This window comes from Cricetulus griseus, chromosome 4 (assembly GCF_003668045.3).
Source record: "Cricetulus griseus strain 17A/GY chromosome 4, alternate assembly CriGri-PICRH-1.0, whole genome shotgun sequence".
Lineage (NCBI taxonomy): Eukaryota > Metazoa > Chordata > Mammalia > Rodentia > Cricetidae > Cricetulus > Cricetulus griseus.
Window position 1 is genome coordinate 139,297,429 of NC_048597.1, and position 59,968 is coordinate 139,357,396.

The window sequence follows — 59,968 nt, forward strand, 5'->3', positions numbered from 1 at the left end:
CAGGGGAGGTGTGGTTTGTAGTGGTTTGTAGATCCAGAAGAAAGGCTAGAATCAGCTGACCTTTGAAACCAGGTATGGTTTTTGGTTTCTACTCTAAGTGAAATTAGGAGCCACTGGTGGAACTGACTTTCAAGACCACTTTGCTTCCTGTGCTGAGGACAAATGAGCCAAGGTAAGGAGGCAGCCCCTGGGATAAACCAGGTACAAGATGACCGTGGACAGGATGAGGGCACAAGCTCCAGAGCAGAGAGAAGTGGCTGCAGTCCAAGAATGCTTAAGAAGGGGTTAGTTGTAGAATGAAGAGAGAGAAGCCAAAATAATCTGGGACACAGAATACAGGATTCCCATGTGTTGATACAGGATAGAGTACAGGAGAGGGCACATGAGGAAAAGTGGAGTTCTGCTTCTGACCTTGTCATACACATGCAACAGATGGTGAGCGTCTGAGGTCCATGTACCTGCTGTGAGGATGGGAACAGTCACTGGAGCATGTTGGTGTCAAGATTCCATATGTGTGAGCCCACACAGCGAGTAGACAAAATAAAGAATGGGTGGGCAGAGTCTCAGGGCATTTGGATGTTGGAGGGACTAAGATGGAGTCACATGGTACACAGCATCTGGATAAACTGGTCAACTCTGGGGAGCTAAGGTCAGCAAACACATGCTGGGGAAGCAGAGAAAAACGTTGCTGCAGAAGGACCTTATCGTGACAAGCCCAATACATACCTAATCATGTATGCACAAAGCTGTAACTCAGAAGGATGCTATGTAAGATTCCTTTAGATTCCAATTGCCTGTCACACTTCCCAGAACAGCCCTGCTTAATACAGCTTTGTAGAAATCCACTCTTATGTAATACAAGACAAAGTGACAATATGACACTGCTCTCTGGCTCTGGCTCTCCTCAAGTAGCCCTGGACTCATTTGCATCTTAGTTCAATGCTTGATATTCCAAAGCATCTCAGAAAGGACTGGCAAGAGTAGGTAAAATTGGGGGCTCTGTCTGCTCTTCAGGCATCCCTGCAACCTGCACTTTACAAAGCTTCCTTTGAGGGCCATCAAGTTGGCTCAGGGGATAAAGACACCCAACCCTGACAATCTGAGTTTGTTCCCCAGGACCCACAAGGAGGTTGCCCTCTAACCATTCATACCTCATGGCACACATACACCTAATACACACATACACACACACACACACACACAAACTAAACAAATCATTATTGTGTACTTTTATTTTAAAACTTTAAAGCAAGGGCTTTTTAAAAAATCTTCCTTTGAGTGGAGCATGCAGGAACAGCCCTATAACCTCAGTAATGGAAAAGCTAAGGAAGGAGAACTGAAAATCCAAGGCTAGTCTGGGCTACATAATATGACCCCATCTAAAAAAGAGAGAGTGGGAAAGAAAAAAAACCAAACTCAATTTCTCAGACCCAGAAGGACATGGGCTATGACCCCCCACAAGGAAGTTAGCTGGGCTCTCCCGTTAGTGGCTGTACACCAGGCTGCATTCCCTGACTCCAGTACAAACCCTATTGTCAGTCACACTCAAGGAGCTTCTCGTTTGCCCTATGCTTGCCCAACCCATCTTCACTGGACACTGTGCTCACATATGTGTGTTATTTGATTTTTCACTACTATTGAAGATAACCAATTTGGAGTAGTACATATCAGATATAATTTATGAAGAAAGGTTTGGGCTTTCTAGAATGTTCTTATCCTTATCCACCAGCATGATATTGGACTTCTGTGAATGCAATGACATTTCAAGGAAAATTGAAATCAGGAAAGGTGGTAAGAAGCCAGGGGCATGTACCATCTTCCAGCTGGGTACCATCAATCTCTGGATCCCTAAGGGCCACCCTCTCCCATGGTTTAGAGCTGGAGACATCCACAAAGAAGATTTGCTTCAAATATATTGCTTTATTACAGTTTAGGATGGCAAACCCTAACCAAGCCATTGCACTTGATCCCTTCAATGTGGACTGGAACAACATGCAGACAGCTGGCTGCCCTCCCTCCTCCCTGATGCTATGTCAGGAAGGGGAATGAGTGTTCTCAAAGAATCAGTTGAGCTGGATACAAGGCCTGTGCTAAACCTGTGGGCTTGTAGTTAACCCCAAATTCTTTTGTGTGTGTTGGGGGCAACTGCCTGGTGCCACTTAGCCAAGCCTTCTGCCATTCCATTCTCAAGAACACGGATATGAGGTGGTTTCTGCTGAAATCCCCAGCTCCTCCCCTAGTGAGGCTGTTCCTCTTTGGTGACACTCCTCCTTGCTCAGGACAACAGCAAATGTTCTCTTAACTTAGGAAGATGAGCACTGAACATATCTATTTCTCTTAAGCTCAGCTTATCAACTGATTCAATGGAGTAAGAGACAGAACGAAAAGGAAAAGATGTATGTTTCTTCTAGATCCTCCAAACTAGCTGGAGGAAAGTTGAAAAATAAAATCACGTTGTCTCAAGTAAAGCACACTTTCTCTTTGCTCTACAAACAATGACAAACCCACAAATTCAGGAGCACAAAGAGCCTCTATAGGAGAGGCCACATCCTACTTGGAATGTTCAAAAAGCCTACCTGTATCCAGAAGGTTAGACTGGTGAGGCTTTCACTTCCAGTACCCACCCAGCTTTATCACCTTCCTTGAAGGTGATACAACTGCATATTCTACCCTCAGAGACAGCTCCATGGCCTCCCCAGAAAGAGCAAGGGAGCAGAAAGGAATCCAACCACAAAACCAAGAGAGAAGCCATCTCATTGTGAGGGTATCCCAGGCAATGCTACCCCATCTTCTCTTTGGTCCCCTTGGGTTTAGGATTTTGGACTGAGTTGACTATAGCCCTTCAATCCCAGAGGTTGCTAGTTATGAAGACCCTTCTGTAAGATAGGAAGGAAGGAAGCTGCCAACCACAGAAGAAAGGCTAGGACTGCTGTTCAGTTAACATACTGGTTCCTGCCCAAGTAGGGGGTTTCAGTAGACTGGACCATGGAGCCTGCCATTGTCTCCTCAAAAATGATGACCTGTGGGAAACAAGGGCTGGGCTGAGAGGTCTTATCCTGTAGACAGGTGAGAGCTGGATTCGACAACAGGATAGAAGGAAGGGTGTGGGAATGAGGATGGAAGGGAGCAGTGAGGGTGAGTGCAGAGTCACCACCAAGGAAAGGGGAAGAACAGGCTGGCTTGAATACCCACCCTCTCCTATTCCCTGGCTAAGCATTTTGGGGGTAGAGAAGTAACTTTCTAGCAGGGAGAACAGGGATGGGAAGAGAGTTGCAAGAAAAAGGGATGGAGCCTAGAAATATCCCCACCTTGTTGAGTCCCTTGTCCAGCCAGACACCTGGGAGGTAGAGAGTTTCCTGAGGTCCTATGTTCCAGTAGCGTCCAAGGTTGTGATCATTGACGAATACAACCCCCTTCGTCCAGCCCTTGAAATAAAATAGGGAAGGTCTTGATTTACTACAAAAGCCTCAAAAGTAAAGTCATACCAGAAACAGACACAGTGAGATATAGACCATGTTCCTGAGAGACCAAAGTGAACCAACATTTGATATCCAAGTAGGTCAACCCACCCCACTGCTGTGAGCCTCCCAGGCAGAGTAGTAATCTCAGACTGTCCATGAGAACCCATGTACTGAGAAGAACCCCAGATGGTTCTACTCTGAGCCCACTCCTCTGCCACAGAGAAGTCGCAGGGTTCCTATCATATGAGGCAACATAGAAAGACAAGGCCTCTGGGTCCAGGTGTTACAGAGAACTCCATTCAAGCCACCTGGGCTCAGAGCCCCAAGAAAATGGAAGAACATAAAAGGAAAGTGGTCCTACAAACCTCTAGCTTCAGAAATGTATCAGAAGGGTAAATGCCAACTGACAAGGCACCCAGGAAGAAAGCAGGGAAGGTGGGCTCTTTGGGAATGAAATTCCACTTGTCCGTGTCGAGCCTAAGGACAGGATATAAGCAGGAAAAAGAGGGAAGGGCCATCTCACATCTGTTTTCAGACCTGCATCTAATTCCTAAGGAACATCTGTTCCCCCAACAAGGCTAGGAGCCACACACCCCCAACCAGGTCATATGTCAACAAGATAACAGGATGGGCATTTCCCAGTCTGGAAACATGGGTTCCAGTGCCGGTCCTACCCCTCACCTTAGGTAGGTTGCTTTGGCCTCTGGGTCTCCTTATAACTTTGCAGGACCCTGGCAGGGAGGCCAGGTTACTCCTGGCTCTTGGTACATGTTAGTTATGACCTCTTTACCAGACTCGCAGGGACCCACCTCTCAAAGAACCGCTTTGTCATATCCAGGCTGTAGATTCTGAACTTTTTCAGAGGATTATTGTCCAGATAGAGATTTCCAATTAAACCTGGAGAAAGTGGGCAAAGAAAGATAAGCAAGCCCCAAATCAGGAGACAGGTGGCACAACAGCAGCCAAGGCACCTGTAGATGCTCCAGAAAAAAATAAAGCAAGGATTCTCCTAAAGCATACACTGCCTAAGGTTCTTTGCACTTGGACTAAAGCCTCCCTTAGGATGTTAAAAAAAGTGGCAATAAACAAGACCACCGTTTGTCAAGGCCTAGAAATTTGTTATAAAGAGCAGTGCATCCAAGGAGTGACAAAACTGAGAAATCAATGTGTAACATCTAGCTTCTGGCCTTTCTGTGGGGCAGTGTGGCTAAGTGGTGACAGAGAGTCTAACTTTGTAGTATCATGAGGGTCTCAGACTAAGAGACCTGGTCACTCAGCAAGAAACTCTATACAACCTAAGATTAAAATTAACTTAAAGACATCTAAATCATGAACATATGGTAATATCTTGAAGGTGTCCATCAGTAAGCAACTGCATACCTGAAGGACAGCTTCTCAGCACCTTAAGGGTGGGGACAACTGGTCTTGAACAACCTAACCTCCATGGCAGGGACAAGCATGTGAGCATGTGTATTTCTGATGGGAGGTCTGTGAACCACAAATACTGAACTGGCCAAGAGGGCAGGATTCTACAGAGAGTCGGGGCACACTCAATTTAGATCCTAGGGAAATAAAGACTGGACAGTCTGATGGGTCTTTCTAACTCCAGAACAACCGAAGAGGAAAGATGGGTCCAGAAAAGGAAGACTAAGAAAGGCGATGAGGCCTGTGGAGAAATATCGGAGAACTGCTGATGGTCCTGGATGGTGGCCTAGATGCTGCTATGTTGTTATGTGGCACTCCAGGGATGGCGCTAGATGGTGCCATAGTAACTGATTTGAGGCTCTGGGCATGTGCCAGAGGCTTTTAGCTGACATCCTGACCAGGAAAGAGAGGTGAAGGTTTCTTCCACCACAAATGCAGATGGAAGAACGCGAAATGGAATATCATCAACCTCCTCACCATAGGACGATCTTATTTTAATTTAGTTCCCTTCTTATACTGCTAGGGAAACTACCCACATACAAACAGGCAGGGAAAGGAAAGGGACTAAGAGTCTATTCAGTAATAGACTCTTGGTCTATTTCAGAAATCCAGAGACATGGGCAAGTGTACTGGAGAGATACTCCTGGAGGGGCATGACAGCAAACTGTGGTGTGCTCACGTAATGTCTGCCTTCCTCCTGAGCACAGAGCATTGCCTGTGAGTTTTGCTGAGAATGATGAAGAACAGAAATTCAGAAGGCAGCTGTTTTAAATTCTTCCATGGACTCCAGGGTACTCCCATTCCTTGCTCCTTACTCACAACCCTGCAAGCAGAGAGGCCCACTCCCACCAAAATAAATTTTAGAATAAAGATTGAGAGGCCAGCTCAGGGCTTATGGAGGCTCTTCCATGGGCACATGAATTATACAGTTATGAAGCACTAAGGGAAAGTGGTCAAACCCTCCTGAGCTATTAACCAGGACTTATATGTAAGTAAGCCAAGCACTTTCTCTCTTCAATAAACCTCCATGAACCACCTCTCTTGCAATGGGTCCACGGTCCACCTCCCTGCAATAGGCTTCCCAAAACCACCTGCCTGAAAGGGGCCCCAGTGGCCTGTTGATATACTCGATGGCAAACAGATAAACAAGCCTGTTAAGTGATGATAGCTTTTCTCCTGGTCTATACCAGGACCCACCTTTGCGCTGAGTGTCAATATTATTCCCATAGTTGACTCGCCCACGATTTTCCACCAAGATCCTCAGCGTGGTGTAGCCCTGTCAAGAACACAGCGGCCAGTTATCACTGCCCGATACACCTGAGGATCTCTGTGTTCCCCAGCCATTCTCTATGCTCTGAGAATGGGAGTGAGAACCCCACTTGATCAGAAAGCTAGGCATGCCCTTCTCTTTCCAGTTCTTAATTAAGGCTTCCTGATTTTCTTAGCCATAACCCAGCTGCCTAGGATAACAAACCTGGGTCAAGGGGATAGTAATCTTCGTTGTTTTATAGTCCAAGATTCCTATGAATATTCTGTTCAAAAAGACCTGCCAAATTGAGCGATGAAAATCATGGTCAATAGGAGGAAGATAGGAGGAGTCACTGCTAAACAACAAAACAAGTACCATTGTGGGGACTTATTAAGTTTCTTGGCAGTAAGGAGGAAAAGTGAACACAACAGTTACGAGGGAAAGACCATGCAATCTCCAACTAGCTGAGATAGTCAGTTTTACACACTGGCAACAGCTGGTTGTGAAGGCAGAGAATAAGGTCTGTACTATCATGCCTTGTCACTACCAAGTCCTGGGAGTTCAGAGAATATGCTCCTACCTGTCCCCTGTCGTGCACATGGCCTCTGAGGATGCCAGATGAAAAGATGGTGGTCTCGTACAGAACGTACCCAAAGGCCTGTCCATTACCATTGTTTACTGGCAGGTTCTCCATGTTGATGGGATCCTCAGACTGGATTGGCTACATAAGAAGACACAAGAAGGCATAGGAGCCTAGCTGATGATAATTCTAAGTCTTCACCTGAGCAGCAAGGACGTCAGAGACAAGATGCAAGGTTTCTCTAGGCTCTTTTTTTTCTATTCCACCTTCTTACCAGCTTAAACTGGTGGCTCAGTAGAGTCACAGAAATAAGGTGGACAGGAAAAGGGAGATTTTACTAGGGTCCTACAATCTACTAGAATCCTTAACCCACTATCATGTCTGCATCACAAAAGAATGAACTATAGGTGCCCTCTTTCCTCTCCACAGGAGAAGGATCATCCCTTCCTCCTCTCCTCACTCTATTCATGACCCAGGCCTACCCCTGAGGCTAAAGGAAGGGGTAGGGACCAAGTTCAAGCTCTTCTATGCTTTCCCAATTCCCATTCCAGCACCACTGTATTCTCTTCACTCAGTTCTCTGGTTAGGAAGAGACCTCAATGCCACTGAGTGGCTTTGCTCATCCCAGAACCCCATTTGGCAAGTTCCTGGATCCTATCTGCTTGGTAACTATCCCTGATGCCCAGTCTGCAGCACTTACGTCTTCCAAGTGCAGGAGAGCATCCCACAGTGATACGTAGAAAGATGGCCTCATTGGCTCATAGGTCATCTTAAGAGTAAGTTCAGGTGGAGGAGGTGGAGGGATACCTGCAACAGGAACCATGGCCCTCCCTTAAAGACCCAATCATCACTTCTCCTCCAGCCTCATACCCACAGTTGAATGCACTCCTTTCATCTTGATACCAATATAAACCACAGGCCCTATTCAGTGCTGGAACTACTCTAGAACATGAGGTGTGGGCAAGGGCAGGGTTTCCTCATGTCTTCTATATGTCATAAATAGGCTTAGTATGAGCTAAATATAAGAGGCACAGCATGATGAAAATAGTCTCTCATACTTTCTTTGTCTAGAATGTTTGTTTGTTTGTTTGGTTGGTTGGTTGGTTAGTTCATTGGTTGGTTGGTTGGTTGGTTGGTTGGTTGGTTGGTTGGTTTAGGCAGTGTTCATGGTAGAGCAAAGGGCCTTATGCATGCTGGACAAGAGTTTTTCCATGGAGGTACATTCCTAGTAGTCTAGAATATTCTTGAATATGGATCAGCTGGAGTTGAGTTAGGATAGCAAGACAGCAGAAACTCCGAGGACTCATGGCAAAAGCATGGACACAGTGGATGTTTGAATCTGCTGCCTGTTTGTACCTGAGAAGGTTCCAAAGAGGTCTCGAAGCTTGGTATATTTGGCAGTATAATCTCCAGCCTCTGTCAATACAGCATCATAGTCTGCAAGACATCCATTGACCTTTCACAATCTCTCCTGTGCCCAGAACAGTGCAAAGGGATGAAGAAAAAAGAAGAAGAAAGGAAGAGGAGGAACTGGGTTGGGGGAACAGAGTCCCCAAACCAGCAATCTTGGAGAAAAACACCTTTATTGTGAACCATTCAGTCAAAATGGGAGGTACTACATGCTACAAAAGTACCCATGAGACAGCATGATCCTAGATTTTTTACTGCATGCGGATACAACAGAGCATCTGTTCTGCTCCTTATAAACTCAGTCAGAAGGAGGGCAGGCTAAGACCTTCTCAGAGGTCTAAGAAAAGGGAAGGCTAACCCCATCCTTATCGCTCTAGATTTGCCTCCCATCCCTTGGTCCTCCAAAGAGCTCTCTGACCACAGCAAGATGTTCATAGGCACCTAGTGCTCTAGAACTTTCAAGGTGACAAACGAGGCCTATACCTTCCCTGGACATTATATAGCCAAAGACATGAAAGGAGCCAGAAGCTGTCTCTAAAGGACTCCCCATCAAAAGCACTAACCATACAAACACTGGGAAGGAACAGGGAGAACCATTGCAGATACTTGCCATAGCTGGTGACATCAGCCTTGTAGTCATTAAAATGCATGGCTCCATTTATGAAGCCAAAATTTGTGCCTCCGTGGAACATGTATAAGTTGATGGAGGAGCCAGATTTGATGATAGCAGACACTGTTTGCAAAACCTCTTCAAGGAGAACAAGGAGGAGGGGTGTTTAGAATTTCAGAGTATAAGGGAAGCCCTAACTAGGCCTCTTGGTTCCCTCACCTCCCAATCCCCACCAGGTCCATTTCATCACTGGGTCATGCATCTTTCCCTGGACAATCTGTAGCCAGTAGGCTGTTTCTACACTACCAGCTGGCATGTTACCCAGCTTCTCTGTTCCAAGGAAATGCTAAAAAGATGGGATCCATTACACAATACTCCTGCCTATGTCCCTAGGTCCTCCCTTAACTAGTAAATGAGGCAATGATATGCAAAGAGAGTAACAGACAACAAAATAAAAGGTTGGTTAATATATATTTGCATGATATAAATGCAAACTCAATACTGACTTAGTAAACTGGCAAATTTTTAAAAATCATTATACTGCTTTGTTCTCATGAATCTGCAGGAAATGAGTATTTTCATTTAATAATGACCAGTAGGCTGCTTTATGAAGGACTGTGGTGAATGCATATATTAAAACTGCATTGATGTAGCAATTTGTTCTTTTTCATATGGAAATATTTGCCAAGTATACAAAACTAGATGATGAAGGATGCTCATTTAAGCAGTGTTCAGTTAGCCAAACCCAAAACTAAGCAACCACCAGTAAGGAACTGGGTCACTAAATGGTTGTTTAGTCATCAATACAGTGGGGCTCTTCAAAGTCTTTAAGACAGTGATGTCCAATTACTCCAGCAATATAATATAGGATGGTGTGTGTGTGTGTGTGTGTGTGTGTGTGTGTGTGTGTGTGTGTAGATCTGATTAATCTGTCTCTAGTTTTATCTGTCTGTACATAGATTGAGATATACCAAGGGATGCCTATACTGTAAGTACATCAAAATGCTTGATCTGGACTTTTATTCTTCTTTAAACTTATCTATATTTCTTAGGTATTTGAAATAAACATGTGTTACACAAAAAAAATCAATGATGAAAGCCCTACTGTTATTTCAAGTCAAGACTGAAATAAGGAGAGTTGAGTATGAACACAAACATCCCAGGAACCTAGGATCCTACAACCCCATACACAATGCCAGGGAATATAAAACACATTCTTACTCAGTTTCAACATACATATTAGATGTAGGCAAAATAAAGCACTCACCAGATGAATCCAAGATATTGTGGGGGCCACCCCATGAGTCAAACCACCCAGTCCAGTACTCCATCACCATCTTTGGTTGAATCCCCTGGGTACCACAAAATAAGAATTAGGCAGATTGGCTGATCAAAAGGGAATGAGGTTCCTTCTTAAAAGGAACCCCAGAACCTTTGTCCTCCCTGAACATCTACCCCTTGCCTGAGAGACTTGTAGGTACATAGCATAGATGATCAATCACCCACCACAAGTGGTCTCACCACCTGCTGGTTTAATGTGGAAAAGGCTATCAGAGTTGATGTTTAATGTGCTTTTGAGGGTGCATATGACGGGTGCTCACAAGAAGACACAAGTATATGTTCAAACTAAGACTTCATCAGAATTTTCCAACTGCCTTGGATGCCCTTTCTAATGCTGGCTGGATTGCATTCTAGCTCAAGACATTTGCCCATCTTCCACAGGGAAGAAGAATGTTCTATTCTGGATGAGTACATCAGAGAGCCACACCAAATGCAGACAGGCCAAAGTACTGCTTCCCGATATGTGGAAGTCAGCAGGCTTCAGAATAGGTCTTCTTTAAGTTCTGACTTAAACAACAGTTTATAGAACTTAACCAGAGAATCAGATCCTAACAGAGCAGCAAATCACAGTGCAAGCTCGACAGCTGCACTCTGGGTTCATTCATACCTTCCCTGGGATACTGACTGATTATTACTTCAGAATATTGAAGTGGCATTTGCTTTCTCCAAGCATACAGAGACCATTTGGGGACTATGCTCGGCTCCACCATGTTTGCAAAAGCTGACAACACCTGGGCAGGTATACTCATTTGCTAAGATTTTAGGCTCTGGGTCAGGAAGCATTCCTCATTTATTCAGTGACAGCTGATTAAGTATCCTCTCTCAAGGCTGGCTGACATTTGAAACTGCATAAAAAGCAACAGAACATGTTCTAGAGAGATGGGACGTATTTAATGGTTCATGGCATAGAAGGTACTAATTGTCCCTGGGTAGAAGCCAACATAGCTACAAGATTTTTTTAGCAAGGTGGTAGCTTTGTTTCTCTCTACAAACTATCTACATCCAAAGATATGCAATACTATGTACATATTTAAGTCACCCAAAAGGAAGAAGCAGAGTTGAAGGCCTAAATCCCAACAACCTCCAGTGACAACAGTGTATTTATTTGCTTAAGGCCTTCTGTGATGTAGGATGAAGTGAATGTCCAGCATGGACCGAGCTGTCTCACTGCAGAATATGGTGCAATCAACACCAACTGACCATCTTCTGGGTGCTTTCTCCATTTTATGTCCATTTACTTGACCACAGATAGCAGTAACAGTGACAGTAGGAGAATTAGATGAAATGATGCATATAAATCTCTGGTACCCAGGAAGTACTCACTGGGCACATGCATGAGGACTAATGAATACACCAAAGTTAGTGCTGAGGTCTATAGTGTCCATTCAATGAAGCCCTTTATATAAAACCACTTATTTAAGTAAGGTCACATGTAATGGACTATACAAGAAAGTACTTCAGCAGTGTCATTCTGCTGATAGCACAGCCAGCCCAATAGCACTGACATGCAAGTTTTAAAGGGACCAGCACAGACACACCTTCTATCACCAGTACTGTGAGGTACTTTTCAAATATTACCTTACTCAAGTCAAGGTTCACATTATACCTACTCAACTGAAAGAAAAAGAAATACAGAGGAGCCAAACAATGTGTCCAAAGTCCCACAGCAGAGTGACCAAGTGGATCCTAAGCAGCTCCCGGCATCTGCACTTCCCTTGACAGCATTCAACTGCAACGATGCTGCTTAGACACTTTGAGACAATATCCTGTGAGTCTCTTTTCCCATGTAGATTACAGACTCCACAAGGAAAGAGGCCCTACAATCAGTTTTGAAATAATACAGGCACTTCTACAGATAGAGAAAAGACCTAGGATATACTGGGAGAAGGAAGATGAGAAGAATGAGTTCCACTTGAAGCCAAACATGTACATGCATTATCCCTCCCCTCTGGGAAGTCTACCAGTGATCAGGCCTGCCCTTCTCTTAAGAGCCTTCCTGCCCTTTCTGGGCCACTATCTATCTACACTGCAGGAATAGTCACACCATACATATATACTCACCTTACAAGGTACTACCTGTCATTATGACTTCATCTGAGTGTACTGAGGATATCATCCCTACTCTGAAAGACCAATGGCTAGAACAAACAATCTACTCAATAGACCACAAGTATGCCCACACCATTGGCCCAGTATCCCCATAGACATCTATCCATTATCAATACACTTGTAGCAATTTCACTCTAGGACCAAGGTGGATATGCAATTGGTGGGGGCAAGCTAGAGGCATTCACCCCCTTCTATAAGCCAGGTTAAGATGGGCTCTCTGTTTTACACATGGGATATAGCTTGGCCCCAATCACATCTGTCTGTTTTGGAGAAACACACAAACTAGAGACACCAACTGGAATGGGACTATGTATGACCATCAACCTGAAGAAGCTGAAATACACCCAGAAACCTCTCTCTTTTCCCAACTTGGAAACAGCCAGGCATCCTGTTCTATGGATCACAGAAATGTTCACAGTGCCAAAGAGGTTAAGGTAGGGTACTTTCAATGGAATGGGACAGAGAGGTTTCTTTTCCCTCTCAATCTCTCAAAGCAAGGCTGGGGCTTGCAGAGTCCATAAAAGCCAAAAGCTTCAAAAGGTGTCCTTCTCAACAGAGCACAGCACACTTGGATATTGTCAGTCTACACAGCAAAACTTTAGAGCAGGAACTCTGGGCTGCTTCCCTCTCAGTCATGAGGCAATGTGGCATGAGCCAAGAGGATGGGAAAGCCCCCACCACAGAACTCTGGGCATGGTGCAGGCATGTGGGACCCCTGCACTCAAGCTAGAAGAGCCACAGCATCCCTTAGGCAGACCTACCTGTATAGATAAGAGAACACTGCTGAGTGCCTTCAGCTCCTGTTGGGACTGTAAGTTGATGGTGGCCAGCACTGGGAAGAAAGAAAATGAAAGCATAGTCTTAAAGTCACAAAGATTTTCTGAATTACCCAAATTTTCAACCCACCAGCATATATGTATATATAGATATGTATAGATATATACATATACATATGTGTGTGTGCATATATGCTGGTGGATTTCATATATATAATATGTATAGTGTATGTATATATTATATGTCTATATTATATATTATATATGAAAGTTAGTATAGACATTGTTTCCCACCTCCCATTAGAAGTTAGCTCCTGTGATGCTATTATTCTTGGAAACTCCACCGTTCAATACAGAGTAGAATCACAACACACAGCATCTGATTTTTACTGACTGTAATATTAGCAGGCAGAGTGAAGGCGTCTCTGAACTACTGTCATAGGAACCAGAGCCTAAGCTCTACACTGTATTCCAAGTGCAATGGTAATGCCTTTGTACACCAAGGGCAATGATCTCAATGAAGACTCATGTGTCATTTCTTGATAAGAATTCAGTCTATTCTATTCCATAATGTGTTTATTTTAACCAGTATTTTATACAGCTTTTCCATAAGTGAAATGCATGCTCAAGAAAAATGCTACTGCTGGCTGGTGGCCATGGCTGTGCCATAGTCACAGCCAGCTGTAGAACTTGACTCCAAGGACCTTTACCTGCTTACTGTCCACTTGAATGGTCAGTTGCAGATGAATGGGCTTAGGAATGACTAAGACAGGCTGCTCAACCCCAGCTACCATCCAGGATATCAGGCCATGGTAACCGGTGAAGCAAACAAAGCTAAGGCTCCAAAGGTACAGAAATATCCCTCATGGTCCACAATTTGTGAGCAGCAGAGTAGAGCTGCAAACTCAGAACCCTTCACAGCAGGACATTATCCTGTGATGTCACTGTCTTCTAGTATCCCACAGGGGAAAATCCTCCAACTAGAGCCCTCCCTGTCTAAAGTTAACCACCCCTTTCAGGAAGCCTGTTTAAAACTGTTAAATCTCCAAATCAAGCCAATGTGCAGAGCTAGCTGAACACACACAGCTAGGTCATGGCATCCTGACACTCATCAAATCCGAGAAAGGAGACACAAAGTGGCTGTAAGAAATAAGACTGCAGAAGGGATGTGAGCCCAGGCAAAGTGCTAAGGAAATCCTGGGAAAGTGAAAACCATGGAGGGCCAGCAGGGAGCCTACAAGAGTGTTTCTTTCCACCAGATCCATAAGCCCTTGCTCTACTTTGAGCCCCATGAAGGGGACCCTCTCACCCCTGTTGTCAAGCTTCCTCTACACCAGTGTCCACCCCTTCAGTGGGGCTCACATACTCTTAGAAAACAATTCCCTGGGAACATGAGGGTGAGGAGCAGAAGGGGAGACAGAAGGGGATTTCAGAGCAAGTGGCTCCTAAGCATTCCTCACACTTGTTCCTCAAATATCTGTTCAAGAAGTAAGAGGCAGCTTCTATAGCTGCTTAAAAATGGTATCTCTAGACACTGTCACTTTAGTCCTGATTTTAATAGTGCCCCTGGAACCATCTATTCCCACAGGGAAATACTCCCGTTCACTTCCTTTACTCATCTTAAGAGCCTCATCTTCCCTCAAAAAAAATGGGCAGAATAGTAACAGAAAGTCAGGGCAAGCAGGATTAATAAAAGAAATAAAATGTTTACAAACAAAGGAGACATAGGATGGTAGCTAAGGAGATCTCTAAGACATTTGCTAGGAGAGATGGAGGAGTGATAAAGCTGAGGACAAGAGTCAGGATGGTCCCCATGTGTGGTACATGCTTGTAATCCCATTATCTCCTCCCTTACAAGGCCAGGATAGAAGCATCATGAGTTTGAGGACAGCCTGAACTACAACATTAAAAAGAGAAGGCAGGGAGGGGGAGAGAAAGAGGGAGATTTGAGATGAAAAGAAAAACAAACAGGGTAGTGACTCCACTGAAGGTGAGAACTAAGCACTCTGACTCGCCACCCAACTGACATGCCGAAAAGCAGCACAGCCCACCCAGCAGACTATACAGGCAGCCAAGATGCACATCAGCACTGAAACCACACTAGCAAGAAACGGAAGGTGTGTGAGACCAAGGAAACCCCAGCCAATCATGGCAACAGGAGACAGCTTCAAAATCCTAAGTCAACAGATGTATGTGGGCTGTATAGAAACAGGACGGCGAGAGTTGAAAGAAAAGGTACAGCTCAAGGTGGCTGTTCCTGGGGAATCAGATAAGGAGGACGGTATGTTTCTTTTTACTTTTTTCTATTTTTCTTATTTGGCTTTTTGCTTGTTTTGTTTTGTTTTTGTTTTTCAAGACAGGGTTTCTCTTTGTAACTTTAAAGCCTGTCCTGGAACTCACTCTATAGACTATGCTGGCCTCAAACTCACAGAGATCTACCTGCCTCTGCCTCTGCCCTCTGCCCTCTGCCCTCTGCCCTCTGCCCTCTGCCGTCTGGCCTCTGGCCTCTGCCTCTGCCTCTGCCTCCCAAGTGCTGGGATTAAAGGCAAGTGCTACCACTGCCCCATAACAGTGTATTTCTTGAAAAGTATTCTTTTATTATTTTACTTACAGGCCATGTGAATGAATGCTTTTTAAATTAAAAATCATCATTCCAGGCAGCAGTGATAGCAGGTGCGCAAGGGTTAGAGCCTGTAGGGGAGAATGGGATGGGGATGAAGAGGGCATCTTTGAAGGCCTTCATGGGCTCTCACACCCCTTCAAATGGGCCTTGGTAGCAAACATGAGTAGATGGTACCACCTGGTGGAACTAACAGGAATCACTTCTGATCTTTGTCACAATCACTGTGAGCACTGCGCTTGCTGTAGACAAGAACCTTTTCCTTGACATCTACCCAACAGTCATTTCCAGAGGCAACCATGCCTGGAATTGTGGAAGGGATGTCAATTTAAAAGTCACCATCTACAAACAGGTCTGTCTAGAGAGGGGAATGCAAAAGAAACAAAGTAGACATGAGGAGATGCAATGGCAGAGAAGCGCAACACAGGGTCCCACAGAAAGAGTTCACACTGCAACTGACAAGAGGGCTCTTCAAGCTCTGTGAACATGAGCCATGCATGAGCGCATGTTCAAGCACCAGCCACATGAGACAGCCCCAGGCCCATAGAGCTTACTGCTGCTGTGGGATAGAAGAGTGAGTTAAGCCAGAGGTTAAAAGGCGAAATGGCAGAGCCTTGTGAAGGGGTGCATGGTCTAACAGGGTGCTCAGAGAAAACCTCTCTGTAAAGACCACTGGGAGACAAGCCATGCAGATCCCCAAAAGGTGTGCAGAGTCACCGAATCTGAGGGTGTTCTGTGTACCTGAGAGACAGAGAGGGAGCCAGGAGGGTAGAACAGAATGGGAAAGAGCACACACCTAGAGAGCAGCTCGGCTGGTCATGTGTGAGAAGACTGTGAGGCATGCTGCTGGATGTATCAGGGTCATGTGTGGGACAATGGAAACAGGCAGCGGAGAAGGGCTAGGGGAGGGGAGACATGTGAGAAGCCCACTAGGCCATTCTCAGAGTGTGCGCTTCCCTCTCTCAAGCAGTAGGGCAAGATGATCTGGGTTGTATGCCTGTCTGTTAGAGAATATGTAGTCTTGAAGATATACATAGCCCAGGCTGGCCTCAAACTCATGACCCTCCTGCCATTGCTACCCTAGTGCTGTGATTACAGGTGTGTGCCACAGGTCTGACTCCTGGGTTGCATTCTCAAAGGTGGGACAAATTGCTGTATTAAGAAAAGCTTGCTGGAGGGATTGGTGAAGTACTGTTGTGTTGCAGGTGCGAAGGGTGGCAACACCTGAGGGGGCAAAACACATCGGAGTTCCAGATATATTTTGAAGAGGAAAGCAAAGATAAAAGGATGCGCCAGTGGCTGCTGTGTCGGGCAGGAGGGGGCTGAGAATAACTGCAAGGTTTGATGCAATTGAAGAAAAATGGAGCTGCAATTTTCTGATAAAAGGAAACCTGCCAATGGGGGCAGCCACCTGTAGTATTGTGAGTGCCCTATGTGCTTAGCAAGAACAATGACCAGACACAGCTGCCCAGGCACTTGGATGTTTGGAAGATCCTTGGTAAGGCATTTACTAAATAGAAGAGAAAGGGGCCATAGGAGATACTGTGAACCCTATTACCCCTGCAGCGCAGAGTGCCAAGCCTTGTGCTATGCACCACAGGCACCAGAGAAACTCCTGCTTCTATCTCAGACCATGCCCAGGGGATTATGCAGACGAGCTGAGCAGACAGCCTCCTTCAGGTACCTCCACTGACCACTCCCTTTTGCAGGCCATCTTTGTTGTCTGAGGTCAGGAGCATCTCTATGATACCACGGTCTTCCAAGGCCTGTTTGGGGAATAAAAGGCAAGTTAAACTCTGCCCTTGTTGCTCAGAGCTCCTGCATGGTCATAGCTGAAGCTGAGGTAGTCCACTGAGCAAGAGAGAGAAATCAAATCTAGCAAAAGTGCTTCTCTGCATTTTGTCTATGCCTACAGTATTCAGCAAAGTTCCAATAAGTGTTTGGTTTCCAGGTGTGGTAAAGGACAGGGATGTTGAGCTCTGGCAGGCCTTGGCTGCTCTAAAAGGTCTTATCAGTTTGGGACACATACAAGCTTACTCAGAGGCTAGCTCAGTGGGGCTAGATACCATGCTTTCACATGGTGACATTGCATGGAGCCTGAGGAGTTCCAGTGAGAGGGTCAGGTCGCCAGTGGGCAAAACAGTATATGTTGCCCTTCATCCACATCATGAACAAGAAGCCTGTCTCTTCCCCACTCTGAGCCAGTGTGACCTTGGTCAATGGCATGCCCATGGAGTATTGTCCATGCTCAGCAGAACTGGAAGCAATCCTTGGAGGGCATAAATGAAACCAGTAATTGGGGAGCAATAGGATTGCTGCCACTCAGGATAACTGATAACATCAGAATATTAGCCATGATGCTAAGCACTTTGACTCCTTCACTCTCCATAGCCAACATCTGAACAGCATCAGAGAGGCTGAATGAAGTTAGGATCAGTTACAGCGGTCATGTGAGAGGTGGGGCTGAACTCAGAATATGTCCACCCACACAGGTTCCACTCTGGAACTTTGGACTCAAACAGTCCTACAACGATGATTTTAAAAAACAAAAGTATATTTCAACTGAATTCTTCTGGAAACAGAGGAGTAAAATCTAACCCTAATGGCAGATCCCATTGCTGTAAAGACAGAGCAGCAACTCGTAGGGATGACAGGAGCTGGAGCACTTAACCCATAAGGAATATTAGTGAAATGTCTACTAAAAGCCCTGGACCGACCTCCTTCAACTCCCCAACTAGTTACTCACTGACTCAGAACACTTCATTTTCTATACCCTTAAATTTTACAGGCATTTTTTGACTTTGACTTTTAAAGGCCAATTACAATTTCCTAAGTATTAGTCACTTGCCAAGCACAGAGCTCACGTGCTCTTACAGAAGCCCTTTGTGTGCCCATTTTGCACACAATGAAAGTCGGGCTCATAAAGTTGATGGGGTCTTGGCCAAGTTCATTCAATGCCAGTGAGATATACATCTTGCCCACAGCCCCAGAGAAGCTGTACATAGTTCAGGGGAGATCCTCCCAAGAGCCTCAAGCAGGCAGAGCTCGGGCACCAGGGAAGCACGGCTGTGCAAACAAGGTCCCCTAAGGAGCTATTGTCTACTCCTGATGCTCCACAGAGCTCCCCTCTTCAGCTGCATCACTGGTAAACAACTGCTGGAGATGTCCCAGTGCTCCAGGGAGTGCGATGGAGGACTGTAGCAAGAGAAATTCTGGAGTCTGTGCTCAGAACAGGCTTTTTCCTAGGTAACCCAAGACAAGGAAGTTAGATATGTGCTCTCTTGCTAGATGTAGATAAGCACGCACCTTGCTCCTTTCCAAATACCACCCTTCCCGGACAGCATATATCCTACTAAGAGCTCTCCTCAAGTAAGAAGGAAGGGGCACAAAGTCAGGGACTAGAAATTGGAGCACTTGAGCTTCAGTCTCCAGGCTTTAGGAACAAAAGGAATTTCTAGATGGAAAATTAAACTGGGAGTGACAGCAGTAGAGACACTGCCCAAACCATGTGAGACAAAGTCATCAACCTTTAGTCAGACAGAGACAGAGAGCCTATTTCTGATTTCCTTAGCTCATACCATGGCCAGCCTCTAGAGTGCACTGAAAGAAATGCTGCCAATGGACACCCACAACTAATCACTGAACTGAACTGGAATCCAGTTGCAGAGAAGGACCAGTTATGAGCAAAGGGGTCAAGACCAGGCTGGTGAAACCCACAGAAACAACTGACCTGAACAACCAGGAGCTCTTGGTCCCCAGACTGATAACTGGGAAGCCAGCATGGGATTGATTCAGACCCCAGGAACATGGGTGTCAGTGAGGAGACCTCAGAAATCTATGGGGCCTTCTGTTATAGATCAGTACTTATCCCTAGCATAGGTGTGGACTTTGGGAGCCCATTCCACATAGAGGGATACTCCCTGAGCCAAGACATACAGGGTGGGCCTAGGCCCTATCCCAAAGGATATGATAGACTCTAATGGCCCTCTATGGAAAGCCTCACCCTCCCTGGGGAGCAGAAAGGATATGTGATAGGTAGGGTTTTAGTTGGGGGGAGTGAGGGAGGTGGGAAGGGAGAGGGAACTGGGATTGACATGTAAAACAATCTTGTTTCTAACTCAAATTTTAAAAAGGAAAAAAAGAAAGAAAGAAATGCTGCCAATGACTCTATCAAAGCCACTTATGGACAGCTTACTGTATACCTAGAATTGTACCTTGCCACCTGATTTCACATAAGACAAAAGAGGCAGGCATTCTTTTTTGCCCCACTTTGTAGAAGATAGGAGGAAACTTAAAAAACCCAAGGCATCTGTTCAAAGCCTCAGCTACCAAGAAAGAAACCAGAGCCAATTGTCAGGCCTCTCTTTGCTGTCACCCCTGCCACCCTTCTCTGTCGTGCCATGTGAATCGGCAGTTCTCAACTGTCCCCTCACTGAGCACCATCCCAGAAATCCTTATGACGAATGTGGTATTTAGTTATCAGGGACTTTGTTTACATTTCCTTAGTAAAATCTATGTACAGCCACCTATCTGACTTCATGCTAGAATCAGGGAGACAATCCACAAAGCATGCTTCACCTCCACTTAATTAAAGCAATCCCTTTATTCTTAGCCCCTGTGATACTAGATGAGCACTAAACATATCAAACCAAGCTCAAATGATAAAGGGTAGGTAAATGATAACTCTGTAGAGATGAACCCTGGAGAATATTTCACTAATGAATAAGGTGGTGTTGGGAGGCATGGTATATTAATTTCAGAAAACTATTAGGGTAACATATCACAGTCTGTGATCTATTTCAGAGGAAAAGACGGAAAGAAATGAATTAAGCGACTCTTACCTTCTTGATGTAAGGCATGTATGCATGGTCTTTGTAATAGGAACCATATTCATTCTCCACTTGCACAGCAATGATGGGTCCCCCATGCTTATACTAGGGGAAAGAGATAAGCAATTAGAAGCTATATGTGTCATGGGAACCATAGTATCTAAACTTAAATCCATCACAAATTACCAGTAGCACATTATACCAAGAACAAGAATCTTAGTAGGCTTTGTGTGTGGTTGAGAATGACATCATCAGACATCAAAGCAAGGAGCATCAGACCATGTCTTCAGGAGGAAACATCATTCAACCACAGACTAGCCAGAGCAGTTCAGGAAACCAGTCAAAGACCTAAGCAAACAAGTGTCCTAATCACCAATCAAGAAGTCACTGCATGTGATAGTAGAAAAATCTGTCACATTTGTGCTCCCCTTGGCCCCAAGCCTCTTATGTATAGAATGGCATGGTTAAGAGAAAAGATCTCAAACTCCCATTTCCCACTCCCAGGATGGAAGTACAAAATGAAAAGCATTTGCAGTATTCTGATCTGTCTAGTAGAATGGCTTCTATCTCGGATGACTTGGTTCTCAGACAGGAAGTATCAGCCCAGTTTGGACCCAGGCTGGAAGCTGAAGAAGGCAGTGGTAGATGCTGCAGCATGTTGACAGAGAAGTTATAGAAGACTATAAACATGTGACTGACTAGAGCAATGGAATTGTTGGCCAAAGAATATGGCACACACCTAAGAAGAAACTGGAGTAAAACTTTTTGGGACATGGTGGCTTGTAAAGGAAATTAGGGTTTGGGTGGAAGATGGAAGGCATGAGTATATGTCCAGAAACTATAAGGTATTGTATATATTCATCCTGGAATGATTTTCTAAGTTCCAACCACCATGAATTAGTGAAGGTCTTCCCTGACCATCTGCAGATACAGGGAAAGATAATTTTTTTTAATGCTTAATATTGAACCAAAAGCCTTGAGACATACAAATAAGGAAACATGGGTGTAAGGAACAAAATCCAGTGGAAGAACACTTTGCTAGCCTGGGCTAGCCCCTAGGTTTGATCCTCACAATCACAAAGCAAAAAAGAAGGGAAAGGGTGGGGCTTGATTTGATGGAATGGAAAAATGGATAAGAGAGGATAATAGGAGGACTTTGATCAAAGAACATATACATATGTGTGCTATATATTTCATATATGAAACTGTAAAAGAATAAGTGGAAAATTCTTCAGAAAAATCTAAAATGTGTACACATACACACAACAGATTTACTAGACAAAATAGACAATAAATGAACTTGAAAATGATTATTTAAAGTTGTCTACCTTAAGGGAAAGAAAAGAAAAATGAAATGAAAAAAATGTTAATAGACCCTAATAAACTTAGGGAACACCATTAATCAGGCCAATATACTTATTCTTTGAAATGGAGGAGGCAGAGGAAGGGGAGAAGGAAAAGGAGAAGATGCCCTACCCCTAGATGAAGAGCTACAGGCATTAATGCTAATTGAGAGAGGGAGAGTCAGTCTTCTCTAGAGATAAGACCCTTCTACCCAATGAATCATCTATCCAATCCCAAGTAGTCACCACTAAATACATAGATACACAGGGAACACTAAATGAACTCTGAAGGTACATGTATGTATGTATGTATGTATGTATGTATGTATGTATGTATGTATTATGTATGTCTGAAGAGGTCAATAATTCAAGTGGGAGGGACATGCCAAGAGTTGGAGGGGGAGAGAGACAGGATAGAAACGGTGAAAATATAATACTCATGTATAAAATTCTCAAAGAATAAAAAGTTAAATTAAGAAGAAAATACATACAAAGTAAACTTGGAGAAATAATGGCTGACCAGGCATATTGCCATACATCTGTCAAGTCAGCACTTGGAAGGCTGAGGAGAGGGATTGTGAGTCCAAGACAAGCCTGTGTATATAGTGATTTTGAGGATAGTCTGGGCTATACAGCAAGACCTTGTCAAAACTAAAAACAAAAAAAAAAAAAAATGGAAGGGAATACCAGCAGAGGGAGAAAGAATAGTTGAAAATCCCTCAAATTTGGAGAAAGACATGGAGATACACACACACACACACACACACACACACACACACACACACACACACACACACCAAAATCTCAGAAATTCCCACTACGATATTACAGAGAGCCACATAGTGATGTTTTATGAAATCAAATGGTTTAAAATGTAAGAGAGAGAGATGTATATGGAGAAAAATGACATATCACTTTACATAAAACTGTCAGTGAAACTTCCAGCTAGACCCCAGAAAAAACTTGCAGGTCAAAAGACAGTATTATAGTATGTGCAACTCACTGAAAGAAAACAGAACAATATGTGTTGAGCTATTTCAGGGTACAGCATTGTTTGTTTGTATCACATGTTTATCTTTTCTGGAGAACACTGTTTTATATAGCTTTAGGTTACTGTCTAACATCCTCCATTTCAATTCGAAGAATTAATTGCACATTAAGTGTGATGGAATCAACTCCTTCAACTTTCCTTTGTCTTCATCACAACCCTTTCTCCTATGGCTCAGAAAAATCCCCAAACAGAAGGCAGGACGATAAATAGGGAAGGCGCAGTTGCTATCTGTTAGAGGAGGGAGAATCAGTATTCTTCAGGTGGACAGTGCCCCCCACCCCAGTTGGTTGTTCATGCACTAATGGATGTCCTGAAACCCATATATGGGCAGTACTAATTGAACTCACTGTGTTATTAAAAAAAAAAAAACCAGGAGGAGAAGGAAGAGAGGAGATGGAGAGGGGGTGACAAGATTGAAAAAGGGAAATGCCATGGGTTGTGGGGGAGGTCCAGAAGAAGTTGAAGTGGGGAATGCAAGTTTTTAAAGAGAAATTTAAACAACTATATACAAATACACAAATTGAATAACCTAGATGAAATACATAAATTCCCAGAAATATATAATTCCTACAAATATACTAAATCATGAAGAAAAAGAAAATGTAAACAAACCTGTACACTGGTAAGGAGTCTGGATCAGTAATCAAGAACCAATCAAGAAAAGACCAGGGCCATAGGCATCACTGATGAGTTTTATTTTGATTTTTTGTTTTTTTTATGGGTCTGACTGTGTATCCCAGCTTCCCTGGACCTAGCTATAGTCCAAACTGATCTTCAACATATTCTGTAGCACAAGGTATCCTTGAACTCTCAGTATCCCTGTTTCTGTCTCCCTAATTAGTTAAGATTATACTTGGTGTCTATTAATATTGAAAGAAGAATTAACACTAATTGAAGTTCAGAAATACTTCCTACATTATTCCATGGGGCCATCACTACTAAGTCAGAGAACACTATAAACAGATGAACATAAGACCTAGCCACCAGCACCCAGGAGGTAGAAGCAGGCAGATCTTTATGAGTTTAAGGCCAGACTGGTCTGCATAGTGAGTTCCAGGTGAGCCAGGGCTACAACGTAAGAGACACTGTCCAAAAACAAACAAAACACACTACAAACTAATCCTTGATTCTGAAGGATTACATGTCAAGAACAAATGGGTTTAAATTCTGGAATGTAAAGATGAGTCAATATACAAAAACCAATGTAAAGTATATTCTTAAAATTAAGGAAACTTTCACACAATTTCTATTTTATATAGAAAAAGCAATTGACAGAATTCAATAGACCTGAAGAATAAAAAATTTCAACACACTAGGCACATAGGAAAACTACCTCAACATAATAAGCCCACACATGAGAAGCCCATGGCCAGCACATACTCAATGGTGAAAGGAAGGACCCTTTCCTCTGGATGCAGACTAAGACACAGTCCTTCACTGACTCTGCTCAGCACAGATCCAATCCTGGCTAAAGCAATTAGACAAGAGGAAATGTGCACAGATGATAACCACTAAATCATGGCTATTGAATACACATGAACTTAAACATAGAAAATAACCAACAACAGATACACAACAGTCCCCTACAGTTTATGAACCAAATCAGAGAGCTTACATAACACAAAATTAACAAAAATAAAATCAGTTATATTCCCAAATAGCATCAAAAAGAATAAAATAAGCATAAATTCAGCTAAGGTAGTAAAATACTACAAGTTGATGCTAAAAGTAGAAATAAATTCTCGGTCCATGGGTTAGAAGAACCACTGCTGCTAAATCAGTGCTGTCCAGAGAGATTTGCAGGTGCAATACAATCCCTATCACAACCCCAGAGTTTTTGCTGAAATAGAAAAAGACATTCCAAAATTCATCTGAACTCCAATGGACATCTAAGAGCCAAACAATATACAAAGGTAATAATATAAACCTTACACTTCTGACTTCAAAACTTACTACAAAGCCAGTTATCAAAGCCATGCAATAGTGGCATGACAAATTATCTGTGGACATGATTTTTGATAATTATTAGCTTTTTAAATTTTCCTCATAAAATATATTTTGATCACATTCTTTCCCCTCCCCTAACTCTTCCCAGCTCTTCCCCACTCCTACCCACCCAACTCCGTGTTCTTTCTCTTTCACTCCATGAGGGCCTCTGCATGTGTGTGACAGTTGTGTGGCTTGGTCTGTTTGTAAGGCTCCTAGCAGTGAGATCAGGACCTTTCCCTGGCACTTAGATGGCTTTTGGGAATTTATTCCCCAAGCTGGATTACCTCCCTCAGCCTTTATGCAGGGGGAGGAGCTCAGTCCTACCTCAACTTGATGTGTCAGGCTTTGTTCAAGCCCATGGGAGGCCTGGCCCTTCTGAATGGAGACAGGAGGAGTGGATTGGGTAGGGGCAGATGGGAGTGGGGGAGGGGACAGAGGGGAAACTGGTCAGTATGTAAAATAAATGAAAAAAATGTTAATAAAATTAAATTTAAAAAAATTAAAACAAAAACAAAAAATATCAAAGTAAAACAAAGAAGTGCATTTTGTGTTATCCAACTATCCCCAAGATGGTACCCACCCTGGGGTGTGGTTGATATACCCAGTGTCATTGGAAAAAACTGATTTTCCCTGTCCTGACAATCCCAAATAGCTTCTTGGTTAGATGTGAACTCTGTGTCCATTTCCCCTCTCCATGCTGGGATTCTGTCTGACTTGAACTTGTGGAGGTAATGTGCATGCTGCCAGTTTCTGAGGTCCTATGGACATCAGTCCTTTTGTGTGTGGAGTCACCTCTGTCAGCTATATAATTGATAAAGACATTTTCCCCAGTCTGTAGGCTACTGCTTTGGTCAAATGATGACGTCCTTTGCTGTACAGAAGCCTTTGAGCTTCATGAAATCCAATTCGTTAATTGTTGGTCTTATGGGACTCCTATGCTACGGGTCCCATTAGGAAAGTCCTTTCCTGTGACAATGAGTTCAAGTGAATGCTCTACATTCTCTTCTATCATATTCAGGGTATCAGGCTTTATATTTTGGTCTCTCATCCATTTGGAGTTGAGTTTTGTGTAGGATGATATGGATCTATTTGCATTCTTCTATGGGCAGTCATCTAGTTTGACCAGCACCATTGTTAAAGATGCTATCTTTTCTCCAGTGTGTATTTTCTTTTGATTCTTTGCCAAAAAGCAGGCATCCATAGGTATATAGAATTATGTCTGGATCTTCAACTCTATTCCATTGATCAACATGTCTGTTTTAATGCCAGCATCATACTGTTTTTATTAGTATAGCTCTGTAATACAACTTGAAATCTGGGATAGTGATACTTCCAACATTTATTATTCAGGGCTGTTTTAGCTACCCTGGATGTTTTTTTGTGTTTCCATATGAAGTTTAAGATTTTTTTCAGTAAACAATTGTGTTGGAATTTTGATGGAGATTGTACTGATCTGTAGATTGCTTTTGGTAGGATGACCATTTTTACATATTAATCCTGACAATCATAAGCACAGAAGATTTTTCCATCTTCAAATATCTTCTCCAATTTATTTCTTCAATGTCTTAAAAGATTTATTGCATAAAACTTAATGCTATTTTGAAAGACACTGTTTCTTTGATGTCTTTCTCAGTATATTTTCTTTTTATATATAGGAAAGCTACTTATTTTGTATTAATTTTGTACCCAGCTGTAAAAGTTTCCTGGTAGAATTCTTAGGGTCTTTTATATAGATAATCATGTTGTCTGAAATTATGAATACCTTGACTAATTCCTTTCCTACTTGTATCCCCTGATCTCCTTCAATTGTCTTATTGCTCTAGCTAAGATATAAAGTACTATGCTGAGTTGGTATGTAAAGAGTGGACATCCTTGTCTTCCTCCTGATTTTGATGGAGATTCTTTGAGTTTCTCTCTGTTTAGGATAATGTTGACCATGTGTTTGCGTTACATGCCTTTATTATATTAAGATACCTTCCTCATATCCTTCATCTTTCCCATTTTTAGTAGCTGATAAAATTCCTATTCTTGCACTATACCTGCTCTCTCCTGAAGCTCACATTTCCCTCCTAGGTGATTTGGGGTGTTCTTAGAGTTTGTACAGTGGTTCTGTATCACTTCTCAATTCCAGTGTTTCCACATTTTCCTGAGCTACAAAGGTAAAAGTTTGAATTGTCCCAAAATCCGTATGTTGAAATCATAACCTGAAATGGTATTAAGAGACAGAACCTCTGAAAAGTGATTAGATGGTGAGAATGGAGCCCTCACAAGTGGATTAATGTTCTTATGAAAATACCATTTAGTTTAGGGAGGGAATGCTTACCTATATAGGTGTGCCATCCTAGGTGGGAGGGAGAAGACAGAGGGGGAGAGATTGATTGGTGGTTGGTTGACTGACTGACTGACTGACTGACAGATTGAACCTCACTAAAGCTCTCAGAACTTTTCCAGCTTTCCTGGTATGTTTAAACTGTCACAGTTCCCCTTAGCTGTTGTTTTCAGCCATCAAATAACAGTCCCCCCTAGCTGTTGTTTCTGTCACAGACTAGTTTCCCCTTAGCTGCTATTTTTAAGCCATCATACAGTAGTGCGCTTGTATTGCAGGTTTCAACTACCCATGACAAATGACAGCAAGAAAATATGAAATGAAAAATTCCATATAAACAATTTGTAAATTTTATGCTGTCCATAAATTCAGTGGGAGGGGTAATCTGATGAAAGCTGACACCATTCTATCATGTTCAGCCTGACTGTAAGTCATCACTTTGTGCAGGGTGTCCATGCTGTAAAACTGTCTATCAGTCACTTAGTGGTCACCTCAATTTCAGATGAATTGCAGGACCTCACTGCTCAGGTTCAAGTAGCCCTGGTTGTACTTTAAAATGTCTGTAAAGTATAAGATTACAAATTCTGGTGACTTTATTACAGTGTATTGCTATAATTGTTCTATTTTATGTTGTTGTTATTATCCTTAATGTCTTACTGTGACTGATCCATTTAACTTCATTGTAAGTGCTCTTAAATAGGAAGCTGTCATATATGTAGAGTTTACTCCTATCTGTGGTCTCAGGCACCAATTAAGGGTCTTAGAATATATCGCCTCTAATAAGGAAGATTATTATATATTTAGTGATAATTAATTATATACCTGAAATGGTCAGCTTTTGTCACACACATTTTACACAATAAAAGAGAAAGTGAAATAATTGTGCTGTATCCATGAACAAGCTTGTTTATACTATCCCCATGCCTCAGAATGCATTCCCAGAACAACTTTCCCTGCTACTCCCACCATAAAATGTACTGGACCATCTCAGGAATGCCATGCTCCCTGGGAAAACCTCAAACTTCCAGGCTTCCTGATCCTTTCATATTTAACAAAGTCTGGTTTAAGAAATAAAAAGGCACTTGGTTACATCTGATTTACAATGAAGCTTTTCTATAAATAGGCCATAGTTTGTAAATATAAATGTGGCTCAAGTGATATTATGGTATACTTTTATGAAAGTTTTCCCTTGCTTATCTGGCTTTCAAACCCTCTTCAATATCCACCTTCATCCAGCTGTTCATTTTGACTTACGTTGCTATGAACGTTCCAAATCATTAACCCAACAGTGATTTTTTTTTTTGTCAGCACACCAGTTTTTTATTGCTGTACTAATTTCCAGATATCATTCTTTTCGGTTTTACATAGCAACTGGGTTAATTAATCCCATTCCTGTTTGTTATTGCTTGTAATTGTTACATAAAATATTAAGAAGCTTTCTCCCTAAGTTTTATTTTAGTATATTTGTTTTGAACAGTCGGTGTGAATTGTATGGCACCTTTTGATAGCATAGGGCGGTACTTTAAAAAGACATCAGTTAGAACTTTATACTTAGGCAACACTCTCCCATCCTATCCTGGGCCTATCCATGTGTGCTGTGCTGTGGGGCACTGTGTGGTTGGGACTCTGATAGATGCATGCTTCCATTCCTAAGGCATTCTAACTACTCAAGCCCAGCTGTAGCTCTGGCTGCACAGACTAATGTGGGTCCTCATGTCCATCTGCCATTTCAGCACTGGCTGAGACCACACTAGGATGCACACTCTGAAAAGATAAGTATTGAAGTCCCTCCAGGTCTCACGCAGTGGTGTAGACTGCATCATTGTGTTGAGAAGAACTTCAGGACTCACTTCTGAGGGGTTACCAAGGATTGACTACTACTCAGAAGCCAGGCAGGAAAGGATCAAAAAGCCTTTTTTCTTGTACCTGGAGTGGCACCACCCTGGACATCAGGTGGTCAAAGTAAAGGTCCACTGCTTTAGTGAAGCCATAGTAAGTTGTTCTCAGCTTCATGTTGGGGTCTTGGAGGAGCCAGCTTGGAGAAGGAAAGAAAAGGAGTATTAGTGCCAGAGTCCATGGGTTTCCCTCAGGCAGGTTGATGAGCAGGACAAAGGAAGCAGCTGCAAACAGCTCAAGACTGTCTGGAGAACAGATCAGGCCAGGGTTAATCACCACCTCACCACCTCCAATTAGTTAGGAAGTCAGGAAGCTATCCACACAGGCCAGAGGCAAGCACACCACTGTGCCAGCCTACACATCCAATGCCTTGGGAAGTTAGACTTCAATTGTGTGGCTACAGGAATGTTCACTGTCCACTGGAATGAAAAAAGCAAGGCCTAGTTTTCAAGTTTTTACACCAGAGAACGAAAACAGGCACAGTAGAGCACTCCTGGAATCCCACCACTCAGCTGAAGCAGGGGAATCACCAGCTTTAAACTATCCTGAGTTAAATAGTGAGCTTGCTGGTCTATGTAGTAAGACTTTGTCCCAAGGCAGGGGACAAAGGCAATGCCAAGAGGGTTACAAATCACTGGGACTACAGAGGCCTGGATTCATCCTTCTAAAATGCCTCAGAGAAACCAACCTGACTGAGTTGTGACTGTATGCTGACTGAGGGACTCATGAGCCTGAACCCTGCAGTGTGCCACCAGGGCAGCAGCAGGGAGCCAAGAGGACATCTTCCCTTGATCTGTTGTGGCCACATATTCCAACAGAACCTCAACACCAGGGGCTAGTTCCAAGGCTGAAGTCAAAATACTTCCCATTCAAATGAAGTCCTGACTAACACATTTTCTAACACAAGACTCTGAGTTCTCCCTTCCCCTAACTCAGAATCTCTGGAAAGGGACAGAAATGTCATCAGGAAATGTCAGTTGGTAATGAAACACTGGTGGGAGCATCTCCTCGAGCCTGACCTGCATGTCCCAATCTGTCAAACAGGCCTAGTTTCTCACAGCACTGACACTCTATCCTCCTGGAAAACCCTTATGATTAGACAGAAGCCCCCAACCCCAGCAAGGGAGGGTGCCTCTAAGAATGAGAGTCCCCACTGCTTCTAATTTAAGACTGTTAAACCCTGCTGTCCTCCCATGCCCAGCTCCAGCTGAGCCCGAGGAAAATGCTGACGGTGGCACAGGTGCCTAATCCGCAAAGAGGGGGCAAGCAGCTCTGCCCCTGTTTACAGCTCTGTCTGGGACACTGTGCCAGATCAGACTGATGCTGGCTGCTGGAGAGGAGACAAGCTGTGCCCGATGCTAGAAACAGCAGATAAGGTCTGGGAATAGCGTTTGTGTTGTGAGGAAAGAGTTCCTCATCCCCCCCTGAACAAAGAGGTTCAGCTTTCTTTCCTCTGGGGACAGTACAAGTGGGTGGAGGCTGTGGCTAGCCACCTGTGGTTGAAGCTGTAAGGCCAGAGATGATAACACCAGTTAAGATAGAAGAGGAATGGATGTGGTCCCATCCCCACCAGACACCACTCCCAGAGCATAGCACACTGACCTTAGTGGGAACTGCACTTAGAAGAACAGACCCAGGAGAATTGAGGACAGAAACCACAACACCAACTCTTCTATCCTACCACAATACTTGGGTTTTAATAAATCGACAGTAATATCTCTAAGAAACAGATAGGGCAGGTTTGGTTTGCCTCATTTTGCAGTAAGGGCAAGATGAGATAAATAACCTGCCTGGGTGCCACTCCAGAATGACCAGAAGAATGAAATGCCTCCAAATAGATAAGTGGTCCACTGTTGCCACCTGACATGTGGCAAAACCCAAGGGTACCCAACAAGGGCAGTAACTGCAGCATTCTTTCAAATAGCCCCTGTCAGTGACACCTGTTCCAGAAAGGAAATGCTGCACAGAATGAAAACTACCTTAAAAACAAAACTAAGCCAACACCTATAAGCCTCATGAATTGGCATCCAGACCCCTCTTGCTACTCCAGAGCCCCATACTGCCCTTTCTCACCTGGGCAAGCCTCCGAGGTCAATCTCACTGCAGATGTAGGGCCCTGGTCGCAGAATCACCCACAGCCCAATCTTCGCAGCCAGCTGGATAAAGGCCCTAGGGACAAAAAGAAACTCAGCCCTGAGGATCCAAAATAATGGCTAGATATGGAAGGAGCCACAAGCAAGTAGGGCAACAACCCTCTCCTGTTCCTTCCCTGCCCCTTCTCTCTCAACCAGGGAACATGGAGTAAGGAAGGCTTGGCTGCAGCTCAACACAGCAGGGTATTCCTGCACCAGATGGGAGCCCAGAAGCCCTGGGAGCTGGGTATGCAATGGTTCCTTGCATTGGGACCATCCACACAGACCCACTGGGATCAATCAAACAGGGTACAGGACTTTGTCCCCAACAGCAGCCTTGTTAACCCAGAAGCAGCCCCATGCATACGGATCCCAACACAGAGTCTAGTGGGATTGGGGATCTTGGCCCACTGGACTGTAGTAAAAAGAAGAATTGGAGCCTATAGGTTGAGTTCCCTGGGTAACAAGTCACAAGTGGGGAGCACTAGGCCCTAAGTTCAGAATCTTTCTAAGCATGTTAAGAACAAGGCTCCAGACTCAGTCCTCAGTTTCTCAAAGCAGAGCCTAGGCATGACATCCTAAGTGCTCTTCATCAACCCCAAGTAACTTCCAACCCCAGACCAGGTACAGAAGCACCAAGACCACATACTCCAGGTCCAGGTTCCCAGAGAAGTCGAATTTGCCTCTTTCTGGCTCATGGAGGTTCCACGGCACATAGCTGTAAAGGACAAGATAATTCACATAAACATTTCCATCTCTAACACCCATTATGATGGCATCTCTTTAGAGATGCTTTTCAGTAACTTCAAACCTCGGGAACCATAGAGAACTCAAGACAAGTCCTAGGAAGAATATCACTTCTCCTTAGGAAGACAGAATGCCAACTAGACTTAGATGACATATGAGCTCCACAGGGTAAAAGGCCAGGCTATGACGCCAGGTTAGCACACACCGGTATTTTCACGACCTTTAGGAATCCTCTAAGAGGCCATACATGTTACTTTCAACAGTGCTGTGGTTGTCCTTTCTGTGACTGTCTTCAAAACTACTTCACAAACCATTCCTGGAAGTCCACTTCCTTCATTTGTAATCACATCTTTTATGCCTGATAATGGAGCATTTCAACCTGATAATCCTCTTTATTTCATAGAGACAGCACCAAATAAATGGTAGCAACTTTGAAAACAAAGACATGAAGAGTTCAAGATTATTAACTGGGCCCATTTTTATGTATTATTATTTTTAATTATGCCCATGTATGTATGTCTGGAGAGTGGGGTGTGTGCACGTGAGTGCAGGTTCCCACAGAGACCAAAGGTGCCGCTGGAGCTGGAGTGACAAGCAGGTTGTGAGGCGCCTGACATGAATGCTGAGAACCAAACTCAGGTCACTCAGCCACTTCCTCCAGCCTCTAAATCTACTTTTTAGATAACTTGCATAGCCTACATTTCATCTTGTGCCTGTCATGTAACAGTCAGCACAATCCAAAGATCTTTCCAGAAAATAGGAGCTGAACTGATGACAGGCCATCACCCTATAAAATCTGGGAAGCAGAAGTTGCTTGTGAAAAAAAAGTTACTTGACAATCTGGACCAAGTGGTGCACACCTGCAATCCCAGTATTCAAAACTCTATTTGAGGAGGATGGAGAGTTTGAAGGCAACCTGGGCTACACAGTTGAGAACCTTTATCAAAAACAGAAAATCACTTGTAGTGTGTCTTTATAACAACAACAACAAAAGAGAAGACACTAGTAATGCACAAATACAATGGAAAGGTCATTTGAGGATACTAGGGAGATAGCAGTTCTCTGCTAGGCAGGGAGGCTCCAGGAGAAAACTAAGCTTGTAGATAGCTTGGCTATGAGTGCAGCTTGGCCATGAGTGGTTAGCCTTAGAACTATGAAAAAGTAAGTTAATTTATTCAAGTCACAAAATGAATAAACAAACCACCTCTCATATCAATGCTCAACTCTTCTCTCTCTCTCCCCCTTCCCCCATCTCCCCCTCCATTCCTCCCTCCCTCCTCTCCCCTTCCACTACTATTTGTCTACCACTTGGTTGCATCTCCTCTACCTCATCTGTAGGGAGTTCTATAGAACTTGAAAACCTAAGCAAGCAGCTTGGGCTGACTTTCTTTCATAGCTTTCTTCCTGCAAGGCAAGCACCAGGGGCCTCAACTTGGCAGCCAGGCTTGGTACAGGGATGGGGAGGCAGCACTTACGTGGTAAGTGTATTCAAGCCACAGGCTTTCATTTTGAGCAAGCGGTCCCTCCAGTATTCCTTGGGTACACGGAAATAGTGTACAGATCCTCCAAAAATCTGAAAGGTGGAGTCCTCCAACATGAAGTTTGGCCCTTTCGTTCGAAGTCCCAGGCGACGAGGTTGGAGCCATAGAGGAAGCAGAGTGCTCCAGTTCAACCTGAAGAAGCAAAAATCCTCATGCAGCCTTAGAGTATCCACAGCAGTGAACACCAGTACACAGATACACATTGCATCCTTCTCTCCTTCACAAGTCTTCTGCTTTCTCTCTTTGACCTGATCCCAGAGTGGCAAGACAAAGCTCCCACCTTCCCACTTAGCCAAACCTTGGCAGGTGACTTTCTTCAGCACTACTTCCTGGGCTGGGCCCCACTGCAGGGGAAGGACAAGCTGATGCTGCAACCAGGAACAAGACAGACACAACACTCAACATGAAGACACGTAGTCTAAAAGGAGAGAGGATGAGGAAGGGTCATGCTACGTGGGAATTGTTCTCTAGTGTCCCAGACAGGAACAGACGCAGCTCACGGGCTCCTACTATTGCAGTTGTTCTAAGCCATCAGACTAGACATTAAAGCAATATCTACCAAAACAGTACCTCACAGGTCCCTCATAGTCACAGCTGCCCACCTTGGGGTTCAGATACCTAGAAAGAGGCACCTTGGTTAAATAGCATCCATTCACTGACCAGATATGAAGTTATTAGTTCTTTTATGATAATCTAGCATCAACCCAGGGTTAACACATAATGACATGATCTCACCCAGGAAGGCTATGGGGAAGTTGCATTCCATGAAAAAGCTCCTGATGATGTCCCAGTGGTTGGCTGCCCAAGAGGAGCCCTCAACCTGTTTGTTCCCCATGGCTTATACAACTAGGAGTCTCTCTTTATCTAGGCTCTTAAAGGTCACTAGAAAAAGTCAACAAGAACTGGTTTAGGAAGGCTGAAGACAGAAAATAAGACTATGAATCTTTGGTGCAAAAGCAATTTCTAGTTGAGCTTTTTTCATTATAGATCCTGCAACAAGAGGACATATTGCCAGGTAGACTCCTGTGCATAAAACTGTCACCCAAGTACCAAGAACTACAGCCCTGATGCCCCCAGAATAGGCAGTTTACTAAGAGTGCAGACAGTGCATGGGCATCACTGTCTACTTGGGAATTCTCTGGGACCATTCATGGACAATAAAAATTACTTTTAATCTGTTACTTCTGGCTTCTCACACCCCCCCGGCTTCCAAACCTGACAGTAGCCATGTCAGAGGAGCAGCAGGTGGCAATGAGCTTCAGGAGATTGGCCCACCTCAAGCAGAGCACTGATGGGTGAATCTTGGATAGGCAAGGCCTCACATGCTTAGGCTCCAGAATGTTCCTTGCTACTGCTGTGCCTTTACATGTTTGCTGCTGACACTTTTCTCTGGTATCTGGCACTGTATGAATAGGTGTAGGGGGATCCCCACTGATTTTGAGGTAGTGTGATTATCTCATTGAAATATCTTGTTCTACTGGGCATTTTTACCTTTGGGTTATCATGAAGATGATTTCCTTTTACTCTGTACTGTTTAAGTGATGCAATGATTTATACAATAGTGTCAGCTGAAATAGAATTTTGATGATTAAGAGGTTTTAATAATTAAGTGACTGTGATAGAGGCTAGTTTAGTGGGAAAATTAATATAGGTAAAGGCAGGATATGGTGTTGCCCCAATCCCTGATAAAGCAGGGGCTGCAGAGGATAGAAAGTAAGAACAAGGAACTGTCACACAGCCAGGACTTATGAGTTTCTCATGAGAAACTTAGGCTAATGATTAAGAAAAACAATTATGTCCCAGAAGCTAGACTAATTCAAGTTCTTTTAATCTTAATGTTGGGAGATATGTTCATGGGTTTTGGTGTCCATTATAGCTAAAGCAAAACTGTAAATAATGACTTAAGGTTAGGTTAAGATGTTCGTTTTTTGTTAATGGTTTTGAGGTAGAAAATCTTAGGGAACAATTTAAAAGTTTAGAAAGGCACATAGTTGAGTGAGGACTCACTGAGGTCAAGAAAAAAGAACAAAGACAGCCTCATTACTATTAGCTGATGTGCCTTTCTTGCTAGGAAGGGTTGGTGATCAAAGGTGATGACTAATTCCTTGTACCCATTTCTGCCCTCAGCTTCCTGATATAAAACACTGTTGATGAGTGGGTATGTACCCTGAGGATTGAAAGTAGAGCTGACTAATTGCTTTTCATATATAAAAGTTTAGATTCATAATTATTTTCAGATTTTTATAAGATTACCTTTTAAGCCGGGCGTTGGTGGCGCACGCCTTTAATCCCAGCACTCAGGAGGCAGAGGTAGGTGGATCTCTGTGAGTCTACAGAGTGAGTTCCAGCACAACCTCCAAAGCTACAGGGAAACCCTGTCTCAAAAAACCAAAAAAAAAAAAAAAAAAAAAAAGAAAGAAAGAAAAAAAGAAATGAGAAGATGATAGAGAGAACCTAAATGTAATTTTACTCCCATCACCAGTCCCAGAGAATTAAGTTTTACTACCTCAGATAGAAAAGTCAAGTTGAGCAATTAGTTTGCCAACTCCGTGGATCCCCGTCAACCTGAGCTGCTGGAAGCGTGTCCTCACAGCAGCAAAACAAACACATTTGGGACTCCACTTCTGTTTAGCCATCCCAGATAACCTATGACCTAATCTCTCTTTCAGCAGAAAAGCCTCATGCCCCAGCAAATGGCTGGACATATGAGGACGTGACCACCTTCTTGGGGATGATGAAAATAAAAACAGCATTTGGAAGATCTAGATGTGAGTTCCCTGGGAATACTATCACCCTAAATTAATGACTCCAGTTCTATGGGTGAGTTTCTTCTGTGGAATGGGGCTGACTTCTTTCTCCACCATTCAGAAAGGCCATTGAGAGAGTTAAGGTAAAAATAAAATACCCTGTGGAGTGAAATGAAGGAGTCTTACCATTTGAAAGTGAGTGGCACAAAGAATAGTCTTAGTGCATTTAGTGACATTAATATGAAATAATCCCAAGGTTGCCATTCCCCTACTTTAGTAGAAAATACTTTTGATGCTAAACTTTGAGTCAGGCCATCTGATTACACTGCCAACACTTTTGCACTGAAGGATCTATACAGTGAGATCCTACCCACCAATCCAGTCCCTCTGCCAGCATGTAATTTACTCCAGCCAAGGGCCAAACCCTGCCTACCACCTGTCTCTCTATGCAAGGCCTGCAAGATAAAAGTGTTTTTAATATTTGTAAATAGTTGGAAAAGAATCAAAAGAATAATATGAAAAGAATGACATGAAAGTCACATTTCATTGTTCATAAATAATTTGACTGACATACTGCCACACCCACCTTCTACACATGGATGGCTGCTTTGGGGAACAGGTAAGTAGCTACTGTGGAGACAGTGTTGCTCACACTACTGACAACAGTTAAGATCTGACCCCTGCCAGAAACCCCTGAAATCTCTAATCTAGTTGAGGAGCCCCGGGTCATTCAAATGAAACCGGGGTTCCCACTCCTCCTGGCAGCAATTCTTCTCAGCAGGATCCTTTCTTAGGCTGTGGCACTAGACAGCTTGGACTGTTTTTCACTTGTGCATCTCCCTTGGTTTGAGAGTACTTCCTCTGAAGAATGTGCTCTGCTTTACTTGTCTGCTCACCTATTCCCCAACACACACACACACACACACACACACACACACACACACACACACACACACACACCTGCTAGACTTCCCAGGCTACTGAGTAATGACTGGAAAGATAGATTCTTTTCTTTGTCTTTAAAAGTCTTAAAGGGGGACACAATGACAGTCTAGTTATAAAAATATACATATACACACAATCTCATTATTTTAAAGATATTCATAATACATAATAGTTCACATTGTTCGTTCTAACTTCTGACTTTCCTTAGTGAGAACCTATAAATTTCTGTTTATAGGTGGAAGAGAGTCCTCCTTCTGCTAAGCACAGAGAAGAACAGGGCCAGCTGGAGGCAGACTAAGTGACTCTCATTCTTGCAAATAACCAAAGCTCTTATCTGTGCCCCAGTTAGTGACCAATGCAGGCTGACTTCTCTGAGTGTGGTCTATAAACAGAAGAGTATTTCCATCTGAAACTTGTTGGAAATGCAGAAATCTGAGACCTACTGAACCAAAACCTGTACTTTAACCAGATTCCCAAAGTTAAAGATGAGTGCCATATCGTCTGTACTTTCTCCTTTAATATTTATACAGCCCCCTGCCACATACACACTCATCTTTCCTATCATGAAATGAAACAAGAAATCAGTAAGAGATGTAAAACTGTAAAATTCACAAACATGTAGAAACTGAACAACACTCTTAACCAACAAATGGGTCAAAGAAAAAAATCACAAAGAAATTAAAAAATGCTTTGAGATTTAAAAACAACAACACAGAAAATAAATATACAGTTCCATTCCAAATTTTCTTGTAATCCAAACTCCCATGAGCCAACTAATGACTTAATATCTTTACTGCAATATATAGCAAGCAAATCGGTTTATTGCCCCACCACCACCACCACCACCGATACTTGGATGTATCTCTTTCTTTCCTCTCCTCCACCAACAAATTCAAACTTCCAGTTGTTCAGGACCAGATCCTGGAGTCATCCTTGACTCCTCTTTATCTTCTTATTTCCTATCATTTTCTAGATTTAGAAAGAAAAAAAGATTCTCACTGTTTGTCAAGAGATAGAAATCAACACTGCAAACAAGCAAACTGCTAACTATTATCAAATTCTGAATTCTGCAAAGTTTTTTTTTTTTTTTTCTGGAAATGTTCTGCTAGCCTACTAAACCAAACATCAATACCTCAATAAAAGGGATGAATTTAGTGAGAGAACAAAGATGGTGAACGTTGGGTTTCTCCAGAGAATTCATTGTGAGAAAAATGAGATGACGCAAGTGAGATCTTCGTGTACCAAACTCCAGGACAAAACTCTCTGCAAATAGTTATTAACACTAATCATGATCATTAATACTAATGATCATCATATTAAGAATAACCCCATAATTTCCTGAACAATTAACTCAATAATATTAGAATACAGGAAATGCCAACTGTGTGGTTCTGACTGGCTAGTTTAAAGGTCAGAGGGGCTTTACTCCTAAATTAGGCTTGTTACCAAGGAGCTAATCAAACCCTGGGGAACACAGTGTGTTTTGTTGTTTTCCTTAGGGAGCAGTTCCATCCTGATCACATTGTCCTGGATGAAACTGGAGGCACCTGCCTTCTTTGAGGCTAGAAGATTTATATTACCACTTTCTTCTAGAACCGCTACCTCTGTTGCTTTTGTATCTTGACTTTATTTTAAGGAAGCAATTTGGCCAGAAGGGCTCTGTCCTGCAGCCTTAGGCCTGCTCTGCTAGGTCATGTTCTGTTCTTCCATTCTTCCATCCAGAAGAAAGAGTTGTGTGTGTGTGTGTGTGTGTGTGTGTGTGTGTGTGTGTGTATTCCTAGTAGGGGTCTCATTAAATGCATCCCACTAGTGCCAAATGACCCACAGTATTCACTGCAGCTATTGAAGGTTATAGACACAGAAACAGGGTAAGGTGGAAACATGAAATAAGCCCCATGATGATGGCTCATTAGGCTGTACCTTATAAAAGAGTAGGGTGAAGGGTGAAGCTTCCTGATACTTTGCCACTGATAACTGAAGTGGGTCATGAGGACAGAGAGTATGGAGCAGGTTCCAGCAGGCAGAACGCTCCTGGACATAAGATGTGCTGCTGTGTGGCTGTGATTAGAAAAGGGCAGAAATCTTGAAATTCGAAGGCAAGTGGATGGAACTAGAAGAAACCATTCTGAGCAAGGTAACCCAGTCATAAAAAGACAAGCATGGTATGTACTCACTCATATGTGGATTTTACACATAGAGTAAAGGATTACCAGCCTACAATCCACACTGCCAGAGAAGCTAGGCAACAAGGAGGACTCTAAAAGAGACATACATGGTCCCCTGTAGAAGGGGAAAGGGACAAGGTCTCCTGAGCAAATTGGGAGCATGAGGGGAGAGGGGAGGGAGCTAGGAGAATGAGAAGGGGAGAAGAAAAGGGGTGAGAAGGACATGAAGGAGCAGGAAGTTTGAGTTGGGGGAAGAATAGAGGAGAGCAAGATAAGAGATACCATAATACAGGGAGCCATTATAGATTTAAAGAGAAATCAGGCTCTAGGGAAATGTCTGTAGATCTACAAAGATTAACACCAAGTAACAATCTAAGCTATAGAGGAGCGTCTACCTTAACTGTCCTCTCCTAATAATAAGATTGATGACTGACTTATATGCCATCCTATAGCCTTCACCCAGCAGCTGGTGGAAGTGGAAGCAGACACCCACAACTAATCACTGAACTGAACTGGAATCCAGTTGCAGAGAAGGACAAGTAATGAGCAAAGGGGTCCAGACCAGGCTGGTGAAACCCACAGAAACAGCTAACCTGAACAAGGGAGAGCTCTTGGTCCCCAGACTGGTAGCTGGTAAACCAGCATGGGGCTGAATGTGGGTGTCAGTGAGGAGACCTCTGAAATCTATGAGGCCTTTTAAAGTATATCAGTACTTATCCCTAGCATAGGATTAGACTTTGGGAGCCCATTTCACATAGAGGGATACTCCCTGAGCCTAGACACACAGGGAGAGGGCCTAGGCCCTATCCCAAAGGATATGACAGACTCTGAAGACCCCCCTGTGGAAGGCCTCACCCTCCCTGGAGAGCAGAAAGGGTATGGATAGGTAGGGTGTTAGTTGGGGGTGGGGGACAGAACTGGGATTGACAAGTAAAATAATTTTGTTTCTAATTTAAATAAAAATGGAGAGAAAGAAAAAAAGAAAAATTTCTGGGGAGGAGGGGAGGGAGGGGGAACTGGGATTGATATGTAAAATAATCTTTCTAATTCAAATTAAAAAAAAAAGGGCAGAGGAGCAGATCACAGGTTACCACCTCTTTCACTCTGAATGGGCCCATGAATAGATTTTCAACTGTCAAAGGAGATCTTGTAGGATGCTGGGGTGGGAAAAGACCAGATCCTGTCACTTCCTTGAACAATATACGCAAATCAGAATGATTTTGGAGTGCTCTCACCATGCCTGAGGATCTTCTGTGAATCCTGCAAACACTGATCAGTAATAGGCTTTCAATGGGGCTAGGGAGCTTCATTAGAGACACAGTCACCTCCTTCAAGCATCTATTCACCACAGTCTGACCCAGATAGATGGTCTGAGATCCCCAGGAGTGTATGCAGCATAGACATCACTAGGAGCAGCCAAGCTTGCTGATCAGAGGCAAAGCCGGGCAACACATTCCCAGTAGTAAACTAGGCACCAGCAGCAGCTGTCAAGAACTTGCTGATCCCAAGGGTTGATTACTTTGGTAATAAACATAGCATGTTGTCTGCGATAAGAAACTACAGGTTCAATTTCCAGATTCACTGTGAGCTTTCTAGGTCCTCCAGATCCAGAGACACAACTTAATTCAGTTCTGGGCATCACATTAGCAGAGAAACCAAGAGAATACCCATTACCTCATTCATCCCAGTGGCCAGGCTAGAGACCAGACTTTTATACTACAGGTACTAAAATTGGACTCTTACTTTGCTGTAAGAGTCATCAAACACAACCAACTCCGAACATCACCCCTAACCCCACCCCACCCCTGAGCACAAGGGTCTGGACTTTCAAACCCCAAAGCTAGTATGTGCTTTCTACAGAGACACAAGGCACTACAGCAACCCTAGTATCTCTACTTTTCCCTTTGAAAGAAACTAGACTGCTTCCCAGGCTATAGATGTCTGTGTACTTGGCCCTAAGACAGCATTGTGCTTCAGAGGGCAACATTTTCTAAATACTGTAGGAAATATATACATGAAGAAGGTGTGCATTAGACCAACATCTTGAGAGCCAACAATGAAATAATAGAGACCCTTTCCACAATTCACCACCTAACAAAAGCCAAAACTACAAGGCTGTAATACGATACTTCCATTAACAGCCTCAAAAAATCAACAAATTAGTCTTTCTCAGCCTAAAGAGAAGTGAAATCTCTGCTAACTCAAAAAGATTATTGGTCTTTAATAATAAGCCTATAGGGGTGCTCAGGGAGTATAAATAGAATGACCTGATATAGCTGTGTTAAGTGTTTTAAAATCTATTTCTAAAAGAAGAAGAAGAAGAAGAAGAAGAAGAAGAAGAAGAAGAAGAAGAAGAAGAAGAAGAAGAAGAAGAAGAAGAAGAAGAAGAAAAAGAAAAAAGAGAAAAAATCTATTTCTTGAGACTGTTTCACAAAGTTATATGATAGACTCAATAATGTTTATAAAAACCTCAGGAATCTATATTGTCCTACATACAAATTAAAAAGAATTTTCTACCCTAGCCTAAGAAGTTTAGCTCAAAATGTCCTTTACATGACCCAGGAGAAATGGAATATGCTGTTTTGGAAGAATGTACCAAGATTTAAAATTCATATCTGTTATGGTCAGCAATACTGCTTATAGAAATCCACCCATTGTGTATTCATTGCAGCTGTTTACTTGAGTAGTTAAAAGACTAAAAACAATCAATATCCATCAACTGAGGAATGCTTAAATAAATTATGTATCTAATGGACAAATGGGAAAACAGCACTGCAACCATCTCATTTATGCACACAACACATCTAAAAGAATCTACTGTCCCTTACTGTCTCTGGTGGAAAGGAAGCTAGAATGCAGCAGTTTCTTTTCACTAATCTTTTACCCTTCCTTTATCATCTGATGTTCATTTACCACCTATCCACAACTTAAATACTTTAAAACATTTCTAATGAAAGGGACACACCCAGTATTGTGCTGAGTGTCACCAAAGGAGCCATGACAGTCAACTGAGTATCCCCTGGGTAAACACTGGGCTGAAAGTGTTTGCTTCCTTGAAAACCATCCCTGCCTTTTCTTCCCAGGAAGAGTCCCACACAAGGGGGAACTCTCTTTCCAATGTGGGATTTAACATCCACAACAATAGATTCAAGAAAACTATGAGACTGGATATAGTAGAAAACATGCCTACACCCAAAGGACTTTGCCCCTGCTGGAGGTGGCCAGTTAGAAGGTAGAACTGTCATTTTAGCAAAGATTACCTGCAAGTATTTTCCTGGCTACTTAACTGAGGAATGTGGGAAGAACCTCCCCCACCCTTCTAGTACATCTGATGCCGATGCAATGCAGTTTTTTGCTCCCATCAAAAATGTCAAAATTCTAAGAGAACTTCAGTATCCTTTAGAGACTGGATAACATGGTTCCATAAAAATCCCAGTGCCAACTCCATTCTGCCAGAACAGAGTAACTCAGATATCTTAGTTCTCCTGCACTGTGAGCCACTTCCCAGGTAGCTTTGCTTCACCACCTGAAAGGTGGCTGCCTGCCCAGAGACACTTGCCAGGTTCTAAAAACTTTACTACTAAAAGATGAAAGGGACAGCTCTGAAAGAGTTGTAACACCCCAGAGTCCATGATTCAGGCTTCAGAGTAGAGTCCTAAGGTACGGAAAGCTCAGAAAATCAGTAGCTTCACAGAAGAGAGACACAATTTCTATCCACAGATTACCTTTGGAAAGCACATTGATTTCATTTTTTTTTAACTTAGCCATCATAGCTAAGTTATCCACTTGTAGCAAAGAAAAGTTTAAGAGGAAGACACCAGGGCCTAGAAGTCCTGAGACTGGTGGTATAGGAACAGCGACTAACAAAGAGCTGAGAGAAGAAATGAACACATCTACTAGAAACATGAGGCTGAAAAACCTAATGGAGCCCTCCTGTTTTCTCTCTCCTCTCTCTCTCTCTCTCCCTCTCCCTCTCCCTCTCCCCCTCTCTCCCCAGTTTGGACAGATAAAATCTCAAGTCTAAGACAAGCAGAGCTGACTGAATTATTGCTCAGTGAAGCATTTATATTGAGGGAAAAGGTCGTAAAGAGACTGTGCCTTGATTGTATCAAATAGGCATTCTTGTGTCTTGTGTGGCATTGAGCAGAAGGACAAAAAAGACAACCAGCTCAAAGCCATGGCTCATACTGATAACACAGGCTACCACTCTCAAGTGAAAAGAAACCACACCAAAGGAAAGTACACACCTCAGATAGCATACAGGGTCACAGAAAACCCCCCAGTGGATACTGAGTACCACAGAGGAAGAAGCAGGAGGAAAGGGTGACAGTGGGGTACAAAAGAATTCACGGAGGAGAAAGCTGGCTATTTCCACTACTTTTAATTGTGTTGGTATTGTCCCATGTTATCTATATCAAAGCTGATCAATCTACTACATACACTCCCTTGTATAACAATTTACACTTCTAAATATAAAAATAGCTTTTAAGAAAAGACATTGTTTGGGGCAAAAAAAAAAATGTTGAATGAAATCTTCCCCAAAAGTCATTTTAAGTCTGCCTATTTCTTGAATGTGACATGATCAAACAACTATAATTGACTATGAACTAACCCAAAGAAAAGCCAATGTTGCAGCCAAACACCTTACCCCTGGCAACCTCCAAATGCCTGCTGTCGGGGGTCCAGGAAAAGGGCTGATCCTTACAACTGGGCTCCAGAGCACTGTGAGCAGAGTGGCCAATTTCCATGTGACCTATTTTCCACTGGCCACACCAACATTCTCCAACAACAGCTGGTAGAGGCACCCACCCACCTGCTCAATTAATGACCTAGTCAAAGCTGGGGTAAGCCAGGAAGAGACAGTCACTTTGTTTTCCTTTGGCTCCAGAGCTATTAAAGTAACTCATAATCACTGGTGTCCCACACAAGTTTGACAGAAAGAACTGGGTAGGAAGCACGTATGGGAATGATACAGTCCATACGATGCCAAAGAGACTTGTATTCCCAAGAGATCCAAAAGATGGCCCTGACCTTAGGTCAGAACCTCTCCAGGCCTCCTTGCCTACTGAAAAGGAAGGAGTCATGAAGCAACTAAGCATTTCAACCCATTTTCCAGGCTAGAGTCACCGCTATACGTTCTCTGCTGATATTCCTGACCCACTCACTCCACAGCCCCAGCCTGATTCCTGCCATGTCCACCTTGCCTGGGTGGGGAATCAGTTACTCACCTATGAAAATTCTGGTCAGGCTTCTTCACAGCCCAGTCACTTGCCTGACACCTCATCAGAGTCGTTCCAGGTGACAAACACCCTGCCTCCTTCCCACGCATTTTCCTGAAGACAATTAGAAAATGCTACCTGACCAGGTTCATCCCTTCCAGAGTTGCCCTCACAGTCACCTTTCTCAGGCACCTGTAGGCACAGGTGTGCTTCTGATCAAACACAAGCAAACACTTCTCTGGAGCCCCAGCTCCATGACTCCCTGCTCTGTGAAGGAGCACCTGTTGCCTCAGCCCTGAGTGATTCTTCTGGAATTGCATCAACCTGGCACCTGGGGAAAGCTGAGTATTCGACACAAGCCACAACCAAACTTCAAAGAAAAGACGGTTAGAATGGATAAGACGAGGAGAGTGCTTGGAATAACTAAGGAAACAAAATGACTTAAGAGTTCCTTGGGCCCCAGAATGAGAAAAGATCCATTTTCCTCTCCCAAACAATAGAATGACATCCTCTCAGAAACAAAAGGTGTAAGTCTTAAAAAGACATCAATGTGAAGTTCCCCAATGTGTTCTTATGGCAGCAAAAATTCATAGATCTTCATCTAAAAAGAAGGAGGAGGAGGAGAAGGAAGGGAGGGAGGGGGAAGAAGGGGAGGAGGAAAAGGAAGAGGGAGGAGGAGGAGGAGGAGGAGGAAGAGAAGAAGAAGAAGAAGAAGAAGAAGAAGAAGAAGAAGAAGAAGAAGAAGAAGAAGAAGAAGAAGAAGAAGGTCCCTATGTTCCAGAGGAAGTACACAGAAGTGAGGAAAAGGAATTAAAAAATGAGTCAAAGTCAAAGCTGAGGGTGATAGCCACCACCAGTTCCCAGGGTTGGGCCTTCAACTAGTCATCTGCCAAAACACTCCACGTTGCTGCTGTGCTTCCCGGCAACACTGGAGACTTTGAATATGTAAAGTGCCAGCCATCGACCTGGAAGAGCTGCAGGACTGTAGGCTACTATAAATAGATATGCTTTGGAAAACTTCTGGAGTGGATCACCAGAAAACTTGTTCATGGGTAGAGTGGGAAAACCATTCTTTCAATGAACAACACCGACTGCCACAAGCAGCACTTTATAAAGGGAGAGGGGGAGACATGCAAAAGTGAAGGGGCAAAGTGGAGACCCCTAAATAAGAACACAGTGTAAATAAATCCGGGGCTGGGAGTCTAGGAGAGGCCCACTCACAGAGTCCTTAGGACTCCAAGTCCACCTTAGTCGTGGGCATCAACACTGACTCTGAAGAACAGAGACTTCCAGAGTGGGAGGAAATGTGGGGGACTGACAGAAAAGCAGAGGGGGCTACATGAAGCACTGATGGGGTTATCTGACGAGGGATGTGAAAGCCAGTTCTGCGGATCTTTCCACAGGGACTGGACCTGTCTATATACAGCAGAGACCAGCACCAAGTGTGATGCACTGAGAAACACAACACACTAACCCCTAGGGAGTGACAGGGCAGTGCCTGCCTGGTGTTACCCAGAGGCAAGGTGTGACTGACTGGAGGCTCAAAGGGACTCCGGGCTGTTGGAGCGCTCTAAGGAAAGAAGAGATTAGGGTTGCGCGCGGTTTTCCAGGCTTGTGGCTGACTAGAACCTGGGCTGGGACCAAAGGAGTCCCGCAGGTGCTGGGCGGGACTCTCTCTCACCTGCGGAGCACCAAGAAGCTCAAGAACAGCAGCAGCAGGAGTCCGAGAGTGCGGCCCGGCCTCCGCCGCAGGCTCCACATGGGCATCTCGCGAACACTGCTGGAAGACACCCGGGTTCCCACTCGAGCCGCACTCAGCCGCGCGCCAAAGCCTTGGCTCTGTGGGGCGGGCTGCACACGGGTCACCCGGGCAACCATGCGACGGCCCGGACGGCCCCCTGGCGCCCATTGGCTGAGGTTTGGGGCCCCGCCTCCGCGCCTGGGCCTTGCGCAGACGAGAGCCACGGCCGCGGCCGGAGGCAAAACAAGGACAAGGAGGGCGGGGCAGGAGAGGGGAGGGGAGGGATGAAAGAGGAGCGGTGGGGTGGTCTCAGCTCATGCCCAGGCTTGTTGGGGTGCCCTAGAGTTCAGGTACCTAACTAATACTTAATATCTACCCAGGTCGGCCTGCCTCCCACCCTGAGTCACTTAAATTTATGGTCTTTTCCTGCATATGAAATGCAGACAGGTGCATAACTATTGCTTTTGAATACTGTGGCCTTTGAATACTCAGACTCTGGGAAAAGTCACTCCCCCACTGCATTACAGTGTGAAGCAAGGATTAAGTTTGCCTGACAAGAAGGAGCGAAGAAAAAAAAAGTCTTTTAAAACAATTCAAATTTTGAAAAAAAAATGGTTTTGAAGTAGTAACTCATGTTAAAAGTCAGGACATTGTGGAATTTCCTTAAGACATTTAATGGCTGAGTGTAGTGCGAGTTTCAGTAGCACTAGGTATAAGGAGAAAGGGCCAGCCAAAGAAACACACCCTAAGCAGAGCCAAAGAAACACACTTTGGCCCTGCAATCAGAACCAAAGAAATGCACCATGACCCTAAAACCTGTGCCAAAAAAAACACACTTTGGGCCTGGAATCAGAGTCAGTGAAAGAAATACACCCTAGCCCTATAATTAGAGCCAAAAGGCAAAAAAGGACCAGTGAAAGAAACACACTTTGGCTGTGAAACCAGAGCCAAATCTGACCCTAAACCTGTGCAGAAAACCAACCAATCCCTGAGCAGGAGATCGCCATTCTGAACTTAGTGGTTGAAATCTGGCCAATCCTCACCCTGGAAATCTCCCAGGAAAAACTCTGCCCCCTAGGAATCCCTATATTAACCCTGTGTCATTCAGCTTCTGCTGTTCCGTCTGCGAGGCTGTCCTCTGCCACCCTGGCAGAGGGCAGCCACTCTCCTGTATTCTTCCCTCCCAATAAATCTCTTGAATGAGGTTTGGGTGAGACCTTCTTTTGCAGCAGAGCAGAGACGCCCCTGTACGGAACAGAGCAGGGCTGTAACACTTTTCGCTCCGGAATCGCTCGGGAAATCTTTCCCTAGTGCAGCAAAGTTGTTACACTCTGCTCTCCAGGGGACTGGAGCCAAACTGGAACAGCTTCACTAGGGAAGCCCTCTCCTGCTGGAGCAGAACTGATACACTGGGGAAGCCTTTCTCTGAAGCAGGGTGGTAAGCTGCTATGCTTACTGTGACCTGCTGTATTCCTTGGCTCTGGATTGCCAGAATACCTTTCCTTCCAAGTTGTAACACTCAGTATTCTTTGGCTCCCTAGTGTCAGAATCCCTGTCCATCCTATCTGAACCACCGTAATGCTTACACTAAGGTGAAGATGGTCTAATCTAGGCCCTGACTCCTAGCATATTCAACTTTTATTTTTAAAAGAGTCATATGTTAGATTTTACATTTCCTGGAGACATGGCTCAACTGTTAACAACAGAGGACCTGTGAGCCACTAGTGTCCACACTGGTGGCTCACAGCAGCCTGTAATTCCAGCTCTGGGGGCTCCAGCACCATTTCCTGGCATCCACTGACACCTGCACTCACACACACATAGTTAAAAATAAAACAAAAGGTAATTACTACATTTTAGGAAAGGCTGAATATAGTTACTCTGACACAGAATCATCCCAACAACATTAACTGATATTTGGGTGGCATTTATGCTTTGGGGTAAGACAGGTTTTCAGAGTGTGGGTTTGTAGAGTATCCAGTTGCAGTCTGAATTTTGCATTAACACATGAAGTTGGTAAGTACCAAGAGAAATTTCAGTCCCAAGAACAAAGATAAAAAGTTAGCTTTTGCCTCCCCTCCCTCCAATTTGCTACGTTACCAAGCATTTAGCTATACTAGAAAAAAAAGGATCCTTCCTGGTATTAAATAGACAAAGCATCAGAGGTTGGCCCAGATATTACTCTGCTTGTGGGAGCCATGTCCTGTCACAGTGACAAGTGCCAGGGCTTGTAAGGGAAGAAATTAAGAATATGGAGGAATTTTTGGAAATAAGTTAGGGCCAGTTCAATAAGGAAAAAAAAAGGAAACAGGAAATCCTAAAATAAAGATTTTAGCCCTGGAGAAAGAAAAGGACTAAGCTGAGAGGCACATAAGCTTCTAAATTCCAAATGATGTGGTAGCAGTGCTGGAAGGAGCCTGTGCCAAGGAATGCCCAGAACTGTGTCTGTGGCCTTCGTAGTCCAAAATCATCACTCAGCTCAGCCTTTGGAAGGCTAGGTAACCATGATCTAACTCAATACCATCAAATTCATTTAAAAATATGCCAACAAGGGCTGGGGAAGACTCATGAGGCCCCAAACTTACACAAAGAACTACAGAAAACTAAGGAATGCTGAGAACAGGAGAAATAGTGTTCTCCAGGGAAGAGCATACCAATTGGTTATCCAATATGAAACAGTCAGGCCTGAAAAGACATGATTACAAATATATGTTTCATACACTATTCATTATACAGCCTGAGTAGGAGTAAGAAAAAGGAAGTGGGAAATAATGTAATTACATTATAAACTCAAAAAACTCTTTAATAAAAAATAAGCAGCAAAACCCATTTGTTAAATGCTGAACACTGTTTCAGATACTTTGAGGTGCTTTGGATACATCAGCGGACACAAACAGGCAACGATCCCTTTAAAACTCATTAACATAGTTAAGACAGTATACTGTAGAATAAGTTCAAAGGAAACAAACACCAAACAAAAATAAAAGTAGATAAGGGGAGATGAGTTAGCAGTGGGCTCTAGGGGGCTGCAGAGAAGAAAGACTCCCTGGAAAATGTGAACTGAGCAAAGATCTAGAGATAGGGATTAGCTATTAGTTGAGAAAAGACTGCCCAAGCAAAGAAAACAACCAGTACATGGGCACTGAAGCAGGACAGGACCGTGTATTCCAGTTCAAGGACAGTCAAGGTGATAGCAAGGAGAAGGTGATAGCAAAAGGCAGGAAATAAGGTCAGGGAGATGAAGAAACAGGGCAATGTAGGGCCTAAGAATAGGGGCTTGAATCCTGTGTGAAGTTGTAGTCACTTCAGACTTTGGACACAGAATTGATGATGATGTAGGAAGATCATTCTGGCTGTTGTGTTTAAGAATCTTAGGAGCAGGAATGACTAAGGAAAAATAGATGATTTGGGATACTGCTATAATCTGTGCATCTCAACCTTCTGTAACTATCACAAAACATCTTAGATAAATAATTTACAAGACTGACCACCAGTTCCTTGGAGAAGGCACATCTATATTCAAACACCTTAGACTACCAGGCCCATGACTGAGCAGAACAATGTGAATGTGGTGATATGGCCTGTTACACATGAAGAAACAAAGTTAGCTTGGATTATGTTTTACCAGCCACTTTTTATCATTCTGTCAATCTGACCTAATACCCCATGACTTCTATATAAGTTCACAGAAAGTGTTATTAAGCTTGTACTTGTCTAATTTCCATCAACCCAAAAGCTAAGAATGCAAAAGCATCTGAGTCCTATAGATTTGCAAGGTTCATTATAGTTCACCTACCTGATGACACAGGTGATAGAAAACTAGCTAATACAGACATCCAAACGACATCATCAAGAGAACTGATGTTGGCTCAGAAGAGGAAGATAGCAATGGAGGCGATGAGACATGCTGGACTTCTGGATATATTTGGAAAGACGAGTGGATTTCTTCAATCCACTATGTGTGGAGTGGGAAATAAAGAGGACTCAAAATGATGCTAACAGATTAAACTTGAGAAACTGTTGGAGTTGTCATTGTATGTGACAGGGAGGCTATGAGGAGAATTAATTTACTGGGGAGACGTACCAGGAACCAGGCTTTAGCCTAGTGAGTTTGAACTGTGTGAGAGACATACAAATGATGCTAAATGTAAATGTAAAAGTATAATGTTAAATATAGAAGCCTGATGTTGAGAAAGAGTCTGGGATAAAGGTACCAATTAAGGGTTTTACAGAATAATACTTTGGATGAGATCCATAATGAACTAAGATTGACAGATGAAAAGAACCAAGTACAAACTCGGGTACACCTAATAGGAAAAGAGGAGGAACTCATCGGGGCAGAAGCAGCCGCACCTGGGCTGGGAAGTAAAAGAAGTTAGAATGTGGGGCATCCTGAAAGTCACAAGAACAAAGTTCCCAGGCAGAGGCAGTGATGAACTATGGTAAAGAGGCTGCAGAAAAAGGACAAGTGTGTGTGGGATGCTTCGGATATTGGTGTGCCAAAGCAACCTATGTTCACAAAGTTTTAAAAAAACACCACTTTGGTAATTTTTTCTCATTACTGTGGCAAAATTCCTGTTTAAACAACTTAGGAAAGAGTTTATTTTGCCCCATAGTTTGAAGATAACATCCATCATGATGGGAGAGTCATGGTGACAGGGGCATGAGATGGCTAGCTAAGTTGAATCCCTAATTGGGAAGAAGAGAGATTGAAACATTGGTTCTCAGTTAGCTTTCTTCATTTTATGCAGTCTAGGACCACAACCCACAGAATAGTGCCACAAACAGTCAGGGTGGGTTTTCCCACACCAGTTAACTCAATCTAGAAATTTCCTTATAGATACACCCTCCTTCTCTCATGACTCTCATTGTCTTGGATACTCACTCCATCTCATGAATTTCCAGAAGTCTGAGATAGAGAAACCTATGTTCTTTGTGAAGTACCTAACTCAGGGGTTTTACTATGGAAGTAAAAGAAAGTAGATCAGGACACCTCTAAGTTTTGAGTGTAAACTGAACCGTGTAAATAATTAATCCATCTGACTTGACTAGAATTTGCATGGCAATAGAATCAATGCTGGATTCTACTCTGAGTTCTACCAAGTATGTCACAGTAAAATAGGACCATGTGAGCTGGACCGAATATCTGTGATCACCATCTAGTGTTTAGAGTCATGCCACTAAATAGGCTTCATAGCTATTGGGATTAAGGTCTTGAAAAGATTATCATCTGTTTACCTATTTGGCTTAGCTGACTGGTTTTGAAATTTGAAATCTGGCTTAGAATATTAATAGAGCATGAATTCACATGAGGGAATATGTTCACACACAGAGCCATGCTAGTGTTGAAGAGGGACAGTGTGATTGATTGTCTCTAGGCTGAAGGCCTGAATCTCATGTGTTAACAAAATGAACTGTTTTAGATTTCCCCGTGCCTTGACGTGATGTATAGTATCAGATTATCCAACTTCAATAGTAGTTTATCAGTATGAAAATGGCCTTGTAACATCTGAATTGTGTATTTGTAACTGTCCAGTGAAAAAGCATATTTATACTTTTGTCTTTTTTGTTTTAATTAGAAAGAAAATTATTTTACATGTCAATCTCAGGTCCCTCTCTCCCTCCTCCTCCCCCGCCCCAACTAACACCTTACCTATCCCATACCCTTTCTGCACCCCAGGGAGGGTGAGGCCTTCCATAGGGGGTCTTCAAAGTCTGGCATATTCTTTGTGATAGGGCCTAGACCAATCCCCTTGTGTCTAGGCTCAGGGAGTATCCCTCCATGTAGGATGGGCTCCCAAAGTCCATTCCTATGCTAGAGATAAGTACTGATCTACTACAAGAGGCCCCATAGATTTCCAAGGTCTCCTCAATGACACCCACAGTCAAGGGGTCTGAATCAGTCCCATGCTGGTTTCCCAGCTATCAGTCTGGGGACCAAGAGCTCTCTCTTGTTCAGGTCAGCTGTTGCTGTGGGTTTTACCAGCCTGGTCTGGACCCCTTTGCTTATCAGTCCTCCTTCTCTGCAACTGGATTTCAGTTCAGTTCAAGGTTTAGCTGTGGGTGTCTGCTTCTACTTCCACCAGCTGCTGGATGAAGGCTATAGGATGGCATATGAATTAGTCCTCAATCTCATCATCAGGAGAGGGCATTTAAAGTAGCCTCTCCTCTGTTGCTTAGATTGTAAATTGGTGTCATCTTTGTATCGCTCCAGACATTTCCCTAGTGACTGATTTCTCTTTAATCCTATAATGTCTCCCTCTATTATATTATCTCTTATCTTGCTCGCTTCTGTTCTTCCTCCAACTCAACATCCCTGCCCCATCATGTCTTCCTCACCACTCCTCTTCTCCCCTTCTCATTCTCCTAGTTCCCTCTCCCCTCCCTCCATGTTCCCAATTTGCTCAGGAGATTTTGCCCCTTTCCCCGTCTCCAGGGGACCATGAATGTCTCCCTTAGGGTCCTCCTTGTTTACTAGCTTCTCTGGCATTGTGGATTGTAGGCTGGTAACCCTTTATTCTATGTGAGTGAGTACATACCATGTATGCCTTTTTGTGATTGGGTTACCTCGATCAGAATGGTTTCTTCTAGTTTCATCCATTTCCTGCAAATTTCAAGATTCCATTGTTTTTTTCTGCTGAATAGTACTCCATTGTGTAAATGTCCCACATTTTCTCTATCCATTCTTCAGTTGAAAGGCATCTAGGCTGCTTCCAGTTTCTGGTTATTACAAATAGTGCTGCTATGAACATCGTTGAACAGATGTGCTTGTTGTAGGATTGTGCGTATTTTGGGTGTATGCCTAAGGGTGGAATTGCTGGATCTTGTGGTAGACTGATTCCCATTTTCCTGAGGAGTCGCCATACTGATTTCCAAAGTGGCTGTACAAATTGGCACTCCCACCAGCAGTGGAGGAGTGTTCCCCATTCTCCACATCCTTTCCAGCATAAACTGTCGTTGGTGTTTTTTATTTTAGCCATTCAGACAGGAGTAAGATGTATCTGAGGGTTGTTTTGATTTGCATTTCCCTGATGGCTAAGGATATTGAACACTTTCTTACGTGTCTTTCAGCAATTTTAGACTCCTCTATTGACAATTGTCTATTTAGTTCTGTACACCACATTTTAATTGGATTGTTTGGTGTTTTGGAGACTAGCTTCTTGAGTTCTTTGTGTATTTTGGAGATCAGCACTCTGTCAGATGTGGGGTTGGTAAATATCTTTTCCCAGTCTGTGGGCTGCTGTTTTGTCCTCCTGACTGTATCCTTTGCCTTACAAAAGCTTCTCAGTTTCAGGAGGTCCCATTTATCAACTGTTGATCTCAGTGTCTATGTTCAGGAAATTGTCTCCTGTACAAATTAATTCAACGGTAATTCCCACTTTGTCTTCTAATAGGTTCAGTGTGGCTGGATTTATGTTGAGGTCTTTGATCCATTTGGACTTAAATTTTGTGCATGGCGATAAACGTGGATCTATCTGCAGTCTTCTACATGCCAGCATCCAGTTATGCCAGCACCATTTGTTGAAGATGCTTTCTTTATTCCATTGTATAAATTTAGCTTGTTTGTCAAAAATCAGGTGTCCGTAGGCATGTGGGTTAATATCAGGGTTTTCAACTCTATTCCATTGGTCTACCTGTCTATTTTTGTGCCAATACAAAGCTGTTTTCAGGACTATAACTCTGTAATAGAGCTTGAAGTCAGGCATGGTGATACCTCCAGAAGTTCCTTCATTGTCCAGGGTTGTTTTGGCTATTCTGGGTCTTTTGTTTTTCCATGTAAAGTTGAGAATTGTTCTTTCGAGGTCTGTGAAAAATTGTGGTGGAATTTTGATGGGGATTGCATTGAGTCTATACATTGCTTTTGCCATTTTTACTATGTTGATCCTACCTATCCAAGAGTATGAGAGATCTTTCCATTTTCTGATATCTTCTTTTATTTCTTTCTTTAGAGACTCAAAATTCTTATGGTACAGGTCTTTTACTTTTTTGGTTAGTGTTACCCCAAGGCATCTTATGTTGTTTGTGGCAATTGCAAAGGGTGATGTTTCTCTGATTTCTTTCTCCATGAATGTATCATCTGTATATAGTAGTACAGGTTTTTTGTTTTTGTTTTTTTTTTTTAGTTGATCTTGTATCCTGCCACTTTGCTGAAGGTGTTTATCAGCTGTAGGAGTTCCCTGGTAGAGTTCTTCGGGTCACTTATGTAGACTATCATGTCATCTGCAAATAGTGAAAGTTTGATTTCTTCCTTTTCAAATTGCATCCCCTTGATATCTTTTTGTTGTCTTACTGCTCTAGCTAGAACTTCAAGGACAATATTGAAGAGGTAAGGAGACAGTGGACAGCCTTGTCTTGTCCCTGATTTTAAAGGAATTACATTGAGTTTCTCTCCATTTAATTTGATGTTGGCTGTCGGCTTACTGTATATTGCTTTTATTATGTTAAGGTATGTTCCTGTTATCCCTGATCACTCCAAGACCTTTATCATGAAGGGGTGTTGGATTTTGTCAAAGGCTTTTTCAGCATCTAGTGAGATGAACATGTGGGTTTTTCCCTCAGTCTGTTTATATGATGGATTACATTGATGGATTTTCGTATGTTGAACCATCCTTACATCGCTGGGATGAAGCCTACTTGATCATGGTAGATGATTTCTCTGATGTGTTCCTGGATTCGATTTACCAGTATTTTACTGAGTATTTTTGCATCAATGTTCATGAGGGATATTGGTCTGTAGTTCTCTTTCTTAGTTGTGTCTTTGTGTGGCTTGGATATCAAGGTTATTAAAGCCTCATAAAAAGAGTTTGACAATGACCCTTCTTCTTCTATTGTGTGGAATACTTTGAGGAGAATTGCTATTAGCTGTTCCTTGAATTTCTGGTAGAATTCTGCACTGAAGCCATCTGACCCTGGGCTTTTTTTGAATGGGAGACTTTTGATGACTGTCTCAATTACATTAGGGGTTATAGGTCTATTTAAGTTGCTTATCTGTTCTTGATTTAATTTTGGTAAGTGAAATCTATCCAGAAAATTGTCCATTTCTTTTAGATTTTAGAATTTTGAGGAATACAGGTTTTCAAAGTATGACCTGATGATTCTCTGGATTTCCTCTGGGTCTGCTGTTATGTCCCCATTTTCATTCCTGATTTTATTAATTTGCATGTTCACTCTCTGCCATTTGGTAAGTTTGGATAAAGGTTTGTCTATCTTGTCGATTTTCTCGAAGAACCAACTCTTCCTTATATTGATTCTTTGTATTGTTCTCCTAATTTCCACTTTATTGATTTCAGCCCTCAATATGATTATTTCCTGGCATCTGCTCCTCTGGGGTGTATTGGCTTCTTTGTGTTCTAGAGCTTTCAGTTGTGCTGTTAATTCTCTACTGTGATTATTCTCCTGTTTGTTCATGTGGGCACTTAGCGCTATGAACTTTCCTCTTAGCTCTGCTTTCAAAGTGCCCCATAGGTTTGGATATGTTGTGTCCGCATTCTCATTGAATTCTAGGAAATCTTTAAATTCTTTATTTATTTCTTCCTGGACCCAGAAATTGTGCAATTGGGTGTTACTTAATTTCCATGAGTTTGCGGGTTTTCTACAATTTGTGTTGTTGTTGAATTCTAACTTTAAAGCATGGTGGTCTGATAAGACACAGGGGGTTATTTCAAGTTTTTTGTACCTGTTGAGGTTTGCTATGTTGCCAAGGATGTGGTCTATTTTAGAGAAGGTTCAATGTGGCACTGAGAAGAAGGTAAATTATTTTGTATTTGGATGGAATATTCTACAGATATCTGTTAAGTCCAATTGCACCATAACTTCTATTAGTTCTTTTGTTTCTTTGTTAAGTTTCTGTCTGGTGTTCCTGTCCAGTGGTGAGAGTGGGGTGTTGAAATCTCCCACTATAAGTGTGTGCAGTTTTATGTGTGATTTGAGTTTTAATAAAGTTTCTTTTACAAACGTGGATGCCTTTGTATTTGGGGCATAAATGCTCAGAATTGAGACTTCATCCTGATGGATTTCTCCTGTGATGAGTAGGAAGTGACCTCCTTCATCTCTTTTGATTGATTTTAGTTTAAAGTCCAATTTATTGGATATTAGCATTGCTACCCCCTTTTGTTTCTTGGGTCCATTTGATAGGAAGATCTTTCCCTAACCTTTAATTCTTAGGTACCATCTGTCTTGGAAGTTGAGGTGTGTTTCTTGTATGCAGCAGAAGATGGAGTCTGTATTCTTATCCATCCTGCTAACCTGTGTCTCTTTATAGGCGAGTTAAGACCATTAACATTGAGGGATAATAATGACCATTGATTGTTCATTCTTCCTTGTTTTGGATTTGGAGGTGGTGGTAAAATTATGTGTGGGTTCCACCCCTTTTTTCTTTTGTCTGTTGATAAAGTGGGATTACCTATTGCCTATATTTTTCTGTTTGTAGTTAACTTCCTTGGGTTGCAGTTTTCCTTCCAGAACTTTCTGTAAAGCTGGACTGGTGGTTATGTATTGTTTGAATCTGGTTTTGTCATGGAATATCTTGTTTTCTCCAACTATATTCATTGAAAGCTTTGCTGGGTATAGTAGTCTTGGCTGGCATCCGTGTTCTCTTAGTGTAGGTAGAATATCTATCCAGGACCTTCTGGCTTTCAGAGTTTCCATGAAAATCATGTGTAATTCTGATAGGTGTGCCTTTATTTGGTTTCATTGACCTTATTCCTTTTCTGTTCTTAATATTTTCTCTTTATTCTGTATGTTTGGGGTTTTGATTATTATTTGGTGAGGAGAACTTTTTTGTGGTCCAGTTCTGTAGGTATCTTTTACTTTCATTGGCATGTATTTCTTTAGGTTGGGAAAGTTTTCTTCTATGATTTTGTTGAATATGTTTTCTGCGCCTTTGAGTTGGATTTCTTCACCTTGTCCTATACCTATTATTCTTAGGTTGGTCTTTTTACGGTATCCCATATTTCCTGGATATTTTGTGTTATGGATTTGTTGGAATTAAGATTTTCTTTGGTTATGAGTCTACTTCTCCTAGTGTATCTTCAACTCCTGAGATTCTCTCTTCCATCTCTTGTATTCTATTGGTTATGCTTGCATCTGTAGTTCCTGATCATTTACCCAGCTTTTCTATTTCCAGCATTCCCTCAGATTGTGCTTTCTTTATTGTCTCTATTTCAGTTTTTAGGTCTTGAACTGTTTCCTTGAGAGATTTGTTGATATCTTGTATTTTTGATTTGTTTTTTCTTCCATTTCTTTAAGGGGTTTTCTCATGTTCTCTTTGAGGCCTTCTATCATTTTCATGAAGATGTTTTTAAAGTCATTCTCTTCTGCTTCATCTGCATTGTGATGTTCAGGTCTTGCTGGTGTATGATTCCTAGTCTGTAGTGGTGTCATACTGGGTTTTCTGTTGTTGAATGTGCTTTTATATTGTCTTCTTCCCATCCTTTCTTCCGATGGGTGTAGCATGAGTCTCTTCCTCTCTTGGCAGGTATGGCACCAAGGTTCCCTTCTGGTAGATGCAAACAGTTCCAATACTCTGATGTCTGTCCTCTTCTCGTGGATGGAGGCATGACTGTTACCGGGGCCTTGGCAGTCTCTGGGTATGTTGGATCCTGCCACAGATTTCGGATCCTGTGAATAGACCCCTGGCATCAGGTGTCCCCTATAGTGGTTTTTTGTTTTGTTTTGTTTTTATAGAACTTATACTTTTAAGGAGAAATTTGTGAAGGAAAAAAATGCAGTATTTGAGAGGAAAATGTGACCAAATAAGGATAAAATCAAAGAAACAACATCTTGAGAGCTGAGATTTGTTTACCTGTTTGGGAGATTCCAGTTATTATGAATTATCTCCATCTCCCTCCCCTATGCTACTCTTCCAGTGTTTTTACAAATGATTTCAAACCTAAGACACTAGCTTCTTGGGTAGCTAACAGCTGCTAGTGCTTTCTGATTACCCACAGTCTGTTTCTTACTTGAAAAACCTGGGGACTAAAGAGGGCTCAGCCAATAAAAGTGGACACTGCTCTTGCAGAAGACAAGAATTCCATTTCCAGAACCCACATTGGGTGGTTCCAAACCACCTGCAACTTCAGCTCCAGGGGAATCCTGCATCCTTGTCTCCAGGGATGATTATAGTCACGTGTACACACACACACACACACACACACACACACTTGAAAATCTTTTTTTTAAAAAGGCTCTTCAATCAGTGTCATTTTTCTGTATTTCCATTTTTGTTGAAACCAAGCAAAAATTTGATAATCAAAATCAGAATATATAAAAGGCAGTGGTTTCTTCCTCTTTTGAACACCCGATTTAACGGCTACTACATTGCTTGAAAACCATGGCCACTATAATAAACAAGGTAAGATCTTGTAAAGGGTTTGTGATTGGAAGTTGGTCCAGAATATTTTTTATATGAGAGAATATGGTTGACTGACTTCAAATGGTGTGATTTGAGATTGGTTGGATTATTCTGCCAGGGTCCATAAAAATGGCTAGCTTCATCTTGGCTTAGTCAGAGAGTTCAAAACTATCCTTTACTCTTCCAAAGTTAAAGTCATAAGACCTAAAGGTCTAAGGTGTGGCTACTATAGGATTTTGGTCTTAGGCGTGGATGTTTAATCTAAATAGCAAGAGATTTGTTCTAAGGTGTGGTTACTTTTAACCCTCAAGGTCAGATAACAAGAGATTTAGTCTACTGAATGCTTGGAAAATTAAGGAAGTAAGTCTATTTGTTCCTTGTATCTTGATAAAGAAGTCTCTTGCTGTTTTTTTTTTTCCCTTTTTGGTTTGGGTATATTAAAATGTTGAAGAATAAACTTGGGGCCTTCACTATTCACTAGATTGCCCTCCGGACTCTAATCTGTGTCTCTATCCTCTCCTTAGTATCTTTACCTGCCATTTTCTTACTCCATACCCCCTCTCTCAGGTATGAACCGGGCAAGTCGACTATATCCGACTAAAGTCCCCACAAAGACAGGTTCCCACAGATGGCCCCTCAACATGGGGCACAAACAAGTTGGGCTCATATAGATTGGTACTACAATGTGGGGCACAAACATACATTATTCATGGATGTGTATTAATCTCACTAATACTTGTCCATTGTAAGTAAGAGGCTCCACTATACTCAACCAAGAAGGAATAAGCTATAGAGTCCTTAGTGCCAGGCTTTGCCACCACATATATGTGAACCAAAGTAAATGGCTACTTGATCTTTGATTGGGTGTCACCCAAGAGATTACCTTGAAGACAAACCAATCAGAAGTTAGCTGGTGGTGGTATGCTTTACAGATCTGGGTGTGCTTTATGGACAAGCACACAGCAATGATGCACAGAGCATAGCAACCACCCTGGGAGGGCCTATGGGCCATAACAACCAGTTGACCAATCAACACAGGGCAAGCCCTCCAAGCCTGGAGGCATGCCAATCCTGAGCCTGTGCATACCCCTAGACACTCCCCTTACACTGCCCTATAAGTCTCTATGCAGCCAATTCGAACTGTCTTTGCTAGCCATCCGCCATGGCGGGTGGACGAGAGACCCCAGCTAACATGGGGTTAGCTCATTAAACAAGCAATAAAGACTCATGCAGTTTGCATCAAGCTTTTGCCTCTGCCTGGTGATTGGGGTGGCCGAGGTCCTGGGCTATAAGATCCTGGAAGCCTGAGCTTTCTGCAGGTCTTACAGAAGCAGAAGTTAAGCTTGTTTTTATTTTGTTCCTTT

The 59,968-nt window shown here is 42.9% G+C and overlaps 1 protein-coding gene across 1 annotated transcript; it reads right to left on the reverse strand.

The window, feature by feature from the left end:
* Nucleotides 1–2,933: 2,933 nt before the first annotated feature.
* On the reverse strand, nucleotides 2,934–46,389 carry LOC100751583 (beta-galactosidase-1-like protein 2). The gene is made up of 21 exons (XM_035444202.1): nucleotides 46,193–46,389; nucleotides 41,389–41,407; nucleotides 34,006–34,067; nucleotides 33,370–33,567; nucleotides 31,797–31,865; nucleotides 31,089–31,184; nucleotides 29,046–29,154; nucleotides 20,423–20,515; nucleotides 17,266–17,347; nucleotides 12,947–13,017; nucleotides 10,003–10,087; nucleotides 8,736–8,873; nucleotides 8,072–8,152; nucleotides 7,416–7,522; nucleotides 6,716–6,856; nucleotides 6,361–6,432; nucleotides 6,084–6,162; nucleotides 4,271–4,358; nucleotides 3,827–3,938; nucleotides 3,309–3,425; nucleotides 2,934–3,020 (listed from the first exon to the last, which is right to left on the reverse strand). Exons 1-21 carry the CDS (start codon nucleotides 46,387–46,389, stop codon nucleotides 2,934–2,936), a joined length of 2,103 nt encoding a protein of 700 aa, XP_035300093.1.
* Nucleotides 46,390–59,968: the final 13,579 nt, after the last annotated feature.

Coding starts and splice junctions, on each gene's coding strand:
- LOC100751583 (XM_035444202.1), bottom strand. CDS start 46,389: ATGGTTGCCCGGGTGACCCGTGTGCAGCCCGCCCCACAGAGCCAAGGC. Junction 29,155..31,088: donor GACCTCGGAGGCTTGCCCAG/GTGAGAAAGGGC, acceptor TCCTTCTCCAAG/CTGGCTCCTCCAAGACCCCA. Junction 3,021..3,308: donor TGGACAAGGGACTCAACAAG/GTGGGGATATTT, acceptor TGTTTCCCACAG/GTCATCATTTTTGAGGAGAC.